Genomic DNA, 72,089 nt, shown 5'->3' on the forward strand with positions numbered 1-72,089 from the left:
ATGCTCTAATACCACTCTGTAACAACCTCCGGGGTAAATGTGCATATAAAACAACATAAATACAATAAACATATCAACCATCGAAATCCATATATACATCAGTACATTTGCACATGAAAATCAAGGGAATGATTTTTTTTCATTAATAAATGCAATGAACCAACCGGAGATGGGACTACCACGTTCCACCCGACCATAGATTGGCTGAGCCAAGTCTCTCTTCAGCCAATCACCCCCGTGCCATATTCTAAGCATGAATGTGGGATCTCATAGAACACATCAATCAAAACTCATCTAGGGCTTCCAGAGGCCACCCACCTCAACCCATCAAACAATGATTCCACCTCATGGTCGGACATCACCAAAAACCATCATCAGATTGGTCTCCATCCAAGCCTTCCAGGGCTTCCAGAGTGTTTTTCCAACCAAGGCTTCCAGAACTAGTAACTCAACCCACAACTTATACAAGGCTTCCAGAGCGTTTGTCCAACCAAGGCTTCCAGGACTAGTAACTCAACCCACCAAGGGCTTCCAGAGCATTTGTCCAACCAGGGCTTCCAGGACTAGTAACTCAACCCAAGCTATTACAGGGCTTCTAGAGCGTTTGTTCAACCAGGGCTTCCAGGACTAGTAACTCAATCCAAGCTATGGAAAAATGAGAACTAACCAAAAACAAAGCAATTAAAGTAAACCCACAATCACCATGACTATCCAGGAAATGGCAAGGCTAGGCAATCCACTGCCAATCCAGGCAATCCTCCATGCGAATGATAGATCACAACCAAGAAACCACATGCATGTGCCATGCATGCCAAAACTAATGAATAAATCATACATGCAACTCGATACCTGCAAGAAAATTTGATGTAGTTGTTGATGTCGATTCCCTCTTGTGCTTTCTTGCTCTTCCTTTGCCTTCTTGCTCCAAGAATCCAAGTATGCCACACCCTCCAAGAGTGTTCCAAGAAAACTTTAAGTCTCCAAGAGTATGAGAGAAAGAGAGAGAATAATGTGAGAGCTCCAAAGCTAAACTGACCAAGTCTTGCCCACTGATCCTCATAAGCCTTTTTATTAATGAGACCTCTATTTTCTTCATTTTCCATTATTTTCCTTCAATTTCCTCCTCACATGCATAATGTGACCTTTCACCTTCCTTTTCTCCTAATTTCCATTATTTTTCATAAATAAATGTGCCAAAATACCTTTTTGCCTCTTTAATGCCTTATCCATTGCCTTTGCCAATTTCCTTAGCCATAAACAACCAAAGGAACACCCACTAGGATGTCCTTCCCACCATTCAACTTGGAATACGTGTCCCGTCATCCATGGTATTTATATATTTTTACATGGAATTTTCACTAGGGCCGTTATAGATTAATTGAAGAATATTGATGTTCTCTTTCACCAAATTAGTTTCACTCATGTCTATAGGGAGCTAAATCCTAGTGTAGATACTCTCTCAAAATATGTTGTTCTTTTGGCTAAAAATCATAAGGCTTTAGAAGAATTATTATTATTATTATTTTTTATATGGAGAATTACTTTTCAAAAGACAATGTAACTTTGTAGATATGTAATGTTTCTTTATCCTATGTGTTAGGACTATTGTGTAAATGCTATGTAGATGGTCCATTTGTTTTTTGAGTAAGTATGGGGTTGTGTAGACCATATTTTGGCCTCTTTAGACTATGAGCTTGCAAACTTTTAGGTATGTTTGGATGCTAGAATGAATAAGCCTTAAGATGTTTCTTGATGTAAGCATAAAAAGCGCTTGTTATACCTCCCATTTCATTTAAATAAAAAGTGTTCTCTCTCTCTCTCTCTCTCTCTCTCTCTCTCATTATGACGAAAAAAATTAGAGCTATTTTTTTTGTAATCTAATATTTCGTTAATCCAAGTAAATTATAACAATTTCACATCCTTGCCTACCATTGGCTTTCCACATGGGAAATGAGACCACTAGTAAAATAACAGGGTAGCAACCCAAAAATATACATGGAAATTATACCAATGTGCCAAAAACTTAGAGAGTTTAGAGAGGTCCTTGAAGCACCATGAGATGTGCATATAAATAATTAAAAGTGCCTATGAATAATACTATACAAACCAAGATACCACAACCTAGTAGAACTACCTAACCAAAGAAACATCAAAACAAAATTCATTAGAAAACTAAGTAGAAGTGGAGATGTCCACGTCAATTAGGTTGGTGTGTGCCTAACTACAACCACTTGGACATGGAGCGAGAGCTAATTGGCCTTCAATATATTTGAGATGATCCCCTATGTCTTTTTGGTGAGGCGCCGCCTTGTCCAACATCAACATAATATCCTCTTTAGCTTCATTCTTTTCATTAATAACCCTTCCAAGCAACATTTTCATCCTCAAGTAGATGTCAATAGTCAGCAAGTATTGGTTTTGTCTGCCTCAGGTGTGCCTTAAGTGAGGCACCTACTTAGTAATATCCATTAACATCTTTGAATCAAAAGGGTAGTTGCATGCAACTGCCACATATGGTTCAAACTCACAAAGCTCTTCCTGGACCACTGTAGGGACTTACTTATGAAATATGTGAGTGTAAGCCTAAACCTTAGATCTAGCTGAAGAACCTCCCATCCCTCCACCACTACCATTACCTCGTCTGCATTGTGCTCTTTGTCAAACCATATTTTTAGACTCAGGTGATTGGACCAACCTTTTGTTTGAGTGATATGTTATGAGCCTATGAACATAAGAAGAATAAGGGCTTGAATAACTCATCCTGTCTTGCAATGAAGGTGGAAAGGCAAACAAGGCTCACACATAAACAACCAATGTGGAAGGAGCCAACATAAAAATAACAACGACTGGTAAAAAAGCAACCGAGACCACATCACAAAAGACCATAAATATCAAATCCCTTTTGAGGTTGAGGACAATGAATGTCCCAACCCAAACCAACATTAAGAATGCTTGAAAATACACTGTAGCCATTCCCCTTTTACCTTCCCATTGTGTGAACTGCAAAATTTCATTACGGTCTAGTCTCATACCTTGTTCTTTCCATCTGAAAACATAACCACCAAGCCTTGACCACATTGCCAATTTAATGTGTAGTGTGCAACACATCACCCTTGTTGATTGTGTGAGGTGACATTTGCCTCATTTTATCCCCCCTCATTTCGTCCCACCTCACTTGATCTAAAGAATAAAGTATAAATCTTATTATATATAATCCATAAATCCAAATTTTAAATCATTATTTCTTGTATAATAATTACCCTAACTTTGAAATATGCTCATATGTTACAATGAGTCACTCTTAAGATATTTTTTTTTGATACAAATACAACAAATACTTATTATACTTTTGATTTCATTGATATGTATGTATTTTTATTTTAAAATAAATAAATAAATTTTATTATTATTATTATTATTATTTAGATCTATTACATAAATGTAATGATTGCCAATACATTTATTTGATAGATTCTAAAGATATATATATAAATAATTCTATTAAAAAAACTTCTATTTAAATAAATAAAAATTTTATTATATATAATTCATATATCCAATTTTAAATTATTATTTTCCTGTAAAAACTTTCAAATATTACAGTGAATCCATCCTAAACTGTTTCTTGATGTAAACCCAAAAATTATCTATTATACCTTTCCATTTCATAGATATATATAGAGAATAAATATATATTCATATAGATAATAATTCATCTATCCAAATGTTAAATCATTATTTTATTTATAATAATTTATCTCATCAATCAACTTCAAAATTAATATGCTAACTTTACACTTACGCTTATTAAATTTATTATATTTAATTTATCATAAACTTGGTCCAAAATAACCCTTAAACATATTTAAATTCCTTAAATTTCCCTCTCCTGACCACTCATAATGTTCTAGCATCACCGACACAAGACACCCAAGGCCAAGCTATGTGACCTCCCAGGTAAACTCTGACAAAAGAAAGGCGTAGAATGTTAGATGCCAGCCTTGCTTGCAGGAGAAATTGGAAAAGTATTTTTGGTGTTTTCATTGGTTGAAACACTTTGCCCTAACTTAATAAATTTCTTTTCGCACAATTCACGTTTAAATGTTATGCAAAAACGGTGAGAGGGCCCACAATTATTGTGAATAGGCTATATCTTTTCTCTTGTTATGGAAATGTAGAAAATTTAAATATATTTTATATATTGTCAAAGTAGATACGTAATGTTAAGGTGAACTTGAGACATACGTAATGTGTTAGTGATATAACTGGGGATTTATAATTTCCCCCTTTCACTTATAATATGCACTTGTTGAAAAAACCAGCGATACTATGAGGTGTGTGGGTTTTTATATGTATATATTTTGTAATTATTATTTAAAATTTAATATATTATTTAATTGTATAATTTGTTATTGAAATTGAAATTTATAATTGTGGAATTTATTTTTATCGAGGTTAAATTTTATTTTGATTTTTCAAAATATTTGTGGAGGAGTTATGAAGAATGTATTATATGTATTGATTAATTGAATGAGTCTTTTTAAAATAATGTAAAATTAATCAAATTTTATGGTAATTAATTTTATAGTTTCTCAATCTGATGGGTTGTTATGATGGGCATTAAATGATTTTATAGATTTGATGCATTTTCTTATCGCCTCCTCTGTGCATGCCATCACTTCATGGCGAATTTATGAGACCTCTCCTCTTAACGAAGGTGGTAAAGGTCCCTTGGCACAATTCTTGTCTATGTGTAAATTTGGTTCACTACAATATGCTCTTTATCTTTGGCACTAGCTCGAGCTTTGGTTTATCCTTCATCGCCTCCTCTTCTTGCTTCCCTTGCCCATCATGCACTTGGATTCATGTCTGGTTGCTTAGGTGGCTTTCCTTCCATCTACATCGTTGGCTTTCCCCCCTCCCTTGGTGGATTTTTCCAATGGCGAAGGCTTGGCCCCAAGCTTGCCAGTGGTGAAGCTTTCCTAGCAAGTTATCATGGCCTCTCTCTTTCATAGTTGTCTCATGCAACTTCCCTCCCATCTATGTCCTAGTCTTTGTGATGTCTTGTTGCCTTTGGTAATCATGGCTCGTCAACGAGCTCATTGTTGGTTTGGAAGTGGTGGTCGTGGCACTTTAGGGGGTTTTGGAGCATGATTGCGAGTCAAATCTTCAGCCCACAGCTTCCATACTCATATGCCTTTAGACATTCAAGAGGAAATCCATCTCATGGAAGAGGAAATTCATCATGAACAACTTGTCACTTTGGATTCAAAAGTCATGGTTGGTATAGCTTATTGAGTTTCGAATACATACAACTCTCGGGGCCACCAAAATCACTATATGCATATAATTGATTTGCATTGGTATGTTAAGTTGCTATTGAGGATGATTATGGTTGATAGGAGACAACCTAGGTCAATCTAATGCACAAACTTGGATGGACTCAAAGATATTATGCTAGATGTGGAAGGAGGCTTGCCAAGCTTGAGATGGGATAGTCGCCTAACTCCCCAATTCCATTGCCATGCAAGGTTGAGGAACAACCCATCAACCTCGATACTTCACTATTCTCCTGATGCTCAGGTTCCCTATATTTTATCGTTTCATTTCATGGTCTTCCTACTTGCCCATCTGGGTTGTTCATATGTTCTTAGAGTTTTTGCATAGTTATTTTTCTTGTTTCCTTAGACTGTGCAATCCCCAAAGGTTGCCCATTTTGGTTCTTGTTGTTGGTTTCCCCCATGGTGGGGCAACACTATCTTTTGGAGTTCTCAAGCTTTGGACAATCAATTGCAACTAATTTTGTTAGTTATTAACTCTATATTTTATTGTCCAGGTTTATGACTTTTACCTCTTTCCCATTAAGGAGCTCAAGATATTTGCATGAATATTTCAAATGGTATATATGTTGACAAAATCGATAATGGAAGTCATTTATATATTTAGTTAATAAATAAATAATTTATTATTGTTTTATTTATATATTTATTTGGTTATCTCACACCTAATATAACTAAAATTTATATAGATTTATATATATTTATTAAATTTGGATTTATTTATTAGTATATTATAATTTATCATTGATATATTTAGATATTTATTTATTTATTTCTTACCTAATATAACTAAATTTGACCTTGCTCCTTAAGTCAACCTTTGGCCAGGTAACCGTTGGGGTCTCTGCTCTAGCTATTGAAACAGGCGAAGCTGGATCTGTTCTTCAACTTGTCCTGACGATGAACCACACTGGTTGGTTCGAAACGCGTCGACAAAAGATTGATTATGTGATTTTGCCGAAGATTTTCTAAACAATGTTATGGATCACAGAAGTCTAAACTCCTTAATGGAAGTCATGTAAGCATAATAAAACCTTAGGATCATTTGTGATTACCACATTATCTCACGATATGAACATGTGCCCTACACTTAGTTCACACTTAATACGTATTCTAGAGGAAGTGTTTGATGAGTCTCTTAACTTGAATAGTGTAAATTTTAAGAAATAAACCAAAATGATTCTTGACCTCTAGCATAATGGTGTTGTTCCCCATGTAGATGGGGAGATTTCATAGTTGCACCCAAACTAGGTATGGGTAGAGACATGTTCACTTAGTTGAATTCCAAGAACCATTATTTTTGGAAAAGACTAACATTGCTCGACAATTGTAATTTTATTTCCATGATTAGTTTTTGTTCTTTGGCACTCTTAAAAACCTCAAGAGCAATAATTCCCCTTCAACAATTTGCACACACAACATTAAGTTATTCTAAAAGAGCCATATAAGTTGGCCATAGTTCATTAAATATATGTATTATAACATTTAATTATATAGAGCTAGATTATCATGGTGATCTTTGACTAGTTCATTAATTTTGGTTACATAAATAGATACATTTTACATCTCATTGTAAGGTAGACCACCATGAGTGAGTGAGTGTAATGATCATGTTATACTTGCTTATAACATATGATAATATAGATCATTCTTAATCCTAGATCTATCAAGAATTGAGAGAGATAAATCTCTCGAGGTGCATAAATTTAAGCAAAGGTCCGTGATTCCTTACAATGCTTAATACATATAAAATTAAGATGGAGCTATGTTCATGCTATTTTTCTAATTTTTGAAATTGATATGATATTTTATACAAAATTGTTAATCAATCCACAAAATGTTTATTTAAGTGATATTGATATTGTATTGTTTGATTGTGTCATATATAGTTTCAATAATATAATTAATTTTTCTTCAATATTATATGGGCTAACTTAAATGATGACTAAGACAACAAAGCTCGAAACCATTACAAAAAATACTCATTATGAAACCAATATTTCTCCTAATCACCTAAACTAAACCCAATTAATACATCTCTTTTTTACTTACTATAAAACCCCTTTTTTTTATATATAAAATATATTAGATTAATAATTTGAACCCATTAATAAAATATACGCAAACAAATTTGAATTTATTTTAATTTTAAATGTCAAATCTTTAAAAATACACTTGTATTAAAAAAAAAACAATTATCCCCTCATAATGATCAAAATATTTATAAATTTAAAATTAAAACAAATGTCAAAATAGGAGTGTGAAAATTCGAATTAAAATAAATGTCAAAACATGAGAGTGAAAATTCGTGAAGTTTATTCCAGAGGGATCTATATTAAACTATATTTAAGACACCCAATCGAAGTTAGATTCTCTACTATTCAAAGACTCTGTGTGACAATCTTTTGAGATAATTTCCAAAATTTCACGGTCTCAAACCAACAAAAAGGGATCCACTTACCAGAAATATATATATGCTTGGATGACAATTGTGGTAGAATCTAAGGAAGGGTTGGCAAGCGGGTGCACGAAGTTAGGAAGGTGTATGCATACGGCCACTTTGAATTAAGTTTATTACCTATCCGTTGGAGGGCAGGTCGATCCGGCTCCTCTGCAGCCTATATATATACAAATATATTTTCTTCCTCTTTTCAATCCCTTTCATTTCAACTTGTCTGTGCAGCCTTGCAGGAGCTCCTCTCTCAATTGGGCGGATGCGATCCCGGGACCTGTCGATTCGCTGGTGGGTAATCGATCTCAGGACCCTTTTAGAAGAGATTTTCGTTCTTATTATGCAGTGGTTCAATGCTTTAATTGGTCAGAGTGTCGTTAATTTATTCATATTTGGATATTTATTTTGTTCGGAGGGAAGGATCTGTGTGGTGGTTTTGAGGCTTTCAAACATTTTGGATATTGATTCTGATTAAATTCTGGAAACTTTATTAGCTATTGTTCGGTCCTTGGTTCTGTTTTGGTTCTGGTTTTAGGTTCTTTTCAAAAATTAGATTTGTTAATTGCCAATTTTTATCTCCCATATTTGGCTTCAAATGTCTACTACATTCGATCATTTATATTACTTGCGTTAGTTGTGAGATATTTATTTTTCCACGAATATTTACAGTCGATCTTTCAGATCCCTGTTCGGAAATCTACGCCCACTGAATCTGTTTTAGGTCAATTAAATGATTTAAATGAAATCCGAACTGATGAATCTATTGGGTTGAAGAAGGAAATGAATTTATAACGATTCAATAAAAACTGGCCATATTTTGCAGGCGAGAGAATATTATAATCTGTAATTTCTTTTGTCCGGTGAACCCTTTTTGATAGGACATAGAACTCATTGAGAATATGACCTTCACAATCCAATGGCCTCTGGCTACAATGCCACGACTGAGGGATATCTGTTCTATCAAATTCACCCAGTACATAGCCCTGGCCTTACTGGCAAAGATTGCATTAGCACAGGGGCCACCATTAGCAGCATCTTTCCACTAGCATGGAACCAGTGTTTGGCACATCAACGCGACTTCACACCTCGGAAAGATTAAGTCAACCACATTATCACAGGGGCTATGGCTGCCTGGTGTTGAAACTCGGTCATCGTCATGGAAAGCACCGCCAAGTTTCAACTAGAGCTCAACCCAATGGACCTTTCAGTATAATTTGGTGGACTTAAACCTCACCATAGTAAAATAATAGAAAACTGCCTGAAACTGAAGAAAAATGAATTCAGATTGCTTTGCAAAAATTGGAAAGAAACATTTTAACTAAGTGGTTTTTGGAACAATTTATTCGGTGTGAGATAGAGTATATGAATGAAGGAATACTTGACCAAGGACTATTATTTTGATTAAAAATTTAAATGAAATAGATAATCAATGCCAGATGTTTAACAACACAGGATCATTTTATGCAGAGCCTGTATCTACAAGTAATTTATATTAGGAAGTTATTGGAATTGGTTAAATAAAAATTTAAAGTAGGACCCTGTAAAAATTTCGGTAGATCCTCAGGTTTGCAAGAAAAGGGAATTACTGCACAGATTCTAGTTAATTTTAGTCTGACAACGGAATTACTTGATCATTATTTGATCATCTACCTAACTTTTCCTCGAATTAAATAAATTGGAAAATACAATGTTGGCCTTGTCTTTACTGACCTGTGTCTTGGAACGGCCATTTAACCATTATATTGTACAAGCTTCTCTAGCATCATAGCTGCACAGGTTTTATAGGCATGCTATACTTTTCTTTGGGAAAGGAAGTGACAAAATGTTGACTCAAGATACTTGTACAATAGAAGGATAATATTTTTCAGTAGCAAGGTACTGCCAATATGTTTTTGACGTTTGTAAATTTGGTCTTAATTGTTTATCTTGACTCTTATTCATCCATCAGTGGTAGGCTAGGGTCTAGGCCCCTCTGAGATTGTACGAACTAGGGTTAGGAAATCTTTGTCCATATGCTGTGGTGGGCTAGTTGAGAGGCTATGTTCATGCTCACAATGTTCTCAAACCAATTTGTTGACTTCGTGCTGAGGTTTGCTCATTGAAGAACTTGTAGAGGTAGTGCAATAAGAGGCATGGGCATGAGTAGGCTTTGGGTCTGAAGTCACATGAGTTATAATGCAAAGGGCTCCATCCCAATGGTCTAGAAGTCATTATAGATGCTTTATCTGCTTTGCGGGATTGCACCTCAGTCTTCAAGGACAAACTGGCACAAATTAGACTACCACCATACCAAGAGAAGATTGATGTGACAAAAAAGTTGTTGTTTAACTATTTAAATATTCTTTGTGCATTTTCTGTCAGAGGTAGTGCAATAAGAGGCATGGGCATGAGTAGGCTTTGGGTCTGAAGTCACACGAGTTATAATGCAAAGGGCTCCATCCCAATGGTCTAGAAGTCATTATAGATGCTTTATCTGCTTTGCGGGATTGCACCTCAGTCTTCAAGGACAAACTGGCACAAATTAGACTACCACCATACCAAGAGAAGATTGATGTGACAAAAAAGTTGTTGTTTAACTATTTAAATATTCTTTGTGCATTTTCTGTCAGAAATGACTTTTGGATGCCTGTTAGATGGACAGGTTCTTTATGTTCATTACTCTTTTCATTGTAACACCTTTGTTTGTGTAACCATTATAATGCTTTTTTATGATTTTTAGATCAAAACTCACACTTGTAGATGTTTTTTCAGTGTTTCCCTTGAATTATTTTGTTATTTTATCATGTTATAACTCGCCTTTCCTTTTTTCAATGGGGAATATTTAGTTTAAAACTTGAAATTTGTAATCAGTAGAAATTTAATACAATTAAGTATAATTAGGGTAGGGTCCTCTATTTTTTGTGCCCCATTGTACCCCAAATTTTTAGGGGCGTCACCGCATGTATTTGGTATGTGTCCTAATATACCCATGCTACCATGAACTAAATAGGAAAAAAGAGAGGAACAAGCCACTAGGCATACTTAAGTACTAAATAGCATGTGTTTCATCTTTTGCTTCCATGTGTTGTAACTATTCTTTAGAGGCATATTTGTGCATACGACCTTCAATATCACTATCTGGTTCCATTGTCTCGCTAAAGATGCCCAATGGCACCCCAACTATTCCAATTTGCTCCTATCAACCCAATCTATTTGTGAGGTCTCCTTTAGGGCATCTCGTCTAGTCATTGACATGTTTTGAATATTAAGATTTTTTCCAATTTCCTAAGATATAAGGATTTGTGAATTTAAAATAGTCTCCATGTTATTTTAGAGGAAGTTTGTTTGTCCTAATAGAATGGATGAAGCTAATAGTGTACTAGACCCTCTTAGCTATAGAGTAACTGCCAATTTGAGATAGTAGACAAACAAACTCATGTATCCTTCACTGCTCAATTGGGTAAGTTGATTCTTTCTTGTACTGAATGTTTCATATTAGCTTCTTGATTTTGCAAATGAAAGATATTGCTACCAAATCATCCTTGCATGTCAATTGTGAGCATTTTGTCTATAATCATTTTGGACCCCTACTTCACCTTTTGATCAACGATGAGAAGCACTATCACAATGCTTTTAATATACCACTAATGATTAAACGTATCAAAGGCACTATGCAGTGAGTTCATATTGTCCTACCTATATTGCATGATGAGTTGAATTTGCTATGTGTAGAACTCTAGTTTAGGGTTCCTCTCATGAATGGTAGTTGTAACTTGGCCCACCATCAATTTGATTCTCTACTTATGTTGTCTCCTCAAAGATGTTTGACAATTTTTCTCTTGCCACAATAAACTTCTAGTTTCTTTTCTTGTGATCTATGAAGAAGAGGAGCAGGAGTAGCTGGAATTGTTCACAGAACACAACTAGCAACTACATGCCCCCCATGTAATGTTGGCTGTTGTAAAGATAAATACATCTCTTGCATTGTGAAACCTTCTAGTGGATGGGGTGGTATGTTTGCTCCATGAACGTGATCACCATCATGTCACCCAATGGCTCAACTTCCAATCATTATAAAACTATGGCTTCATCCTACAAATTAGCCTCCTTTGGTTGGTTGGCCCAAGTCACATATGTTTTATCATTCTACACTGCATCATGATAATGGGGCAGCAACTTCAACATGTAGTGCACATAAACCAAGCTTTCTACTTGGTCTACATTCAAGTTGTTTCTCTTCATGTTATGGATGAAGCTATAGGTGTGCTCCAATACCTCTTTGTAGAAGTGTTAACAACCTGTGAAAGCACCCTCACCATCAATTTATGCAGGTGTGTGGTGGAGGAGCCATACACGTTCCACCATCCACTAGGATTCAACCTATCTTGATCTTTAATTGCATGCAAGTTAAGAAAGACTCCATATTCATTGATGTACTTGCTTAATTGGCTTTGTACTTGAGCACACTCGTCTTCATTAAGACCAACTTGTTCCCATGTTTCCAAAATTTTTTGGGGGTCACATTTCCAGTCTGTTTTTACTTTTTTCAAAAACACGTACTTGTTTCCTTGTATCATGCAACTTAGGGACTAGTGCTTTTTAGTTGTAGCCAATATGAGATACTAGACAAATGAGCTAATGAAGCTTTAGGGCTTCATGCTCTTGCGTTCTCCACCACTCAATTGTGTAAGTTGTTTTGTTTTGTGTCAAATGTTTCATAGGGGCTAGTTAATTTTGTAGATGAAAGAAACTAGTATTGAACCATCATGCACACATCAAGTATGAACATCTTGACAATAGTCACTTTGAACCCCTGCTTCACCTCTTGATTACCAATACATTCCATACATTAGACATAAGATAAAAAATTCAACAATAACAAGGTATAGTTACAAGAGGAATGCATGTATAATCCAATATTGATCCAAGATAATTTCTCCTAAGAGGGCTGAATTAGTCACAAGTGATGATAAATAGAATGCATGATCTTCTCCTCTATTTATATGAGAAGGATGACATCTAATTAGACTAATAAGCCCCTAAAAACATGTTTGATGACAACATATGCTTGGTTTGCAAGCCAACCCATTCGATTTAGTCATAATTACTCAAATAAGCCCACACCTGGAGTTGTTAGCCTTCTAGGGCTAATGTCATGCATGAAATAACATCCAAATGGCATGTCCAAGTGCTATAAGGTGTCCAATGTGATGTAGAAGCATGTCCTTGCCCATATTATGCATTTTGATATTCTTTCTTTTGATTTTGCTTTTCTTGTGGCCATGATATGCTCTTTTTGTTTCTTTTAGATGCTTCAACCTCCTAGGGCAAGGTTTCCGAGCCCTACCCAGATATGTGGACATATGGGTGCCAAATCCCAAGGAACCAATGGTCAGTTGAACTTGAAGAATGGATGTGAGATAAAGGCTTGTAATGTATGATGGAAAGTGTTAAGTATGACATAGGGATAGATGGAACCGCACTATCTTAATCAGGGCTTCCCAAATAGTTACCCTCCTATACCCATTGGGCCATTAGGGGAGGTCCCACTAGACTAGGATTGAAAATTAACCCCCCACTTAGGTGAGAGAACAAGATCATGGTCAAAACCCCTCCTAACAAATACCCAAAAACAAACAAGCATAAGCACTTGATTGAAAAATGATTAAAATACCTTTTGAGAGGACGCTGGATGGGTGAGAAACATATGGCTGATGCAAGTGGTGGAGATACATGATATATCATCAACTAGTGGTGTCTGTTAGGGGCTATTGGCTATGTGGCTGACTAGATGGCTATCAAGAATAGGAGAAAAGTTTTCTCCTATAGGGTTACCCATTTTGGGGTGGGTAACATAGATGAAGAGCTCAACAACCTCAAAATAAAATAATACTAAACCTCTAACCAACTATCCTCAAAATAGTAATTCCTCTAAGTAACTAGAGAGGATGAGGTAAAAAAATAATAAAATATAGTGTACTGGAGGCTACATGTACAACAAGATAAGATAAACACCTCAATCAAGTGGGTACCCTCAAAATAGCAAATGGATGAGGTCAAATCGTAACAAATTTCCTTCTAGGGAAGGTTGACCCAATCGTCACACAACTAACTCTCCTTAAAATAGTAAAAGATCACCTCATACATGTGTATATGGTCCAAGAAAGAAGTGTGTCCCCACAAAATGCTCCAACAAGATGCAATAAACTCATAACAACCCACACATGTGAAGCAATATGAGCTCAAAAGAGGTGCGCCCCAAAAAAATCTCTAGAAACCACCTCACATGTGTGAATGGGGCTAGGAAGAAGGGCTCTCTCCCAGAAATGTTCAAACCAGTTGTAACCACCTCAATTACCTTATACATGTGCTAATAAATGAGAATGTTTTCCCAAGAATATGTTGTAACAACCCAAACCACCTCACACATGTGAGGGAATATGTGTTAGGAAAGTGGGAATTTCATCATAAATGTCTCACTAAGCCACAATAACCATCGCATGTGAGGGTATGCTAGATAGAAGGCACACCATCGAAATGATCCACTTTCTCCATGAGTGATGACAAATGGACAAATAGGTGACACATGTGTTAGTAGTGTTGGCATTGATGGCACATGGTTTGAATGCCTCCATTGTGATGAAAAGAACAATGAAGTTTAATTTGTTTGGAAACTATGACCTCAAGGATGTTGCTATACATTGCAAGTTCCAGAGGGTTATTTGGAGGTAATGAACTGACAAGTAGTCAAATTATATTCTGCTTGTGTAAAGGTTCCAAAATCGGAATTTGAAGTAGCACAATGTGGAACTCTTTCAACTGGTGAGGGACTGCCTGCTCCTAAGAGTTGCAGGTGAACTACAAGCACCTCAGGAAGAATGTAGAAGAGTATATCCAACAACAACATTCAAGTATTCAGCACCAGAGGAGGTGATGACTTTTCCAGCAACTTGTGGAGCATGTGCAGTAAGATGTGAAACTCAGATGTATGCCACAAACATTCCATACTTCAAGGAAGTGATCATTATGGCTTAAACCTGTGATCTCTGTGGATTTTGCAACTTTGAGCTTAAGCCAGGTGGTAGTATTCCTGAGAAGTGACCTTAGTTGGGATGTCTTAAGTGACATTGCAATTGTTATTGTATCAGAGTTGGATTTGGAGCTTACACCTGGTACTCTTGGTGGTCTTGTTACAACAGTTAAGGGGCTTATGGTTGGAATTACTGAGTCTGAAGCGATTGCATGGATTTAGTATTGGTGATAGTGCAGATGAATGGAAACAAAGCAAGGGGCAAGATTTTGATTCTCAGTTGAGGTACTTTGGACACTAATTCTAGATGATGCCCTTGCAAATTCATTTATTGCCCCAACAACTAAGACTGTTGAAGATGATACACAATTAAGGTTTGAAGAGTATGAAAGATCATGGGAGCAGAATGAGGAGCTTGGGCTGAATGACATGGACACATCTTCAACAGATGTTGCATATACTTTGAGCTTAAGCAAATTCATTTATTGCTCCAACAACTAAGACTATTGAAGATGATACACAATTGAAGTTTGAAGAGTATGAAAGATCATGGGAGCATGGAAACATCTTCAACAAATGTTGCATATACTTGAGCTAGTGGTATGTCGTAGGTAACTGGATCAAAATTCAAAGAGAAACTCTTGGTGGCAAAAATTTTCAGATGTAAGTTATTGCAGATGCTTTAATTGTAATCAAATTTCAATGTTTTAAACTTGTGTGCAACAGGGAAGAAACACTTCACATTCATTGTTTACCTTTAAATGTTTTTAACTTAGTAGAATTTGAATTTGACCATACAACAAAGTATAGCGAGCAAGGTCAGATCATTAGAAATAGAGCAAGATTGGAATGCAAAGGCTATGCATAGGCATGATGATGTGTACATCATCTAGAAGCAAGGCACCATCATGAGGAAAGCCAACATGTGCAAATGATGATGTGGAACTCGTGTCATGATATTTAGTACAATGTTGCAATTTTCAATTTGAGTGCACATCCTAGATAGAAGGTGCACCCCACCAAAATGCTCCACTTTCTCCATGAACAATGACAAATGGACAAATAAGTGACAAGTGCACTCCATGATAAGTCTCCATGATCTAGAAGCAAGGCAATGTCTTGAAGAAGGTCAACACATCTGCAAATGATGATGTGGAACTTGTGTCATGATATCTAGTGCAATGTTGCAACTTCCAATGTAGGTACACATCCTAATTTGAATACATGGTTCGCAAGGTATTGTCATGGATCAAAGACAAAAAAATGGATATCGATGCAAGTACACAAATCTCAAGGCAAATACATGGTTCCCACTGCAAGGTGCCCACCTATAGTGAGAGTTAGGCCTCAATATACATGCTATTAAGTAGTGCACATCAGAGTGACTTCCTATAACTAAAACATAATGTTACTTAGTTTTTATGATGTGCCTAAGTTTTACCATGGTGGGGACAACCTTAACCTCTATTACATGTGACAACTCCTAAGACCAAAAGGTATATGATGTCAAGGGAGGGGAATTTTTTGAATTGTCTACCACAGCCACACATAGGTGTTTAAAGATGTTCATCCATGAGTGCCTTTAAAGATGAGGAAGTGCTTAGCATTGTTTCTTGAATCTTGGCATTTTTTCTTACTACCCCTTTGCTTCCCTTTTTCTTTCTTTTTTTCTTTTATTTTTATTTGGTCCCTTTTCTTTAGATATGCATTGTGCATGGGACTAGAGGCATTGGTCTCATTGTGAGGTGGCATGGCTCAAGCTTTATTATTTATCTTTTTTCATTTTAGCTACTTTATGCCGAGCTCATAGCTTTTAGATGAGGTTTTCCTCACGAGACTAATAATGATACACCTTCATCATATGACATATGATAAATCAATCATGAGTGGGAATATGATAAATGTTTATGGATGTTAATGAGAGGATGAAGAAGTGTATATGTCTCTAGTAGTACAACTTGACTCAAGAGATGATGACACTTATGTAAAGGAAAATTATGCCCCCCATGGTACCAGAGGCAAAAAATAAAAAACTTGAGCGTTGTGATGTGTTATTAAATTACACCTAAGATTAACCACAAGCACAAATATATAAGAAACAGTAACACTAAATACAAGCAAGAACCAAAACACCAAGAAGCCATAGTATATAACTGAAGCAAACAACTAAAACCGAGGGGCGCTATCATCATGTATATCAGTTGCATGTGCAATACCTCTAGTGACAAGCAAGTCTGTTGGGCAAATCCATTGTGTGAAATGGAATAATCATGTAGTAGAAGTCTGGAAGGATGTCATCAATGTGTGCTGTGAATGACAAGCAAGAGTGCTCACATCAAATGTGAACTGTAACGTCGTGCTATTGAAAGAGTGGTGCTGGTACTAGTTGCCCATATGCGATCACAATCTCCTAATGCCATATGAGCTAAGTGCAACCTAAATGTTCTAGCTTTTGTCGAGTTAATTTTGTCAATACAACAATTACCTTTTTGGAAATGTACAAAACATGTTGCTTGATACCACTGTAACTAAATAATATCATCATCCCCACTGTTTTTTTTGGTTTGTTTTGGGTTTTTTTCATGTATTGAAGGATGGCTTTTTGTGGGTTGTATGGGCCTTCAACAAATTTTGAAAACAGTTTGTAAAAGCATTGGTTTTCCCACTCCACTTCTATCTACACTTCCAATCTTCAGTGGTTAAGCAGAAAAGTTGTTATCCTCTGCAACTAGGTTCAAATCTCACTTGTGACATGTTTGCTCCTTGTGGGTTGTAGGTCACATGTTCAAAATTGGTTGAGACCCTTAGGGATTAGTTTGACTTTTGAGAGGCCATTGTTTGTGGAATTCACATGAAAGACCTTCCAACTTTGGAGACCTTCCATCTGCCATGCCTGGTTAACTTTGAGCAACTCATCTAATACTAGAGGCTATTGAAGGAGGCTTTGCTTAAATTGAGAGGTTCAAGGGTGTAATTTGCCTCAGAGAGTCCTTTTCTCCTAATAAGATGAGAATCCTTCAATATTGGTCTTGGAAAAAATTCCTTACTTGGTCTTCATCTTATGTTAACTCTCCTTGCTGTTTTGAGCAATACAATAGCTCTGAAGTGCGTTTATTTTCAAGTATTGAAATTAAAGATACATCCTTTAATTTAGACATAAGAAAATTGAAATTGAGGTTTCAAAACTGTAAAAACCGTAACAAGCTTGGCACAACTTTTGATGGCAATGCCATTGGAATTCTATTATACCTGAGATGAGAACTGTTCAACATTTTTCTCTATTTGGTTTGAGGTGTAATCTGATTTCTGAACAGAGTATGAGAAATAAAACAAATCCAAAGGGCATTTTATGTATATAGTTCTTAAAGTGCATATGTGATATTTATTATTGCTTGCTGGTATTGATTTCTTTGTTTAGAGGTTATTTTCTTTAATGAAGTAGTTCTTTTTCCTTTCAACTTCAAATTTTACGTATCACTTGTTAGGTTTCAGGGTTTAGTTGTAATCTATACGCATCATTTTCAGGTTTGAATGTCGGAACAACAATTACAGGATATAATTATTATGGTATATTTCTTATGGTATATAACTCTGGAAAGCCCGTCTAGTCTATTTGTAGGATTAACATGGTTTTATGTTGCCTAGCCCTTCTTTCATGGGTGCTATTTATGTCTCAAAATGTCTTTATAGTATTAATATTTTCGTTTGGCCAATTCTGGTATGCAAATTTTGTGCATTGTGCTGATTCATTACATCGCAAATAAAATGTTTTGACAACTATTTTGTTGCAATGAAAATCCAAAACAGAACGGAGTTGGACATTTCTAAGTATCAAAGCTTACAACTAAAGATATCCCTGCTCATATTGCATCTCAAAGTTTGTTTGTATTCAATTGAAGCTACAATGGGAGACATTCATGATGACAGAGATTGTGCCACACTACCGGAGAATACCGTCTGCTCACTGAAAGAGCCATTTAATTCCACTGAAATGTGTAAAGAAAGCCTTTTATGCAAGTCTGATAGTTATTCAAGAGAGACCTGCGAATTAGAACCAACAGGTGTTTCTGCTGGGAAGTGCACATCTATGTCTACAGGGCAATTGGGAGAAAGCTCTTTGGCTGCTGGGCAATCGGGGGAGGAAAGCTCCTTAGCTTCAGGAAAGTTGAAAGAAAGCTCCTCAGGTGGTTTGACAAAGTCTTCACGGAAGGGTTGTCAAAAGCCAACTATTGCAAGTGTTTACAGACAAGATGTAATCCAACATGCTTCAGAAGAGGGTGTGTTTGGATTGGTAACTAAAGTTGCAGGTGATTCAGATTCTGATAGTGATAATGAAGATCAGGATGATGCTGAATCTCTTTCCGGGGATCATGCACGAGTAGTTTGGTCAAACCTTTCAGAGACAAATGAAAAAATTGAAGATCTTGTGGTAGTTGACAGGAGCTTCTTGCATGGTGACATTGTTGCAGCTGTTTCAGATCCGAAAGGGCAGATAGGCACAGTAGTTAATGTTGAAATTTTGGTAGATCTGAAGTCAGCTACCGAAGAAATTAAACAAAATGTCTCCAGCAGGAAACTAAGACCGATAAGGGCCTTTGCAGAGGGTGATTACGTGCTTCATGGACCTTGGCTGGGTAGAGTGGTTGAGGTTGTGGATAATGTGACGGTTTTGTTTGATGATGGTTCAAAGTGTAAAATAATGAGGGCTGATCCAGAACGCCTCATGCCTGTTTCCAGGAGCCTTTTGGGAGATACAGATTATGATTACTATCCAGGTCAGCGTGTACGAGGTAGTTCTTCAGTGGTTTTCAAGAATGCTAGATGGTTGCGAGGTACATGGAAGGCGAGTCGCATGGAAGGCACAATAAGTAATGTGGAGGTGGGATCAGTATATGTTTACTGGATCGTTGCAGCAAATCCTGGCCCTAATTCGAAGTCAACAACCATCCCTGCAGATATGCAGGATCCTAAAGAGTTGAGGCTCTTGTCTTGTTTTTCATATGCAAATTGGCAACTAGGTGATTGGTGTCTCCTTCCCACATCTGAAAGGAGAATATTAGGCATAACTGCCACTGCCAAGCAAGATACGGCACCAGATAGAAACACAGAAACACTTGTAGGGAATCACACTTTGCCTGCTTCAGATTCTGGTGTCCCTACAATTTCGGAATCAGTTGGGAATGACACTGTATCCAATTTGGATTCTTGTATTCCTTCTTGTTCAGGCTCAAAATCTTCGATGCCTGACAACTGGGTTTTACACCGCAAGAAATATCGTAAACGCAGAGTCAGGCGAGATAAGAAAGTTCACAAAAAAGAAGACATTCTTGAACGGGCACTTGTCGTTGTGAACACTAAGACTAAGGTTGATATACTCTGGCAAGATGGCACAACATCCTTTGGAATAGATTCCAAGGTTTTGTTTCATGTGGATAATCTTGGTGAGCATGATTTCTGGCCTGAACAATATGTGCTGGAGAAGGGCTCAGAGGAGGATGTAGAAGATCTGGAATCAAAGCGTGTAGCAGTTGTGAAAAGTGTCAATTCAAAAGAGCGCACAGCTGTAGTGAGGTGGCTGAAACCTATGTTGCAGCCGGAAAACCCTAGAGAATTTGACAAAGAAGAAGTGGTAAGTGTCTATGAGCTAATTGAGCACCCAGATTACAATTATTGTATTGGGGACATTGTTATTCGACTGCCCTCTGTTGCAGAGCTACCAGAAGTGTCTGGTGTTGTTGAATCATCAGTTGATGATAAGGTGTGTCAAGACATCTCACCACTTGAGAATTGTATGAAAACAGAAAATGATTCAAACATTGAGAAAGATTGTGAAATGGAGCCAAAACCTGAGTATTGTATTAGAACAGAACTATCTTCAGAACAGAGATCTTTGAGAAAAAGACAAAAAGCTAAGGCTGGTCTGGCCTTTGAGGATCAGTCTGGTGATGATAAAGAAATTGAACTGAAGCCAAAATATGTAAATGACACCAAAAGTACAGAGCAAATTTTCCAGCAAGGGTCCTCAAGAAGGTGTAAGGCTAAAGTAGGTATGAATACCGAAGAATCAGATTTGTCCTCGATTGGGAATATTATAGGTCTCAAAGACGGGGATATTGAAGTGATGTGGGCAGATGGAATGATTTCAAAAGTAAGTGCTCTCTTGTTTTTGCTTGGATCTATTCTTTGTTACATTGATGTTGACTCTTTTGTGATTGGCTTCATTAACAATGCAGTATTTAAGTAAATTTTGGTACTGGTTTCCTTCATTTGAGTTTTCTAGTGGCTTAGGTGTTAAATTTGATATATTATTGTCTGTGACAGTAAGTTGTTCTATTTGAAATTCAGTTCTGACTACCCTTTTAAGCGTTTTAACTGTAGTCAAAGTTGCACAGGACATAAACATTTTCTCCTCGGGACAATTAAATAAGAAGTTAAGAAGGGTCCTACCTTTTTTATCAGTCCAGACTCCAACCATTTGACATTATAGTGCATCCAGTGTGTTCCCATGATGCCTTAAACTCCTCCAACCTAGTAGTGCAATTGGCCTTTTCATTTTGAAAAATAGGCCCTCTCAACTCATCATAGGAAGGGGCCTTGTACCCCGCAGCAACAATAGTAACATCATTGAACATGTGCTGGTAGACTGGATTGTTATTAGCAATGTTGAAAGGAATATCACTACATAAAAAACACCTACCCACCAGCTTGTCAACTTATTCCTTCTCTTTTATTTTAAACATTGACTTGATGGAAGGTTGTGTACCAAGTGTTTTTCTTGGAACAAAGAAAAATGAGGTCGATAAAGGGCTGACCATTGTGGAAGATGATGTTGAAGAACCATTGTCACTTCCTCCCCCCGGGTTCTTGTAACTCTTCCCCTTGTAACTTGACTTTTCACAGCTTGCTTGTTCCTTTTGGCTACATCCATATCTGCAAGAGCTTTGTTTGCAATACAGATGATTTTTAGGCTTGCTTCTATATTTCTATTTTATGTCGTGAAATTTGTGCAAGGTGGTAACCAGGGGACTTCCTTGTCAATTTTTGATCACATAACTTACAAAACAAAATTTTAAAATTTTGACCTCGTAAATTGCAATTCAAATTTTGCCTATTGAATTCCCCCTTGGGGTCACCATATTCCCACATAGCATCCAAATGTCTTGGCATTTTAGTCTTCAATGTAAATTATTAAAGTTAGGGTAAAAAAATAGAAAAAAATTTAAAATCAACATTCTTAGAATCAAAATATGAAAAATTGCATTAAAAAATACAAATCTGAATGATACATAAATGGTAGATCTCCTAGAGATAAAATTGATAGGCATGCAAAACCTATCAAAAATTAAAAAAGGGAGGATATACCTGCAAATACACCATGGGATTCCCTCCCCACTTCACAATAAATTTATGATGGCAAACAAAACACGCGCTCTCCTTCAAAAGATGACAAAAAACTAATGGGTAAAGTAAACCTCATGAAAAATCTTTAAAAAACAAAAAAACAGTGGAAATTGATGTCCATACCTACAAATGTGTCCATAGTTGAGGGAAATCAATCTCCAATCCAAAAGAAACATGGTGACGGCAAAGGAAAATGTTGATCTCATCCTTGGCTCAAACAAAACCAGTCTCCTCCTTTGCTCTCCAAACCCTCCTCTTGTTTGCCTAATGAGCTGAAAAAACCTAAAAATTCACTTATGCACCTGTCCATGGACTTGGTAATATTTTCAATTGTCATGATATTTTTGTTTTTGAAAAAGCTCCACTATTTACTGTCGATGATAAAATTGTGACATCATGATATTATCGCAATGTTGGTAACATTTATTTTACTTTTAATTATTTAAGTCACTTATAATAAATCAGTTTTCCATAATAATACAAAATTGAATGATACATAAATGGTAGATCTCCTAGAGAGAATTGATAGGCATGCAAAACCTATCAAAAATTAAAAAAAGGGAAGTGGACATACCTGCAAATACACCATGGGATTCCCTACAAATGTGTCCACAGTTGAGGGAAATCAATCTCCACTCCAAAAGAAACATGGTGATGGCAAAGGAAAATGGTGATCTCATCCTTGGCTCAAACAAAACCAGTCTCCTCCTTTGCTCTCCAAACCCTTCTTTTGTTTGCCAAATGAGCTAAAAAAACCTAAAAAATCACTTATGCACATCTGTCCATGGACTTGGTAATATTTTCAATTGTCATGATATTGTCATGATATTTTTGTTTTGAAAAAGCTCCACTATTTACTGTCGATGATATTGTTTTTCCCAAAAAATTGTGACATCATGATATTATCGCAATGTTGGTAACATTTATTTTACTTTTAATTGTTTAAGTCACTTATAATAAATCAGTTTTCCATAGGGATGCGCCTCCTGGGGTGGAGAGTGTGGCAGTGGCCCTCATGTTTTTTCCCATGCTTCCCAGATGGGGGGACACCTAGGGGAATGTTTCGCAACATTCCCTTTTTGGGGAACATGGGGAAACACTAGGGATAAATGTTTCCCCAATGCGTGGGACATGTTTCCCGAAGGGGGACTTATGGGTGCACCCTTGCCCCTTCCCCCACAAAAAAAGAAAAAGAAAATTTGTGCTTCTAGGTGTTCCCCAAAAGGATTGTTTTTGGGCGTCGTCCTTGAAAAGGGGTGCTTTTGGGTATTACCCCCAAGTAAAAGGGTGCATCTGGGCATTACCCCCAAATTTTTGCCAATAAAGGCTTTGAAATGAAAGATAAAAATAAAAAAAAACACTTTCATTTCACTTTTATTTACCTTTTATTTTCTCTCTCTTTGATGCTTATTGTCCATTGTCAATTTTCAGTTTTAACTTTTGAGTCTTGATTCCAGATACCTGACATCAGATTGAGTCTTTGACTCGACACTTTTTACTAATTTTGAGTTGGAGTTAGACTTCAGTATCAACTATTTTTCTTGGTGCTAATAAGATCCTAGAATGATGAATTTAAATCAATATATCAATATTTTACTGTTTCTATTTAATTTATTTTTTATGAATCAGTGTATATCATTACTGAATCTTAATTTGAATAATGTTTATATCATTTACAAATTTGAATTTAGTACTAATTTATTATTAAGCAAAACTTGTCCAGATAGATCACATCAGTTTTTGTATCAATGCGTGTCAAACCCATACTGAGGTTCATCATCGGGAAAAGAATGGAAAGTGAGATCAACAGACCATATGTTTATAGTAGAGATGCAATGGTAAATTCAAACGACTATGAAATTAAATAATAATAAAATAAATTGGAACATTATATAATATATTAAAATAAATAATAAAATTAAAAGAAAAAGTTTCCATTATTATTAATATATCTAAATCAAATAAATTAGTTATAAACAACCTCAAAAATACAGTGATTAATTGGCTTTTTTATCATTATTATTTTTTTTTCTTGCAGAAAAAACCCATAATTTTCATTAATAGAAATATAAATTACACTTTGTAAATACACGTGTGTATGCATTATGCGTCACAAAAAAGACAACTTTTCAAGAGATCAGAAATATGATTATATGTGGTAGGAAAATGGCAAAAAACATATAATATGCCAAAAAGAACACAAATAAATAGAAAAATTCTATTTATGGATGGACATATTGAGGGTTGATGTTCTACATTTGGAGCCATAGTTGGCGAGGAGGCAAATCCAACTTGAACCACATCCCCCCTCCATTTTATCTTCAGTTTGTGTTGGTTGAGTCTTTATTTTCCTCCTCGTCGTCTTCCGAAAGTGGAGGATCACTAAACTGCCGTCCTTTTGGCCTGTTTGGCTGCTTCTTTTTCCTTTTTGGGATCTTCTTTGCCATAGGACATGTGTTTTGTAGATGACACACGACATCTGAAGGCCATGTTTTCATAATCTAAAGTTTGTGTCCAGTGAAAATTCTTGTGCTTCATAGTGATGTGATCTGGTAGTGCCTTGCTAAGATCTATCTCCACACAAATCCTAGCAAAAGTGAAAATTCCTTTTTCTGTTCTTCCCATGTCCATTTTTTTAATTTGCCCAATTTATTCCCAATGTCTTCAAGGACTTAATGGTGCCAGAAAGGTAGGGGAAGATTTGGGAGTCTAACACAAACTGACATAGTAGTAAGCTAGTAACCACCATGGATGCAGCATCAAACCTTGGAAACCACATAGCAATTGATAGTCCAACTCTCCCCCGGAGCCAAGGCCCTTCATTTTGTGTATCGATTTGTACTACGAGCATGGTAAATATCACAATTAGGTGTCCATAAAGAAAACATCCACTGATGTAGTGCTTCAGGTTTTGGCCAGAAGCCATTAAATCTGCAAATGATGGCTTTTGATTCCAGTGTTGTCAATAAAAAGGATACCTAAGGGATATTGACCTCCATAGATGGGGCTTGTTCCATTTGGTCCATAATGGATGGGCCTGGAATGTTCTGATTTGGATCTGTAGTGTTCAAAGACTTCCCCGGTGCTGCTTCCTTGGAAGTGTCTGATTTAACTGATCTTTAACTTAAATCTATTCTAAACTATATATAACAATATGACCATTATACTAATATTACTATGCATATTTTTCATGTAACTAAAGGTAATCTATGCATGCATTTTCTTTGTGCTGTTTTCTGTTATGTGCAATTTTCTAGCCATCACTGTTTCCTATTCACTGTTCTTCATTTTAATGCTTGTTTGTACGGTATAGGTTGGACCACAAACGATTTTTGTAGTTGGCAGGGAGGATGATATGGAATCAACTCAAAGTAGTTTTCATGATGGTGATGAGGATGGTGATGATGCTGCAAGTTGGGAAACTGTTGATGATAATACAAGAGATGCATTTGAGGCTGATAAGGAGGTAATATGATTTATTTTGATCAGATTGATCGACTTTTTAGGTAGTTTGTTTAAATATATTTTCTAGTGACATGTCTATAATGAACAGCTGGAACAGGTTGTAGAAGATATTCCAAACCCAATTACTACTGATGGAAATAACGATATGGGCACTATAACATCAGATGAAAACTTGAACGATAGTAGCAATGGTGGCATGTCAATACCTCGAGCAGCATTTGGATTTGTTGCTAGGCTTGCCACTGGTCTTCTTGGATTTCGAGGTTCCAAGAGCTCATCAAATACCATGGATGCAAATTCTCAGGAGCAGACTACTCTGCAGAATGGACTTGAAAAGAACTCTGACGAGATGGAGATGAGCAATGTTGAATGTGAACAACTTATAAGAGATTCCAAGAGTCATCAATTGGAACATATTGAAGATGGTTTGACTACTATGCCTATAGCATCAGAGGTGACAGATTCTAAAATCAGGGTAGAATGTAGTGGCCACATAAATGAGGAAGATGTGCAAAGTTTCCAAAACAGAGTGCAAGTTTCCACAGGAGAGTATTCAACAGGCAGTATGCCTACCCATATGAAGCTCAATTCAGATCAAATGCATAGCTTGTCTTTTTCTGGCAAAGATGACCAGTTCAAACACTTTGACAGTGTGAAGGGCCCTCTGGACCATAACTTTTTGAATGAAACAACCCAGGTATTTTCAGAGTATGCAAGATTGTCGCACATTTTCAGTGTAGTACGTTTATGTCTTGTATTGTTCTGCTTGATATTAAGAATCAAGATGATGTTGCCTTTTTACTGTAACAATGTTAAATATTTCAATATCTTCTAAGCAGAGTTCTAATGATAGAAAGTGGTCAAAGAAAGTTCAGCAAGAGTGGAGTATCCTTGAAAAAAATTTACCTGGTAAGCATTTAATTTTTTTGCTTTCTCTCTTATTGGAATAAAAAATTTAACTGAATTATGCATACTAGCATGCCTTAAAAACCCTTATTGTGACTGGACAGACATGATTTATGTGCGAGTCTATGAGGATCGTATGGATTTGCTCAGGGCTGTGATTCTTGGAGCCAGTGGGTCTCCATATCAAGATGGCCTTTTCTTCTTTGATATTTATCTTCCACCTGATTACCCTCAGGCACCACCGGTAATAGTTTGTTACTTTGACTGAAAGTAGTTTTTCCTTAGATGTTTCAATAAAGTGATATTTTTGTCCATGTTCTGGCCAGTTTGGTCTTCAATGGATGATTTATTGAAGTATCATCCCTTTTTTGGAGAAATAATCTCACCCTCCCGCATTTAAGCATTTAGAGCGAGGAAGCTGGTATCTTGCCAGTTTCCCACCAATTCTCCCTCTTTCCCAGGTTCCTGGATGTAGCACGTTTCTAACTACTCACTGCTATAGTAGCTGGTAACACTGTAGGACTCAGTGGGAATGGATCCCATGACCTTCCCAGGCATAACGCCTTAGTGGAGAGGGTTGAACCTTGGAGCTAGTATCATCCTTTTTTTGTTTATTTCAAGATTGGTTTTAATGGTGACAAAACTTTGCAGGCAGTCTACTATCATTCTCACGGGCTTAAATTGAATCCCAATTTATATGAAACTGGAAAAGTCTGCTTGAGTCTTCTGAACACATGGACTGGCAGAGGAAATGAAATATGGGACCCCAAAATTTCAAGCATTCTACAGGTCCTCATTTCTCTTCAAGGTCTTGTACTAAATGCCAGACCATACTTCAATGAAGCAGGATATGATAAGCAAATTGGTACCGCTGAAGGAGAGAAGAATTCTGTTGCATACAATGAAAATTCTTTTCTACTTACCTGCAAGCTGATGTTATATCTTCTACATAGACCTCCACAGGTACTCCAGATTTTTCTACCGAGGAAGAATTCGTATCTTGGTTTAATTCATTGTAATTTTTGAGTAATTTCAATAAAGTCACTCATTTATTTTGTTGGATGCAGCATTTTGAAAGCTTCGTAAAAGACCACTTCCGAAGACGTAGTCAGTCCATTCTTGCCGCATGTGATGCATATATGAAGGGTGCTGAAGTTGGATCTCTCTCAGAAGTGTCACGGAATTCTGACTCAGTTTCAGAGAACAACAGTTCGGTTGGTTTCAGGCTGATGTTAGCAAAGGTTATGCCAAAGCTTCAAGCAGCATTTAATGAACTTAGTAGAGATGATCATCAAAATCTGGAGACAACACTCAAGGAAGTGGAAGATAGAGAACACACTGAAGCTTAGTTGGTTAAATCATACATGTAAATACACACGATAATTGGTCTTTCGGTCAGTCAATGCTGACGTGGATTGATTATGCAAATTTAACGAAATTCAAAATCTGAAGTTCTGTTACCTTATGTTCTTGATTTGTAAAGTTGTAAAATAATCACAATTGGCAAACAGGTCCATGTGTTGTGTGGCAAATATATGTCACACTTCATGCGCTTCTCGAATATCTCAGCTTTTGTACCAAGACTTTTCAATTGCTTGTTCTTATTGACTGGGAAGTATTTAGTTCCCCCACCACTTAGTGATTGAAGGGCGCATAGATTTTAAGCTTTTCAATCTTTTGATTGGTGGGTACTGAAGATTGAGATTGCTGACATTGCAAAATGGTATATATGATGTTTGACAATAATTTAGCAGTGAAACATTGTTTCAATAATTGAGTGAAATATATGAATGACGTTTTGCCAGTTTGGAATATTGTTTCTTTCATTTATAAATGATGTGAGTTGCAATCAAGATCCATGTATGATCTGAGTATAAATGTGAGTGAAAATATTGATCGCCACCACTAAAATTTCCTGCTGCAAATGAAATTATAGTCCATCAATCCCTATAATCGCAGCAACGGACAACAATATTTCTCCTCATACAATGCCTCTAATATATGGCTCACATCGTGGCAGCTGGCCTGCCCCCTCTATTGTTTATTTTGTCATGTAGGCATTGTTATGCCCGCACATCCAGGGGTAACTAAAGGAGACTTTCTCTCACGTACTACAATTCCAATTCTCTCATATACTACAATTCCAATTCCACAAATGAGATCCATGGTTCTCCACAAACAGTTTGCCAATGATGCTTCCCACAGTTTGTCTGGATCACTCACACAGTTTGTCTGGATCACTCACATCGATGATTACGGTGCTTGACATATATGAGTTGCATTATTTCCTTGCTTTACATTAAGTGTTAATGCCTTGTATGCTTGCCATGAAAGCGGCAATCATAATAATGGATTATGATGGTCTAAATTTGTGCCTTTTGCCTTGTTTTACCTTGATGCTTATCATTATCTTCTATCAAGTAGTATCACTCATGGGTTGAGTGATAGTACTTGGGTCTTTGAAAGTTGTAGTCTACTCATATCCCAATCCATACTTCTCATTTTTTTCTAATTTTCATTGTTCTATCTATGGTTGGTTCTAATATTCATGCTTCATAGTCCCATGAGAAGGACCTATAAGGTCAAGGTTGACACTGGTTTAAAAAAAAAGAGAAAATATGTAAAGGGCGAAATGCAAAACAAAAAAAGAGATATAAAGGAAAAGTCAAAATCTAAAAAAATGTCAAAGGAAAGAGAAAATATGTAAAGGGCGAAATGCAAAACAAAAAAGAGATATAAAGGAAAAGTCGAAATCTAAAGAAAATTGAGTAATGCCTCCACTATGAGGCCATTACCCAAGTTCTATGCAATGAAACACATACTTAAAAAGAACTAAGTGAAATTATCTCAAATCGAATGTGATGAAATGCATATAGTGAAATGATATACAAAAATAAATAAACAATGAAAATAGACAGATAAAGCAGTATTAAGAGAAAGTGTTGAAGGAAGCATAACTCAATGCTCAAGCACTGCTGTAACAAAGGTGTTCATGTGGATGAATATCTAAAAAAATTTCATTGAACTATGCAACACAACTCAAATTTATTACCCCAAATCACACTTATCACTATACATGCTCCTTGATGGGTTCCCTGGGAAGCACTCCTGCAACAAAGGTGTTCATGTGGATGACTATAAAAAAAATTCACTTAATTGTGCAATACAACTCAAAGTTATCACCCCAAGCCACACCTTCTATGACTATACATCCTCCTTGATGGGTTTTCGTGTGAATTACTCTTCTAGAGTGTTGACTTATGTAATAGGCGTGGATGATACCCCTACCATGCTTAAAGTTGACAAATTGTTTGAATTCTATGAGTTATTGTGAAGCTAGAAGATAATACTTAATGTGATCTACCTAATGACATTTACATTTGACATGGCTCACTTTTTATGTTGCATCGGACATGTGTACCCACCCTTAGATCGATGACTATAGTGGGTCACTTAAGCCTCAATATGGATGACACTTTACATGAATATGGCTTGGGTTGAGCCTTTGTCATTTGGAGGACATTGAGGAGACCATTTACATGTTTGATGGAGGTCATTCCACTTTTGGAGATTGTTGGGCTTCTTTTGATGACATTGCACCCTTGTGGAGATGTCCTAGCACCTTTTGGAGATGATGTTGCACTTATTGATGAAACGTTGCACCCTTTGGAGGAAACATTTCACTTTTGAGCCCATACACATGCCTTTTCACATCATTTGAGTGAATCATCCACTCTTGGGAGCCCACACATTGCACTAATGTGACTTTACTTCATGCATTTATGGAGGATGATTTAGCAATTGGGCATACTTTACTTCACTTTAGGAGCATCATTAGGGCTCTTTTGATCCATCCAGACTTGTATAATGGCTATTTTGTGTATTATGACCTTATCTCTAGGGCTTGTGAAAAAATAAAGGTGATTGCTAGGAAAATGTTATTATCATATTGAGGGTGCTAGATGTCTCATATAAATAAAATAACTTCTCAATTGGAATCATTGCTAAAACTTGTGGAGAGCAATTTCTGTCTACTTCTCCATTGTTGAATTGAGGCTTCTGTGATCCATATCGGTTTATGAGAGATTTTTCGGCATAAATCACAAGATTTATCATTTGTCGACGTGTTTCGAACCAGCCAATGTGGTTCATCGTCAGGACAAGTTGAAGAACCAGATCCAGCGTTGCATGTTAAATAGCATGAGCAGAGTCTCCAACGGCTAGCTACTCCATTCTTAATTATGGATGGATAATTAGAGGGACTTCTTGAGGATGATGTTTAGTGAATGCTTTTACAAATTTTATAAATGTTCTTGGCTAGGGTTTTGTGGATAAGATGATTTCTTGAGTAAGTGGTCTCGCTTATTCTTATTAGATGTTGTTTATGAATAATTGTAGTTGTAGTTGTATTTCTCTAGTGGCGATGGTGCATTCACTTTATATTTTTCTTGAACAAGTCTCTTCTTCAAAACTCTTGAAAGATTACTAGTGGAGTATCTTCCCTTGAACTATCTTCAAGCTTGTAAAGAATAAGGTGGATATGCTAGGGTTTTAATGGACAACCCTATCACCCTAGTTTTATTTATACTCTCTCAAGCAAATCCTCAGTTGGCCAAATATGCTAGGGTTTTAATGGACAACCCTATCACCCTAGTTTTATTTATACTCTCTCAAGCAAATCCTCAGTTGGCCAAATATGCCCTAAAAAAATATGCATTAGTCTTCTCCATTTTCTTAATCATAAATTCTAATTTTCATTTTTTTTTTTCAATTTTAGGGTAAATTTGGGATTTACACCAATTTAAATTAATTTTAAGCCATCATAAATCTTAGACATCTTAATTTTTTTGGTGTGTTTGACCTAAAAATCATATTATTGCATTAATGACCTTGTTAAAATCATATATAGTTTTAGTTGGTTGTTACCTTCATTTGAATTTTTAGATTTTATACCCTAGATTTATCCATTATTTGTCCTAATTTATATTTGCCTATAATCTATTTAAAGAGGCTAAAATTTTCTACTATTATAGGTTGTTTACTTATAATTTTTTAGTTTAATTTAATTTAATTTAATTTTTTTTATAGAAGCATTATAACAACCATTAGAAGTTTTCATATATGCATTATTTGGGGATAGTTCTACATTGGATAATAACTTGATACTCACCCTAGAGTAGCTTTACGACAAATAAATCATTCTAGAACTTACTTTGTGTAACCACCTAATCTATACTTTGCTTGCTAGTTATAATTGGCAATGAATTGCTAGTTATAATTTTCTTATGAGGCCTTCGATTTGACTGTTTTGTCTTAGAGACCCTAAATCCTACTAGGGAAGCCACCCTTATGTTGAACTTGCCCTTCACTAATATGATGGAAGTTGTTAGGTGATAGTGGTAACACTAAGAATATTCTTCTGGTCTTTGCACCTTATTAAGGCTTTGTGCTAAGGTGCAAGACTTTGTGATGATAAAGGGTCTTGTGAAATGCATTGGGCCAAATATAAAAATGACTTTTGAGACTATATATATATATATCTATTTCCTTATTGTGCTTTGCCTATATTTCAAATAACTATTGCTTCATGTTATAATGGTATATTGAATTACCCTTGGGGCATCACTAGATGCTTAAGAGTGGGAAATGACCCCCCCATCAAGGTTTAATTTCCTAAAGAGTGTGGTTTCGTCCTTTAAAAATACAAAGGTTACTGTGGCCATTAAGTTAGGTCCTTTTTTAACAGTGCAACATGCTATCACACCTCTTAATAGGTGTCATCGTGTGCCACACATATTTAAAGAAAACATATATAAGAGTTTCCAATGCTATTGAATTACTTATGCTAGAATGTTGTTGGATTGCTTAATTTGAGACCCCACCCTTGATTAGAGATGCCAAACGTCATATCAGAGAAGTACACAAACGAGGGGTTTTCTTTTCTTGTGTACAAAAAATTGTGAGAACTCATCTCTAATTGAGTATGTTACCTTGGAAATCTACCCCTAGAGAATGCAAATGAATTTACTAGATGAAAATTATGTAATGAGAACTTCCAACCTTCATATCAAACTCTCAAATATTTAGTTCTAGCTACTAGAATTTGGTTTTTGGGGTTTATTTTTCTTTTGAAAGAGTTTATGCATTCATAAAATAAAATAAAACATAGAAAATAAAACAAATTGTTTTCAAAATACGCATGAGGATATATTATGAACCAACATGATCGTAAAGAACAAAAACCATGTAAACTTAAATATTACAATTCATTTGAATAATATCATTCATTATAAATAACAAACACAAAAAGTCAATAAACATTATTTATTCATCTCATTCCACTTCAAAAGTAAATAATGAATAATTGCAATGGAAGTAATAAAAATAAAGATCCACCACAACAAACTCATTATTCATTTGCTAAAATTAAACCACCAAAGAAGAGCACTTGCAACTAATCTCCATTAAGTTCAATTCCAAAAATTTCCTTAGTGTTATTTGCTTGCTAATCTACAAATTTTGAATAAATAGGCTCATGTAACACCAAGTCTCTGAGCATCACTGCTTGAGTTTGTAACTATTTCTTGCAAATTATTTTATGAAAGTTATAGTGTCTAACTTAGGCTTAACATTTATCAATTTTAATTCACATTTTCTCCTTTTTAATTTAGCTAATATGTGGTAATTGTAAAAGTTCATTAGGAAAATTATAGTGTTTAACTTAGCATTTATCAATTATAATTCACATTTTCTCTCTTTTAATTTAACTAATGTGGTTACTTGAAAAATTTCATTATGTTTGGTAGCGCTACCATATTCTCATCGAGAGCGACTTCATCAAAAAACAATGCAACATCAATATGTGTCTTTTTGTCTTCAATTGCTAATTTGAATTCTTGTGAAATTCATTTATTGGGATGATATCATCCTTCTAGCTAAGACATGGCAGTAGTGATTGGCTCCCCTTTTGCAATAGATAATACATGCCCAATCTCACTACAAATATTTACAATTTGACCTCATGTAGATTGTGTTAGACTCCTCAAATTCGAAGTAAAAGCTCACTGATTTTTGACTCATTGAATGTTGCAATCCCTTGCGTGTGGATGTGACTTGTTCCTATTTGTTCATAATAAACACTTGAGGTTATAGGCATTCGACATTCCATATCTACCATTTCCCTCAGATCTTCAATAATTTTCCCTTCTTTCTCCAAAAGCACTCATGAGAACGTTGCAAGTCCACCATTGCTTTGCATCCATATTTTCCATAATGGAAACCTGTATGAATTTACTGCGTGACAATAAGGCTATGAAAGGGTTACAAGAACTCATCAATAGATGTGTTGAGACCACGCCAGGTGAACCGCACGTAGTCCGAAAGATTGGTAAGCATAAGACAAGGACGGGGCATGAAATGAGACTCATCGTGCATATCGGAGAATACGAAATGGATCAAGTCATTCTGGATTTGGGATCAGATGCGAATGTTATATGGAAAGAGACATGGGAGTGAATGGGGAGACTTGCGCTACAATGGTCTCTGATTCAACTGAGGATGGCGAATAAGCATAAAATCATACCCATGGGGAGGCTGCAGGGAGTGACCATGGATATTGAGGGAGCGAGCGCGCTAGAAGATTTTGAAGTAATAGAGATTGTTGATGACAACAATCCCTACCCTGTGCTCCTGGGAATTCACTGGGCCACTAATATGAATGGGGTAATCAATTTGAAGAACCAAAAGATGATCTTTGAGAAGAAGTCACTACGTGTCATAATACCCCTCGATCCTGCTAAGGGATCGTGCTATACAGAACCAGTCCGTGATTATGAGAGTGATGATGATCTGGACTGCATCTATAAGATAATAGTGTGATACCAAGGCTAGGTGAATCCCACCGTGGATGGACAAATTACATGGGAGTGCGAGAGTTTCGACACTTCAGATTCCTACGAAGAAATAGAACGCTGGCAGAATTGGTTACATGAAGTAACTACATTGAATTGCAACATGATGACCCGGTCGTTGCGTTGTGTGTCGTCAGAGGTAAGAAATCTGCCTACTTATGATCGAGTGAATGAGGTAGAAATCTTTTTGGATGCATTTGAAAGGGAGGTACTAGAAAAGCAATGCTTCCAGGCATTGGACTCGGCACTGCATGCTACACCTGCAAGATGGTGGGGTACGCACAAGGGAAGTTTCGATGATTGGCGTGAATGTAGGAGGATGATGCGAGCGCGATTTGGGAAGCCTAAGATGTGACTGACAGACAAGTACGATGGGTAAAAAGATCTGCGCCCGCATCTGGCTAAATGGACGCAATCCTATGGAGAAAAGCCACAACCTGAGTGGGTTCACATATTCTGTCATACCCTGGATGTTATCCCAATGAATTGGTATATAGAACTAGCATTTGCACCAGATGTTGCAAAGGAAACGCCGTAAGGCATAAAGTGTGCAAATCCATTATCCATGTAGTGTATGCATTATTCAACAAGGTGGATCTCTCTAAGTTTGTTGCAAACATTTATGTTGTTGCATTGCTAATTTATTTAGAATCTACTACTACCTCCTCTTCTTGGAATATTAAATTTCTTATCACAATCCCTCTAATTATTGGCATCACAATTTTTTCCACTTTAGTGGCTTTACCTTCAACCTAAAGAAACATGAATTTGAGTGACTCAATTAAAAAGCAATTGCTATATCTCTATATGAGCTCATTCCTTTTTGTTTATAAACCATATCAAATAAATTGTCTCTCTAGTCGATGCCAAATCCTGGGTCTTTAGAGGATTTCCCAAAATCTACAAACAGAACTGGTTTCTTCAATATTCTGCTTCCATCTTCGAGATGGTTCTTTATCCAACCTAACCGAACAGTTAATAAATAAGGGCAAACTACTCTTTGTATTCAGACTGATGCCCCTCCAAACGAACTTGCTTTGTGTACAGAGATATGCAGTGAATAATTAGGGATATGTTAATAAACCCCAATTTATTTCCCAAAGCAATAAGAAAACAAGGGCAAACTGACTTCAGAAATTCTTAATGCTACCATTCCATCTTCACTTAGATTGTGGTGGAAATAGGAAGCTTTCCCGAAGGATTACAAGAAGAAAATGAGACAGCATTAAGAAATTCAATTGAATTTGGAGGAGATGAATGTGGTGGCAAGGCAAATCTGTTAAATTTCAATGATCAAATATGTTGAATAAATCTGCCACCATTGGAAGAGGAACATTTAATCCCATGAAGCCACTGATGCGTTGGGCTGAAGGTCCCTCACCAATTTGAAGAATATATGGCTCTCTAATGATATTGCTCAAAGGAAACCAAGAAAACAATGTTCTGACACCACAAGGCGTTTATTATTAGCTCCATATTTGCTAAAATTTGCATTTTCTGTCTTACAAACGTTCTGAAGCTAAGTTGTCTTCTGGCATAGATGCAGACGAACAATTTGCAAATGATGAGAATTAGGGATTTAAAAATATAGATTTGCATGCATGCTAGTTCCTAAAGAATATCCCAATAACTCTAGCACATATAAAGAGCAAATTCTTTGTAGGAAAAGAAAAGGCAAATCTGTTAAACTTAAATGATCAAATATGTTGCATAAATCTGCCACCAATGACGTTGAAACAGTACATTTATATTAGTCTCACGAAGAAGCATGAACCTGCCAAGTTCCAACACTAAAATATTTTTTAAAACATATATATGGAAATGTGTTCATCTCTTTATTGGATGCGTTGTGCATTTGATATTCATAAGTTCTTTTCCTGGGCGCACTTATGGCACACACTTGTGTTTGATTCTTGGTGACATGCTTGGTTTTTTCAACACATGGATATTTGCTTGTTGGCACTCTCAGTCTGCTGCTGAGATTTGAAAAGTGGGATGACAAAAACCAAAAGTGGAATTGCATGGGGGTGGTTCCCTGGTGGTGAGCTTCACCAATTCACAATCTACTCCTAGTTGACTTGAAACCCAAATAAACCATACTCCAAATTGACTTGAACAAAATTTCATATTTCTGGCACATTTGTGATCCTCTTAGGTTAACCATTTTCTTGGCTATTTTTGATCATAGTTTTTATTTGTGTCTCTTCCAGTTTTCTCGCGAAAAATTGCACAAACCACTACCATTTAATGGCCCCTCAAACAGCAGATTCAATGAACCTTTTACCAAGCGAAATCCTACCAATTTCCACGGCTAATTTGTGCTAAAATTTACTGTGTTTTGGTTGCTGCTTCCCCAGGGAAATCGTGCCTCTGTCAACGACATTTCGTGGCCCTTAAATACAGCGATTTGATGGGTGCCTTGCCAACTAAAAATGTGCTCCCTTTTGTTGCGACTTGGTTGGTAAATTCTCAGCAAAATCATGGATCTAATCCTAGTGACTTCATCCTCTTTTTATACTGCATTTTGGTCACCTAAACACCCAGCAAAAATGAACCTCTTGGCTCTGTCAACCGTGTCTGCAATTGTAAATCTCTAACATTATCTTTCTGACTTTGCATATTACATTTTTTTCAACCTTCACTAATTTCATCTTACTGGACCCTGGTTGTCCACACATCTGTCTTTGCTCACAACTTAGCCATATTTTCATTATTGGTTTGATCAAATATCACTGGTGATATGTTTCTCCCACTGTCATTATTCATTGTAAGGAAATTTTTTGCATCTGCATTCAAATATTTGAAGGCAATGTCCTACTTTATTGTAAAATCCATTGACATAAAAGAGACACTTGCAGTCACTATAGGAAAAGCGTATCATCATTTGATATATTGATTGATCTAGATTCTATAAGAAGGAAGCTGGGTAGAATGTACCATATACGTGAGCTCCAGCTTGAATTTCAGAACCCCAATATCTCAATACAGCATTAACATATATACAATTACTAAGGTTTGTGGATCTGCAAATCTCTTGATCCTTTCTATAACTTGTTGTCAAGCTTCTCAAAATTAAGCAAATTGAGACAAACAAATAACAAATGTGTCATCCTTTAATCCTTGCAATGTAACTAAGATGGCAGTCGGAATCATGATTGGCCTCTGGAAAATGCCCTTTCAACCAGTGAATTCAATACCAAAACTAAGGATTGTAAGAAGATCCATCCTTGAGTTCTCTCCACTGGTGAATGACTAATTAATTAAAGTATAGAATATCTACTTCTATTTGGCAATAAAACATATTCCTAGGAGATCTTTGATATGACCAATGAGGAAGTTTAATCTAGTTTCCATTGACAATATCACAATCATAAAACGAAGTGCAAAGAGAATATTGCTTGCCCATCCATTCACTGTTCAATCTCATTTCTATGAACATATATGCCTCACATTCATTACAGAACCCTCGCATTGTTATGACTACAATTCAATGACTTTTGTTGGTGCAATTAAAAACATTGTGTGATAGATGCAACAAAAGGTGATAATGCCCATCATAGTACTAACATTAAGGTATGCCATTGATAATCGTTGAGTAATACAACCCTATAATATCTTGAATACAGCTCGACTATGATGCAAAGAATATAGTGAAAAAATCTTTGGGCCATATACCAATTGTTATGAGAATAAGAACAGCCAATAAAGCTGGTGGATTTCTGGAAAAGCTCAAAATTTTCAACTGTATTATTTTTCCAAGAAAATGTTACGACATCCCTAATCCAATAAATCATTCATGGGAGTTTAAACACCCTAAGTAGCTAGAAGCTTCCATCTTTGACCTGCTTCTCCAATCCATGAATGCCTTGATAAGCATTTCTTCTAGGGCTTCATCTTCCTCAACTTCTTTGGGGAAACTCTATGTTCCACTCCTTATTACTCACATATATTAAGTGGTCCTTTTAATAGTCCTTATGAATATTGTAATATTACTTAATACTTTCATAGTATAGATGTACAGTATGCCAATAATTTTTAACTTCTCTTCCCACATGCTCTGCTATATGCACTACCCCATCAAAACACTGCATCTTATTACAACTTTTAGGAAAAATAAGGAGATAAACAAACCTAATACCAAGTGGAAGCAGATCTCAATGCACATGCCCAACTACAATTTAAATTGAAGAAACCAACAGCTAACACTTCACCGGAATTAGCTCAGTCATCAACCTGCAAAGGCCAATTTTCATCACTCTTTTGCTGCTACACTGGAGAGAAAGAACAAGTGTAAATATTTGTTTTCAAAATTTGGCTGAGGACACCTGGAGGAAAACCTTCACTGATGGCTGAATCGTAATCTATTTGTGCTTTTCAGATAGTGTTCTCTCTTCTGTCAAAAGGCCATTTTGTTTTACTTGTTGGACTGTCTCAGAAACCCTTGTAGAATTTTAATTTCATTCATTTGAGAAATGATTCAAAATTACATTCTGCATATACAAACCCCGTGTGTATTCATTTGAGTAAAAAAAGACTGCTGTTTGAGTTCATAAAAGGATCTCTTTTGATTGGAGTATCCAACCATTTACAAGAAACTTGAAAACAAAAAACATAAGTACTGTTAATTACATACGAGGTGAGGTGAGGTGAGTAAGCTGCTTCACCCAGCAAGAAAATTACTTTCTGTATGGCTGATAAGAGAAAAAAAAACAGAAAGAGAACAATGATATGAAAATTGTGGGAATTTATGCTCTTGCTACCCCAAAAGGAATGTCCCTGTAAGGCCTGTGAAAGAATTCATAGGCCTGTCCATTATTTTGCTCCATTATACCCACAGTCCTTGGTCCATATCAAGGCCCTCTTTTGGGAGGCGATCCGCTGCCCTGTTCCTTTACCTGTAAATACGACAACATGTAAAAGAAATAAAAGAGTCAATGAGACGCATGGTTTCCTCTAGAATAGGCATGAATAATATGTTCCTGCATACTTGTGTTTTGTTGAGACAATTGATTGTGAACATAGAGTCCCTGAAAACATGAATCTGAGTGCATCCCTTTTCAAGAGTGAAAAGCATCAAGTTTTTGCAGGACAGAAGCTCTTCCTGATTGTTGGTCCCTTGGCCAAAGCCCATTTTAACTTGAAAATCGTGAGCATCAGAAAGAAAGAGGATGGAACCTCCTCCACTCTGCTGTCCATCTTTCAAGAGCATCTTGAAATTTAATAATCAATTTTTTGCAACTTGATAGGGCATAACTTTTTGTCAGTAGTTGCAATTTGTATTCCTCCAAATGCTTCTATACAAATGTAAGTTTGATCTAGGAGCAACCATATTAAGGTATTATATCAATCAACTAAGGAAGTTAGCAGCTCACAGAGGCGGGGGGGAATCTGTTTTATCAATCAAACTTGGCCAAGGATCATCTTGCAATGCGGTCAAGGTTGTTTGTTGTATTGCTTAGATGGTGCTATGCAACTTGGCTTTTAGTTTTACTTATATCTCCCAGTTTTGCATTATGAGGTTGTTAGTTTCCATTGCCTTTTCCATCCCATCCCTTTTGTTTAATATTTTGGTTTCACGTTTTTGTCCTTTCATGAAAAGCCTTTGTTTTTCTCAATGTAAATACTAAATAGATGCAATGTGTGTTAAATGCCTAGGATGTTGGTAGCCCAATCTTGCTAAATGGATGTTGTGAAAAACTCTAATATACATAAGCAAAATTATACCATGGATTTGTGTTGATTTATATGTGCAGTGGCAATGTCTATCCGCTTGTGATTGCTGCACATCCATCAGAACCTAATCAGTTTGCCATTGGGTTGACTGGCCGTTGTCTCAACACCAGCTTGTAGAAGTTCTTCCATGTTCACATTGTCAACATTGTTATGCCATCCATGTTTGAATAAAAAATCACCTGATTCAGATGTAATTGTTAATTATGATTTAGTTGTAACTTGTTTCTTAATACTAGATGCCTAGCTTGAAACTTAACAGATGCTTTGGTGAACATAATGCTCACTGCTTTCTCGAACTTGGGCGAAATCCAACACATCATCATATTCAAAGATTGGGCTAATTCTAGAGAGAGCACAGAGTCATCTACAAAGTGGATTTTAAAACATCTTGTAGGCACCTGATAATGATCATTCCTTCGATTTGCACTTGACTCTAGCTAACCTAGAGCATTAGCTGCAATGAAATGTTTTATTGGACAAAGAAAACCCTTTCTGATGAACCATTGCAGAATAACTTGATTGGTTAGCTTCTCAACGTTGTACCTCATTGCTTTTTTGACCTTAGGATACCAATCCATGTCATCATATCTGAAGTAATATACCATTTTAATCTGTGTATGACTTTATCAAAATCAATCTGGAGGAGTAGATCTTCTTGATGAATTTCTCCAACCCACTAGATAGTTTTCAAGCTTAATTTTTTTGTGGTTAATGCTTCTGCAGAGTCTTGTAAGCCACGTAAAGTAGAATGATTAGCCTGGGATCATTAATTGAGTTCCTGTTGGCCGAGTTGTGGTTTATATTGATGATGCCTGCATTAGTTTGTTCTGCAAGTGGTTCTAGATGAAGAGCTTCCAAGCACACATTTAAAAGGTTTCCCAATGGTGTCTCAGAAACCCTTATAGAATTTTACAGGGAGACCATCATTCCTTGGATGATGTGCACATTCCCAACACAAATTCCACTCAACACAGCCAATAGAACAGGGAAGTAAGTTACACATTTTCTAAGTAATTTTTCCTGCACTCCAATGGCTTGTGGCTACAACTCTCAACCTTACAAAAATATTGACTGCGACAGAAGAACTGAAAAATTGACTAAAGACCTCCATGCATACCAGGTATTGATGATATAGCCATGAATGAGTAGACACTAAATTGAGAGCTTCCATGAATGAGTAGACACTAAATTGAGAGCTTCTATAATTTGTCTCTTAATTTCTTGATTAGAAGAGGCATGGTTTTCTGTCAACCACTTGGCCATCTTTCATCCACTGTTCATAAATAATATAGTGTATATTACAGCCGATGTAATTGAACACCGAAAACCTAAAATACGATCACTGAGATTCAACTTCAAAAAGAAATTAATGACCGTCACCAACTTAGAGAAAACATTAGATAGGCAGAGAATTTAATAAATACAGAAATCCTATAGTCACTGCACGTTTTTCCAAATGAAATGTACAAAACACCCAGCTGGGGACTAATGCTATACTAACTACAAATTTTTTGAATAAAGGACAGGTGCTTGAGCCCTTCCAAATAGGATCTACTATGTTCTTGTAAGCTTCAAGCCATTTTGACTCCAGAATAAGTTATTCGTTCCATTTTTGCTCCGATTCATAAAAAATTACCCTACTCTCTATTGGAGAGACTTGTGCCAATTGAAACACATTCATCCTCACTGTTTGGGCACTGAAGATGAACAGTGCTGAAGTAATCCTGAATTACGAATGAAATACTACTGTTGGTTCCATATGGTCTTGGCAGTTTCCATTAAGATTTCTCTGTGAAGTTTTTTTAAAGCAATTTCTGTCTTGTTTTCCTATATGTACCATTTTATTTCCTAAAGGAATAGTGATGGTACTGTTTTTTCTTTTTGAAAAAAAAACAACAGATATACGAGGTTGTGGGCAGGTAGCATAAGAACTATTACAAAATACAAGGGAGCTTTCCCATCATCACCTCACGAATCAAGAAGAAGGTTGAGAACCCTCTAGAAGACCAAAGAGGTAAGTACAATTTCAGTCTAGCAGAAGAACCCATAACTCTTGGAAAGAATTCAGAATGGAACCAACCCAGGTTACAGCATCTCTTCCGTCTCTCAACTGATTGTCCTCTATCACACTAGCATATCTTGCAAAAAAACAATTACCTTTAAATAGTCTTTTTTATATTCCTTAGCCTCTGTTACCTTAGCATTTCTTGCAAAACAAACAATTATATTAAGTGGTCCTTTTAATAGTCCTTATGAATATTGTAATATTACTTAATACTTTCATAGTATAGATGTACAGTATGCCAATAATTTTTAACTTCTCTTCCCACATGCTCTGTTATATGCACTACTCCATCAAAACACTGCATCTTATTACAACTTTTAGGAAAAATAAGGAGATAAACAAGCCTAATACCAAGTGGAAGCAAATCTTAGCTCAGTCATCGCCCTGCAAAGGCCAATTTTCATCACTCTTTTGCTGCTACATTGGAGAGAAAGAACAAGTGTAAAAATTTGTTTTCAAAATTTGACTGAGGACAGCTGGAGGCAAACCTTCACTGATGGCTGAATCGTAATCTGTTTGTGCTTTTCAGATAGTGTTATCTCCTGTCAAAAGGCCATTTTGATTTACTTGTTGGACTGTCTCAGAAACCCTTGTAGAATTTTAATTTCATTCATTTGAGAAATTTAACTTTGTTTTACTTGTTGGACCAAGTGTAGTGCCTGGCATGGATCATGTGCTTTTGCTTCCACTTTATGTCTACAATATGAAGAGATTAGAAAAGGGCATTCGAGGAATTTTTTGCCTGCCATCAATGAGAGGAAAGAACCTCATCTTTAACACCTTCCCAGTTGATTGTATTCAAACCAGCTCCTAAAAGCCAACTAATAACAGGTGGGGAGTTATCAGCTATCCATAACCACAAATGGCTCCTTTCAAGGTGTGTTAGGAGAATATCAATGGAGCTGAAATCCAAAACACTAGCTGAAATAGTAGTAATTATATAAGCATACCTATTTTCTGGATCACAAAAGGTGATAATGCCCATCATAGTACTAACACTAAGGTATGCCATTGATAATCGTTGAGTAATACAACCCTATAATATCTTGAATACAACTCGACTATGATGCAAAGAATATAGTGAAAAAATCTTCCGGCCATATACCAATTGTTATGAGAATAAGAACAGCCAATAAAGCTGGTGGATTTCTGGAAAAGCTCAAAATTTTTGACTGTATTATTTTTCCAAGAAAATGTTACGACATCCCCAATCCAATAAATCATTCATGGGAGTTTAAACACCCTAAGTAGCTAGAAGCTTCCATCTTTGACAGGCTTCTCCAATCCATGAATGCCTTGATAAGCATTTCTTCTAGGGCTTCATCTTCCTCAACTTCTTTGGGGAAACTCTATGTTCCGCTCCTTATTACTCACATAATGAATATATGTTGCATCACCAATTCCCTACATCCAAAAGCTTCTTTCAATGGTGCATGCAGAATTGCTACCAAAGGACAGGTTAGATATGTGTTCAACAAAATAGCAACAAAGACTTCATTGGCATGTATGTAGAGGATCTTTAATACAGAATAATGTTGCTTTGGGATCGGGTTGGAGTTAATGGAGCCGCACCTTTGGGACATGTTAATCGGATTGAGTTTGGAGTTAATGGAACTGCATTCCTAGGGCATGTTGCTCTGGCATTAAGTTGGATTGGGCCTAGAGTTAATGGAATTGCACCTTGGGACATGTTGCTCTGTCGCAGGGGCATCAGGTCGGATAGGGGCCAGGACATGTTGCTCTATTGCAAGGGCATCAGGTTAGATTGGCGCTGGGATTTGCTCTGTTGTAGTGGCATCAGGTCAGATTGGGGTCGGAGTTGAGGAAACTGCACTGCTGGGACATGTCGCTCCAAGGACTCCTAAGTTGTTTCCTGCGCAATTGCTACTGCATGGAGTCTCTGATTGTAACGACTGTGACACAGGTGGCGGCCCAACAACCTATCCTGGATGCATTTGCAGAGGTAGATGTCTGACATTCTGCAATGGACGAGCCACTAATTGCATTGGTAAGGGGATGTTACTCCTTATGTTTCTAGGAAGGGTTGGGGATTTATTTCTCATGAACTCGCTGCTGGAATTTATTTCTCATGGCTCTCAGCGTATTTGCATTTCATTTCAGGATTGCCTGTGACGGCACAAGTCATAGCTAGTCATTCGAATTTAAAAGACATTGTATAGGAATTCGAATTTATAATTCAAGCTTCTCCTGAAGAAGTAAATGGTAAGTAAATACATGCAAACCAATCCGGTTAATAGAATCGAGCAGGGAATTTCAGCGATAATACCTGTTATGTAACCTATCAGTACAGAGCGCCCACCAGCACAAGCAAAACGTTAAGACCATGCCTGCAACATATTCAGATTTAAAGTTTGAATACTAACAGGGCACCCACCAGCGCAAGCAAAACCTTAAGAGCATGCCTGAAACATATTGGGATTTAAAGTTTATCCAGATAAACTAAAAGATCCATATCCAGTTTAATTTTCTTTCTAAAGTGATACCATCTCTCATAGAAATTGGCAGTAACATAGTTTTGCTTTGAGCAGACAAAAATTTGACAGTATCATAGTTCTTGGTTTGAGCGGACAAGAATGGATGGAGATTTACTTCCAGTCTTGCCTCGCTGAGTGGCCAAAGCCAAACAAACAGTCATTAGTCATTAAATTCCGATTACCTCACAAGCTTATGAAATGCTTTTCAAAATGAATAAGCAAGCAGATCATTTATTGACAAAACAGGAATAGCTCAATTCAGCCCTGAACTCCTCTTTGAGAACCCAGTATACATCCCTCTCCTCAACTCTAGGCTTCAGCATTGAGCATCCACAGCCACATTAGAGCCAGCAGGTCTGGCTACAGCCCAGGCTGTTGTTCCTTTGTTATTTCCATCCGCACTGATCTCAGAATTGCGTCCGCCATGATGAACACCACGAACCTGGACTGCTCAGCCAGAGCCGACTCGGCTTATACCCTCTGCAAACAGGATTGTATCTTTGCCAACTGCACACCTAGAAGTAGACAGCGACTACTCTCCCACGCCGCTGCATTTCCCACTCCCATGTTCCATCATCCGCGCTCGAACGCTGATCAAGTGAATATCGTGAACCGTTCCAACTACCTTCCATTGATCGAACGATTAACAATCATCTAATCGTCTAACACAACGGATCAACGGCTCAAAACATTACACGGTGGCATACAGGGAAGTTAATCCCAAAGGGAAACGCCTTACGGCGTAATGAATGGGTATATAGAAATAGAGCTCCGCCATGGGACAAGTGAATGGGATATCTTGTACGAAGGATTCATGATGACATTTACTTTTAAGGATGGGTTAGACGATATTGATGCAGCGCTACAAGAGGTAAAAGCAACCATCTTTAGGATACCACAGGATCCTTTAGACCTGACGCAGCCTGAATGGGCTACTAAGCTGAGTTGCGCACTGGAATGTTATAATGTAGCTGTTGAAGAGGAGGACAAGGATCCGTGGAATATTAACATTCCAGAAACAGAGGGCCACCATGAGGTTCAAGGACCGCAGATTGAGAACCCTAATATAACCGTGCTAGTGAGAACTAAACAGGTGAACATTGGTATGGAGGCAGAACCAAATTTGCAAAGATTAGAGACTATTGGGATGACGCAACGGTGGATAAGGTTGCTGAAGTACTCCGTAAGTATCAAGACTTATTCCCTACCAAGTTTATAGATTTGAAAGGAATAATCGGAGATCTAGGAGTGATAAAGATCACGTTAAAACCTAACGCGAAGCCAGTTAAGCATAGGCCTTACCGCCTAAATCCGAAATACAAGGAGAAGGTCTGCTTAGAGCTAGACAAAATGCTAGCAGCAGGCATCATTAAGCCTGTGGAAGAGTCCGATTGGGTAAGCCCAATGGTGGTGCAAGAGAAGAAGCAGAAGGATGATATAAGGATATGTATGGATCTTAGAAAGTTGAATGATGCTTGTGTGCATGATCCTTTCCCAACTCTGTTCACGGATGAAGTGTTGGGCAATGTAGGTGGCCAGGAAGCATACTCCTTCACTATGGGTTCTCTGGGTACTACCAAATCAAAATCGCATCGGAGGATAGAAGCAAGACAACCTTCGCAACTGAGTGGGGTTGCTTTAAATATACTGTAATGCCATTTGGATTGAAGAATGTGCCTGTTATCTTTTTGCGCATGGTTGTTGCGGCATTCAAGGAGTTTATTCATAAGTTCTTGGAGGTCCATTTTGATGGTTGGACTGTATTTGGGTTGGTTAAGCGCCATGTAGCAAGCTTGCGCTTAATGCTGGATACCTGTCGAAGATACCAAATCACGCTAAACCTCAAGAAGTGTCTGTTTTGCATTCCTTTTGGGAACCTATTAGGGCATGTGGTTTGCAGAGAAGGGTTGATTGTAGACCCCGTGAAGATTGCGATGATTATGAACTTGGAAGCGCCAAGGTGTGTGAAATAGTTGCGCGCTACTCTGGGGAATACTAGATATTACAGGAAGTTTATCAAAGGCTATGCTCAGATCACCACGTTGATGGAAAAATTATTGAAGAAGGATGTCTCGTTTTGATGGAACGATGTTTGCAAGAAAAGCTTGGATATATTGAAAGAAAATATGGTTATTGCGTCGATTCTAGTCTTCCCGAACTGGAAGAAAGAGTTTCATGTACATGTTGACATGTCATGTATAGCGCTGGGGGCAGTACTAACACAGGATGGCAGAGAAGGCTTGAACCACCCTATCGCGTTCACAAGCGCAGATTATCCAAAGCAGAGAAGAACTATTCCACCACTGAGGGCGACGGGCTAGCTATGGTGTATGTGCTCCAGAAGTATCGACACTACTTACTAGGAGGTCACTTTAAGATGTATACGAATCAATCCACGCTGAAGTACCTGGTCAATAAGCTTGTGTTGGGGGGGTGAATCTGCAGATGGCTCTTATTGTTCCAAGAGTATGATTTTGAAGTTGTTGTGAAGCCTGGATGATTGAACGCAGGACCTGATCACCTGTCGCGCATTGAGACAGGGGAGGAACCCACTAATTTGGAGGAAGGATTACTTGACGCACAACTCTTTACTGTGCATGTCGCGGATGGACATTTTGAGGATATAATACACTTTCTAACAACTGGAACTGCGCCAGAAGGATACTTTGTCCAGCAAAAGAAGGAATTAGTGGTGCGTACGACAGACTTCTCTGTCATTGCTGGGCATCTATACAAGATGGGGAATGATGAAATACTACGAAGGTATGTACCTGAGTTTGAACGAAGTAGCATCCTCATGGACGCTCATGGGGCGCCACAAGAGGACATTATGCAAGGAGAACAACCGCGTAGAAGATTCTATGCGTAGGGTTGTGGGGGCCAACCTTTCATCAGGATTCAAAAGCATATTGCAAGGCATGTGATGTATGTCAAAGAAAAGGCAGGCCATCGCGGAGGGATGAAATGCCTTTGAAACCACAAATTACATTGCAACCTTTCAAAAAGTGGGCAATAGATTTTGTAGGACCCATTCAGCCTCAAGGGAAGACAGGCATGAGGTACATTATCACTGCGATAGAGTATTTGATTCATTGGACAGAAGCGCAGCCGGTGAATGATTGAATGGGCGCGGCTACCGCGAAGTTTTTATTTGAGCATGTACTAGCACGATTTGGATGTCCAAGGATTTTTATGAGTGATTGAGGTACACACTTTCTGAACGAAATGATTAGCGCGCTGATAGAAGAATTTCAGGTGTATCACCAAAAGAGCACACCTTATCACCCACAGGCTAACGGGATAGTGGAGGCATTTCAAAACGTGCTTGAAAACACACTGACAAAGGTATGCAATGCTTAGCGAAGTAATCGGGACCTACGCATACATGCAGTGTTATGGGCTTATTGGTTGACATGCAAGAAGTTGACGGGACATGCACCCTTTAGGCTGGTATACAGGGCTGAAGTGATGATGCCTATGGAATACATTGTGCCTAGTCTGTGCGTAGTAGCGGTCACGGGTATGACAGATCACAGAGCCCTGGAAGAAAGGCCACGCAATTGGATGAGCCTGAAGAAGAGAGATTTTTGGTTGGATTTCACCAACAAGTCCAAAAGCAGCGTGAAAAAGTGTGGCATGACTGACATATTAAGTTGCGCATCTTTAAGATGAATGACTTGGTGTTGTTGTATGACAATAAGTTTGATAGATTTCCAGGGAAATTTAGAATGCATTGGCTGGGGCCCTATGTTATTAAGGAGATTATCGACGGCGGCGTGGTCCAGCTGGTTAAGTTGAATGGCAATCCCTTCCCAGGAAAGGTGAATGGTAGTCGATTGAAGCCATACACAGGTGGCCCGACCATCTGATTAGGAGACAAAAGCACAGTATTAATGCTCCAGGCAACTGAAAGGAGGCGCGAGACTATAAACTACATTGCCTGGATTGGGGAGCTACGTGATGTCAGGACTGCGCAAAGCAGCGAAGTGTCATAGGGTCTGCGACAGTGCAAAGACAGTTGCGCTAGCGCGTAGGTCCACCGGAAAGTGACCGTTAAAGTCACTATTCACGATTTGATGGTCGGTTTGAGGACAAATGGAGCGGGCGACAGGCATTTAAGTCAAACTTCATGGCTTAGATTCTTGAAAATCTACCACCAATCTAGCATTAATGGGCCGAATGTGGGGGAAACAGTCGGATTTGATTTCAAAAAGCCCTATAAATTACAAGTGGTTGTCCAGTGAAAAACACTTTCCATTTCAAAAATTCAATTGTTGCGTTATCATTTGTGTATGGACCTCTCAAATTTTGAGGCTTTGAGAGCAAGTTCAGTGTTTGAGAGATTGTTGAAGGAGATGCAGGAACTCTTGACCAAAATGACGTCGACACCCGAGGAAGCAGTGTAGGAAATTGCGGTAGTAGAATCCCCAGAGAGTGCCAGAGTAATAGTTGAAGTCCCTAAATCCCCCAACAACACCGAGACCTAAGAAGGATAAGAAAGCTATGATCCCGGTGCACGTCTCACCAAGAAACCCACAGAGGACCAAGCTCACCTTGCAGGAAAAGCGGAAGACTATTAATCTGGAGGTCGACGAGGAAGAATCTAAAGAAATCCTGGTGAATGAAGAGAACGTAGAAATGGAAGTTGAAACCCAGGGTGAGGACCCTATTACCAGGCTACTAGAATATGTTCCTCCACGCAAGGGTAAAGCCAAGGTGTCGAAGGACATAGATGAGAGCAATAACTCCCTGCAAACTCCATTGCTCCCGGATGACCTTGTTTTTTAGGGACCGAACTTAGGGCGGGTTCCTGTACTAAAATTCGAAGATTGGGACCTCGCAGATCACGAGAAATTCCCGCATTTAGTGACTGAGCAGCTAGTGCACCGACGGATGGACAGGACTACTGGAACAATTGAATTGGAGCCGTGGACCAGGCTCAAGGGTGTAGAGAAATTCAGGTTGATTAACCTTCTCTGGGTGTCGCATTACCACCGCGCCCCAGTGACCATCTTCGTCATCAAGAAGTTGCTCTGCTTGGTGCATGATGGGTGTTCGTGGCTGGAGGAGCCCATTCCCATCACAGACCACTTGATCCATCGGATTACATGGCTGCCTTACTCAGGGGAGGATCCAAGCAATATATCGAGGGAAAAGGTGGCAAGTTGGCCCTCACGGAAGTGATGAAGAAGAATTTCAAGTTGGAGAAGAAGAAGCGTGGATACGCCATCTCTAGCATTAACAACCCCAGAGTCAAAGTCGCAACACAAATTTTAACAAGGAAGGTGATGTGGAAGTGTCGCGTGGATGAGGTGCTCGCGCTTGTGATTGCACTGATGGCCCAATGCATTAAAGGAGTCCAATTCAACTGGGTGAATTATCTATGTGCCGAGTTCCTTGCAAACTGACACGAGGCATAGGAGCAGGGAAAGACGTTCCACTACACGTGGCTCTTACTCTCAATCGTACTAGTGGCATGGGAGCTGCCCGAAGATAGCCAATTCCCTTAGGTCACGCTAAACCTTCTAGAGGCAGCGAAGTACGCTTCGTTGTGGGCGACCAAGGACAGGCAGCGTATAAAAGAAAGCAAGATCTTTTAGATCTTGATGGAGATGAGTATATGGATGGGGATCAATCACAAACCATAGTTGTCGCCCACAGTATATGCCAGTTTGCAGAGCTTTGCAGAGCTCAAAGCGGATTTCCACCATGTCTTTATCAGGGCACAAAAGGACCCTTTGGAGACATGGCATAACTTACCATATCTAGCGACTGATGATGTTATTTTTGCAGTCCTTGAGTCTTGGCCACTGGAGTGGCACGCTCCAGCAAGCTCAGCAGTGGAATCGGACAAGTCTGCCGCGCAGCGTAAGAAGGAAGAAAAAAAGCTCCAAATGGCGTAGTTGGCTGAGAAGCATAGAAAGGAGGAAGCAGAGGCTAGGTCGCAGGCAACACATGACGCCGCAAAATTAGCGGAACAACAGAAAACAGGAGGAGAAAAACATGAAGGACAGAAGTCATCTTCGCACAGGACTGAGGTAGAAACAGAGATAAAACAAGGTGGTGCAGACCCATAGATGACATCCACCCAACTCAAGCGTCTGCAACCGCGAGAGTAGGCAGTGCCACAAAAGAAAACCAAGGCATCAAAGACATCCTTCAACCAAATCACCCTCACTAAGGGGGATTTGATTGATATCGGAGAAATGGTGAGGGATGTCACCGCGAAGGCCCTCCAACAATTCGAACAATAGCGGTTGGTATTGGGGGCTCCCCGGACAGAGCTGCAGGAGTTGCAAGTTCGCACTCCACAGGATGGCAGAGTGTCCACCAACCTCATGCTCAAAACTTCAACTACCAAGGAGATGTTGCGCACAAGGGTGACCAACACGATAGTGCTACCAGATGGGGCACTTGCTACAGAGAATGAGGTTGACATGCCCACGGTCAGCAGTCTGAAAGGGGTAGGATTGAATATAGTCATGCTCCCTCAAGAGACACTCTACCTTTACAGGATGGATCACCACGGAACTTCGGGCTTGGGAGAGTCGCACTCTATAGGTAATGAGTGAGCAGTGCATCAACATCAAGCACCCGGGCCTACAACACAATGAGGAAATGGAGCAAAATAAGCAAATAATGTAGGTAGTGGAGGAAGCCTGCCGAATGGTCCCCGAGTTGGACATTCAGGCAGAAGAACCAGTTGAGGCGCGCATCTGCAAGTTAGCCACAACGATGCGCGATGCTCGAGCAGAGATGGCCAAGGTTCAGCTGGAGTTGAACCTGCAGATTGCAGAATTGCAGTTGAGGGATCAGCCTTCAACTCCGCCGGAAGTCAGGGAACAACATACCACCATTGTTACAACAACAATAGCGGCAGCCGACACTGCAGTAGCAGACTACATGTAGCTTTTTGAACAGTCATTCGAGGTCCTAACCACCTTGCAGGAGGACCTGAATGTAGAGCACCTGGAGACAGAGGCGTGCGAGCTACACATAAAGTATGACGAGGTCAAAGGGACCGCGCAGACAGTTGCCCTTGCATAGAGGCTCGCATGGATACAGGAGGCAAAGGCTCTAAAGGAACAGATGGATGCCGCTCGGCACAAATAATTCGTCTTAATATCGCGCCTACAACCATGGATAGACGAGGCATATACGATCACAACCTCCATTGAAGGTAATCTTACACAATTGCAGGCAGCTCAGCAGAAGATTCAGGGCAACAGTTTAGCAGCAGTCATCGAACAGTGAGTGGAAGAAGTCCAGCAGGCAGCCGCTCAGTGTGATGCCAAAGTTGCGGTGATCCAAATGGAGCTGGGAGGTCTTCGTACTAAGATCTCCGCACTTGCAGAGTGACTTGAGGGCAAGTCACAATGATTGTGTTGGGGGCCTGTTGGGCGTAGGATCCCCCAAGGGCAGTTTTGGGGCTAAAAGCCCGTATTTTGGTCCAATTTTGTAATCCAAATGTAAAGACTTTGCAGTTTGTGGTTGCAGAGCACGTAGATGTTAAGGAGTCATAGGGTTGTCTGCCCTTATTTTGGAAATGTAATGTCAGTTAAAAGATCTACCCATGGTTTGCGGACCATGGGATTGTATAAACAAAGGTAAGATCTAAGTAGTTAGGAGCAATGAAAAAAGCATTGACATGTATGAGAGATAGCTCTAAAGTAGAAGTCTAAGTTTGGGTTGTAGCATATGTAAAGGCTCTATAGCTGAGTGTGCAGAGGCCTAGCCCGCAGCTGAGTGCGCGGACCCCTGTAGCTGAGTGCGCAGGGCAGGTTGAGTCTGTAATTGTCCAGAATTATCAATAAAGATAAGGATTCTATAATTTCTGCATCTTTATTTCATGTTTAGTCATCTGTTATATTGGGTATGAATTTCACTTATAATGTTTATATGATGCGCGAATGTATGTAAATGTGTTGGTTAAGAAAACGCAAGTAAGAACATTTGTTTACGAGAAACTAACTAAGATTGGTTAATAAGATAAGTAAGACACTTAGCCTAGTTCGGGAGATATCATAGTTCACTACCCTAGCAACGCGAAAGTATATCAACCCCAAGTTAGGGCTGCGCAGAAGCTGATTTTATCCTTTTGCGAAGGTACTGAAGGGTGGAACAGAGGGCTAAGCAACTTGTGTGCAGGAAGGTATAGCTGGGATAAACTAACATCACAACCATCTCAAGGGGGCAGAAATTTAATTCAAGCATCCCCCCATACTACTTCGAGTGAGACTTTAGTCCGCGTTCCATGGGCTAATGCCGAAAGGGCTAGTACTGTAGGGATATGTATCGCTAAATAACACTGAACCTGGGTCAAGCCCCCTGAAGCCAACAATATCACATTTCGCAAATCATTTAACGTTTGTCCTAAGGAATGTTCGAGTTTTTTGCAATTGCGAAATGCGATTGCGCAGTGAAAAGATGAGGTCATCGCAGCGGGAGACCTTTTCGCATATCGCAATTTCGTAAAGGATTTATAAAATAGTGATGTGAAAAAGCGCGATATGTGATTTGCGATGTTTCCTCCTTAGCTCATTTTGCAAAGTTTTGCTAAGTTTTTCTTTAGAGTTAGGCATTATTGTCCTAGGCTTAAAAATTTAAAAAGGGTCCACATTTATAACTCAAGTGCTAACTATTGATAGATAAAAATGGGGGGGTTGTTTCATAGTACAACAATTGGCGATTCACTTGGGAGAACCAGTTATTTCTGAGTAGTTTTCTGACATTTCTAAAAACTTTCAAAGTAATTGGAGTTATAAGAATAATGATTTTATGAGTTATAAGGTAAACAACATTTCTCTTGAACCACCATTACTTGCTCAGACCCATCTGCTTAATTACTTCACCCTTGTAATGATAGAAATATAAATGTTAGCATCAGCCAATAATAGGGTTTAAAATAATATAGTAGGTGCCTCCTGCAAATTAGTTTTCTTTTTTTTTTACTCATTTATCACATGTACAACCTCTGCTGCCAGCAGGCGTTCATAGCCTTGACAGGCTTACCTTTTAACCAACAATGATCCATTATCCCATCTGTATGAATTTTCAGATTTCAAAATGATATTTGTTTGAATTGAATATGTCTTGGACTTTGTCCCTTCTTTTTTACCTTTTGAGTGTAATCTTTTTCCTTAAAAGCCATTGTCTAGGTGTGGTAACCTACTAATGACAATGCCATTCACCGGTTGTAAATAAACTAAACAAGTTGGCTCTTGGTGAGACCCCTTGACTTTTGATCGTGAAGATCATTAGCTATTACCCTGTTTTGATATGCAGTATTGGTAATATCAGTTTTAATTACTTCCCTATGAACATGGTAAACAAGCTCGTAATGAGGCTCTTTATCTTTTAAGTTTTTTATATTTTAGAATTACACTCTGAAAAAGGAAAAGTTTAACAGACAGGGTTGGCCATTGGCCTTTTTAAGGGTCTTGGATGATAATAACAGAGTTTTTAAGATATTTATCTGCAATAAGTCCTTGCTAGTTTAAAGATTCTTTTCTTGACTGATAACAGAACCTTCATATCCTATAAAGATAAGAGTTTTTCGTAAAATAAATGTTTTTAAGCAAGATTAAGTTTTTCCAGAGAGATGAAGTTTATTTTAGCACTCGAATGTCCTAATTGTTCCTTTTAACTCCTATTTTCTTATAAAAGCGAAAAATCAGAAATGTTATCAAAGACTTATTTTGAAAATCCAGGAGTAAATACTAGTTAACTGTTATTTTCCTAAAAAACAATATATTACAAAACTAGAAGAGGTTATCTCCTAAGAAAATTACCTTTCAACACTTACCCATTAACAGGCAAAGAATCTTTCCTACCAGAAAAGTCCTGTAAAAGAAACGTTGGTTGTCCAAATTTTTCAATAATTTGAAAAGGGCCAAGCCATAGTCTCTGGAATTTGGTATGTATACCTTTTTCCTCATGTGCCTTGTCCCATTTCAGAACTAAGTCACCTACTTCAAAGGATTTTTTACTGGCAGAAGTTGTATCAAAAGAAGCTTTGACTAATTGTTGATGATGGAAGTGGGTTGCTTTAGCCTTTTCTCTTTCTTCTTCGAGTTTGAGAATTTGAAATTGTCTAGCCTAGAGAGAAGATGAAGGGCTTTCATTGATAAATTATACTAGGGAAAGAGATGGGATTACTACGTTTGTGGGAATAACAACTTATTTTCATAAACTAAAGCAAAAGGAGAAGAACCAATAGAGCCTTTATGAGTAATCATGTATGCCCATAGAGAAAATGTTAATGCTTTATGCCAATTTCGTTGATTTTGATCAATAGTTCTTTTGATAATTCTGATGAGGTTTTTCTTTGTTGATTCTGCTAATCCATTACCTTGAGGATAACAATTAGCTGAATATTTTAACTTGAAACCTTAGCTGAGGGTAAGTGAAACCAGGTAATTATGTACTGGTCAATGAAATCTGTGATCTTTTCCATATTAGTTATCTTTAATGGGAAAGCTTCTACCCACTTACTAATCAGTAGTTGTAAGGATGTACCTATGTTGATTGGAAGAGTTAGAAATAATCTCACCAATTATATCTAATCCCCATTGTTCGAATGGTTGTTGGATGTTAACTGGTTGTAAAGGGAATGCTGGCTTTCTTTCTCTTCCGGCTGTAGTTCGACAAGTTTTTCACTTCCTTGCATATTCATCTGCGTCTTTAAATATAATTGGTCAGTAATATCCTGCATGAAAGATTTTGTGAGCACTGGTATTTCCTCCAAAATGTCCTCCAGCTGGTCCATCATGTAATTCTTGTATGACCTTCTCAACTTCAGGTTTCTCTAAGCATCTTAGCAATACTGAATCATGATGCTTCCTAAACAATACGTCATTGACAAGCTCATACTGATTTGACTTTAATCTTAAAGCTTTCTTTGTTTTATAATTAAGGTGCATGGGAGCATATCAATTTTTAAGATAAAATTTCAAATCAGCTTACCTCTGATGTTTGCAATTCATTACCTTGATCTTCTCTTGATGGCACCTGCGAAGCTCCTGTTAACATCCTGCAAAAACCTTGGCCCCTGTAAATTTTAGCTGGCCGGATTTCTACATCATATTCTTAGAGTGCAGTTACCTAATTAGCTCTTTTCTCCCCTACTTCTCTTTGAATCAGTAGTTGTCTTACTGTAGGGTAGGGTACAACTATCTTTGTATGGGTTTTAAGAAGAAAAGGTCTAAAATGCTTCAGAGTTTTAAAGACCGCAAATGCTTTCTTTTCTACAGCTGAATAATTTAATTCGATGCCTTGTAAGTTAGAACTGAAATAGGAGATGGGTGCCTCGACATTTTCATCGTTTTTGCTGTGTCAAAACTGTAGCATACGAAGTATCAGATGAAAAAGTATATAATACAAAGGGTTTGAGATAGTCAGGAGTTGTTAATGAAGGGGCATTAATAATGGCTTTCTTTATCAACTCAAATGAATCTCTTTCATCCTTGTTCCATCTGAAAACTACATTTTTTCTTATCATCGCTTGAAGGGGTAAGACTATTTGTGAAAAATTTGGGATGAATCGTTTAACAAAATTTATTTGGCCTAGGAATGATTGCATGGTTTTCTTATTGTGTGGGAGGGGAATTTTTTCTATTTCTTGGACTCTATCAGGATCGATGTAAATTCCTTTCTTGGATACTATAAACCCAAGGAGTTTGCCTTCTGGTAAAGCAAAATAAGATTTCTTGGGGTTTAAGGAAATGCCATATTTCATGCATCTTTCAAAGATGTGCTTGAAGTCACTTAAATGATTGTTCCTATTCTTGGAATAGACTAGGATATCATCCAAGTAAACAACAACCAATTTATTAATTAGACCTCTGAAGGCAATGTCCATAGCACGTTGAAATGTGGCACCAACATTTATGAGTCCAAAAGGCATTTTTTGATAGGCATTTTTTGATAGGCATATGTTCCCCACTTCGTCCTGAACGTTGTCTTTAATATGTCATTTGGATGCAGAAGGATTTGATTATATCCGAAGAACCCATCTAGAAACGACATTAATTCGGAACCTACAACTGATTGCAGTACTTGTTCCATAGTAGGCAAAGGAAAATTATCCTTTTGGCAAGCTTTGTTTAGGTTTCTAAAATCGATGCAGATCCTAATATCACTGTTCTTTTTCCTCACAGGTACCATATTCGATACCCATTTAGAATGCCTAACAAGGAATATTATATTGGCCTTGAGAAGCTTGTTCAATTCTGATTTAATTTGACTTTCAAGGTTTAGGTGAATTTTTCGAAGCTTCTACAGAACTGGTTTTTCGTTTGAAGTAATGGGTATAGTATGTTGAATTATATAGGTATCATAGGTTTTGAGATTTGCATAATCCCAAGCGAAGACACCTTTATGTGTTTTCAATAACCTGATGAATGATACTTTTTCTTGAGATGTTAGGTCAAGACCTAGGTTGATATTTTGAGGTTTCTCATTTGATCCTAGGTTCACTACTTCAAATCTCAGAGTAGAACTTCGAGTTTTGGAGTTAGTAATTTTCTTGAATCTATCTTTCAAATCATAAAGATCTTCCATCTTAACCACACACTTAGGAATTGGGTTTAGATCAAGATTATTTTTTATTTCTATATCATGCCCATTCTCATCTAAGATCTGCTCTTCATATGATCCTTCTGATGTAAGGAAATTTACTATATCTGCATCATTATTGAACACTCTCCAATTTGTTATATTGTCGGGAATAGATGGCCTAAATATTGATTCTATTGGAAATCTGTCTGGACTAAAGTCTTCTTATGGTATAAGTCTAGATGCCACATTGCCAAGTAGGTCATCACTTGCATTCTGGAATCTAGGGATTCAAGAAATATTGAAAGCAGAAAAAAGAGAAGTCAATTTCTGAGTTAAAGATTGATAGTGTTTAAGATACCCAGAAACACAGTGAGTCGTATTTCTCACTTGTTTCACAATTATTTCAGTCACCATAGACTCGAAGGTATTCGACATTAAGACCGATGGATTTATACAGTCCTTGGATCAATGCTTCATATTTGGTGATATTATTTGGACATTCAAATTCAAGTCTGCATGCTAGCTTAATTTTCTCTCCTTGCGGATTGATCAAAATGCATCCTGCACCTGCACTGTCTTCTAATTTAGAACCATCAAAATAGAGAGTCCAGAACATAGAGTGATTATAAACTTTATCAACTAAATTTAAACACTTGGAAGCATCTATTTGTGAGAAATTTTCAATTTGAGAAACTACAGCATTATCTAAAAAGGGAGACTTTTGAGCATTAAAAGATCCTAAAGAGGACTCCGCTGAATAGTTTCCAATGATGTTATTAGTGAAGGCAACATGTTCATTGCTTCCCTCGAGGTCTGTCACTGTATACTTCATAATTTTTTCTCGGTCTACCCTGATTTGGTTTGGTTTACCATTGTGTGGCAACCACATGTGAGACCAGTCAGTTGCAAAATAACCGTGCAACTTTTCAGACCAATCCCTGCTGAGAATCAAACCATAAAATTGAGGGATATCATCCACTAATATATCAATTATTTGTGAAATTTTTGGATTAGACGAAAGCCTAATTGAAACCGATGTTATTTCTCCAAGGACCTCTACTTTTGTCCAGTCTAACTAAACTAAGTGTACTGCAAATTTTTGAGGTGTAATGTTCAATTTAGTACACACAGCGCTTGGCATTATGTTTGAGGAGGATCCTGAGTCAACAAGGTAGTTATGAAAATTCTTGTTGAAAAGTTCATAAGTAAGCAGAAAGGGAGGGACATGAGAAATAGATTGATCGGAATCAAAACTAGATCTGAAGAATCTACTTTATTTGAGGATGAAGGAGGTTTTCCCATATTGTAGGCGGCTTGAGTAACTACAGTAGATGGCAGGGGAGATACTGAAACTGCTTTCAATTCTCTTAACAGGATTTTCTGATGTTGTTTGAGTTTAGTGAGCTCATGCAACGTGATGTTAGCTCTGGTCTTTTTCATGTCTTCCACTATATTGTATTCGACCGTATCTAAGATTACCAATGTTTTTGAAGCATTCGGGGAGTGTGAAGGAATAAGATCGATTGGCTAGTTTTAGATTTATTAGTTATTGTTTTCTCTTTTGCAAGAGTAGTAGTTTTTGCTTCTAATTAGTGGTAGACATGTAAGGAGAATTTTTTCTTTTGGTAGTTACTGGCATTCCTTATGCCTCTTCTTCAGTTGGGAGAATAAAATCCCACATCCCATTTAGTTCAATTTTTTCTTATGTTTCATCTTCTTCATCGTTTGGTGAATCTTCTGCTGATTCTTGGTTAGATTCAGCATTTGAAATGGTGTTTGGAGGTTGTGATGTAGAAGAGGAGTTCTTTTTGAATGATCGGAAAGGTCTTTTAGGAGTAGAAGATTCTGCGACCTATTTTTTAATTTCTACCATTTCATTTGACATTGTTTTTAACACTTTCTGAAGGCCTTCCAGATCAAAAGGGTCCTTTGAAGTTTTATTTTTAGAGTCATCTTTAAATGTTACTTTCTTGGTCTTCCTCTCATCTGTTTGTGATATTTTTTCTAAAGCTAAGATTCTTCTTTCTACAGACAGGACTCCTTTCATGTTTTCTACAAGGGTAGCCTTATTGGCCCTATCTACAAAGATTGCAATATTAGAAGGAAGAGATGATATATACCATTCTATTTGTACATCTACAGCACGTTTAGAGGCAGTTGGGATTTTTTTAGCAATTTGTTAAATCTAGAGTTGAATCTTTGATCTTTTCATCTGTATTAGCTTTTAAATTAGAAAGATTGTTGATCAAGGATGCTACAGTTCTGTCATCACCAAATTTTGCTAGAAATACTTCTTGAAAAGTATCCCAGTCTCTAATTGAACCCCCTCGAAGGGAAAAATACCAAGATCCAGCAGATCCTTGGAAGGTATAAGGGAACAGTCTGATTACAACATCTTCATGTGCAACCCCATTGAGATTCATGGCTAACATAAAATTGTTTAGATTTTCTTCGGTCGAGAGATCATCATCAGGATAATACTTAGGCAGCCATTTTTCTAGGTTTGCTGGGAGCACATTTGGATTTGCAACTAATACAGCACCAGTGTTTGTCCAAGGTTGAGCAGGTTGATTGGACATAACTTGAGTTGAGGACTGAGAAAATGGGAAGTTCGGTCCAGAAGTAGGTATATATGGCGAAGAGCTTACTACTGGGTTAGTACTGATAATTGTAGTACTAACAGGGGAAGTGGATATTTGAGAAGAAGTGGATTGAGTATAATTGGATGAAGAAATAGATAGGTGGAAAGGTCAAGTGATCTTGCTAGTATCTGATTTGGATATTGATGAAGTGAATTTCCTATGCCGTGGAGGGATAGGGAACTCAAAAGGGGTGACCCCAAGTTTCTCACTTTGCAGTCTAGTGAATACACCAGTTTTTTGTAATAAGGAGGTAACACTTTCTTCAGATAATTCAGGTTTCTCTAGCTTCTCAGCAGAAATGGATATTTTTTCCAGTTTCTGTGTTAAAGAATGAAATTCGAGAGATTCTAGAATATAATCTGGAGATGGTGGTTTGCTTACTACTTTAGGAGACGAGGTAGATGTTTCTACAACTTCAGATTCTTGGTCAAGAGATTCTGAATGAGATCTAGAAGGTATAAAAGTGGTGGAGGGGTTTTGAATCTTGTGAATGCTTTCCAAATGATATTTAGGTTTATATGCCATTCACAGCTGCAGGCCCTCCTTCTAGCACCAAAATGTTGCGGCTTCAGAATTCCGCTGCCAAAACATGGGGATAACCACCCGGTTAGGACCTTAAGACAACTCCTTTTCCATTTAAAGTGGTGGCTCTGACTAGGGATAATGGGACCAGTTTCCCAATGTGGGTTTTAGGATGAGAGTGGGTGGTTCATGAGTGTTTTTACAATAGAATAATGATAATCTAAGTGAATTATTCTATGATGCAATTTCTCTAACTTAACTTATTCTAATATAAACCCGGGTGTTCTTGCATGGTATGCGATCTACAAAGGTATCCCTTTAACATGTGATAATAAAGATTGAACATAATTAAATGGAGATGATAACGTAAAAGATAATTCCTTTGACTAAATAGTTAGCCAAAGGAATTTATAAAATATATCGCATGTCTAATGAGTTATATATGAAAATCAAAACCTCAGTTATGGCATTAATACAAAAGAGCAATTAATGCTTCACAGAAACAATAAATCTCACATATAATTCATGAAAAGAAAGTTTGCCACTAATTAAATGTAAACAGAATTATGCATACACGATAATAGTACTAGATGTATGAAGTCTTGCTCATTTGGCAAATGACATAGACCAAATTCTTCCTTCAAATCAAATTGTCTCCCAAGAATACAGAAGTGAATCAACAAAGGAAAGTAGTCTGATATCTAAAAGAAAAGATCATGTTCCATCATTTAACCAAAGCATTCACAAACTTACAATAGTGCATTCTTTATGAATGTTTTTGAGAAAATTTTGGACCCTTCTCTAAATGCATGAGAAGGGTATAAATATTATTCTAGCTAAGTGTGCAAAAATAGATTATAAAAAATTTGAGAAGGTTTCAAACAACCTTCCTCCTACATAGTTAACTAACTCCAAAAATAAACAGAGATCAACTAAACAGAACTAAGAGGATGGTTTGTTGTCTTCCAGCTTGAATTTTAGGAGGTGGCTCGAAATGAGATTTGAGTTGTCATGTAAAGATTACATCAGCAAGAGGTGGAAGCACCCTTTGAGTCGCATGGAGGGAACAGTTGAGGGTCATGATCTGGCTATGTGGCTTGACCAGATACTACCAATACGACTCCCAATCGGTCGTAGTCATTTTCGTAATTGCATCTCTCTGTTTCCTCGCTTTTTATTGCCAGTCTTTACTCAGGGCAGTTAAGTCAGACATCTTTTTCGAATTACCCTCTTTCATGAGATTGGTAGTGAACAGAGTATGATTTACTACCTTAATGATGTTCTTTGATACTCCAGCTGCCTTCGTAATTCCCAGCTCAACCTGTTTTATCTTGGCATCCCAATCAGTAAAGAGGATGTCTTTGTGAGTTTCCTCAATCTTGGGTAGATTAGCCTTCTTTCCTTCTTCTGATTCCTACCATTCAGTGAAATCAGAGATTTTGGTGTTTAAATCATTAAACTCTGTTCTCTGGTCAATGGCTCTTTCTGTGAGTTGGTCGCTGGTAATTAGGTAGGGAGTGATGTGTGACAGCTTCTGGCATAAATACTCTTGCTGCTTGACTAGAAGATAATTTAGTTCTAGGGCCTCTTTGATGAATTCCTCAGCAGTAAGAACATCCTTGTACCTGACCAAGGATTACTATAATTCTTGGAGCTACACGTTTTTGGCCGATAAGTCGGCTTCATGGCTTATTTTCAAGACTTCCATGTCCTGATGCATGTTAGGTTCCTATAATACTAGGGATCATAATTTTGAATTGACTATGTTAAGTCTTGTAATGTTATACATACCTTTGCTTTTCTGCAAATGTTTTCCCATATTAAAAAATGTAAAAAGGGTATGTCCTAAAAAAATATTCAAAGGACAAAAAGAAACAAAGATCAAAAAAGAATATTAAATATGAACCCCACCAAAAAGAGATAAAAATAGATCATGAAAGTGTGCACATTCAATGACACTCTTCTTAGTTTACTTTTTGCAAATAAGATTGTGTGCAGCTTGTCAAAATGCCACAATCCATGATGATCAAACAATTTAATCTTGATTCATTCATGATTTAAATTTCATGTTGATAGATAGAGAAATAAAGATCTAGCCAAACTGTTTAATCTTGGTAGATCAGTAGTTAGGTAGAGAATAATAAGGAGCTCATCAGTTTAATCTGAGCCCTTGGAAGTTATAAGGTTAGAATTAGATAGTTTTCTTATCAAAAGAAAAAGGAATAAAGGGTCAGCAAGCTCAAATGCACCCAATAAATGAAGAGAAAATGCTAGGATAAATAAAGGGTAGGTAGAAGATGTTTTGGAATGCACAAGGTTGCTAGCTCAAATGCACCTTCATCATGCTTAAATCTTATGTTTCATGTGCAGGAGGAACTATCAAAGGAAAGAGGACATTCACAAAAATTGTGTATTACTTTGGGTATTTACCCTAAAAGGTTCTATATGATTTTAGGCCTAAATACTACAGCTCATTCACTAATTTCCCCTCATTTCACTCAACCCCTTGCATGTCTAAAATTCCCTCCATTACCCCTTCATTACTTCTCATTCACTAACTTTCCCTTCATTATGACCCTTCCCTTTCATTTCCCTTGTAAAAATACCCTTTCCCCTCATTTTAACCCTTTTTCCCTTTGATTTCACACTTTTCCCTAGACATTACCCTTTAGAAATCATTTTCCCCTTATTAATTTCCCTTTTTCCCTTAAAAACCCCTTATCCTAAGTTATTTCCTAACCTATAGTCCTGCTTTATGTATATTACCCCCCCACTTTATAATTCCCGACCCTCACTAAACCTTTGAAATATATTTAAAACCACCACATTATTTATCCTCGGGCCCCGCCAACCACACCCCAACTCAGCCCTTGCAACTTCGCTTCACGATAACCCTCCAATCTCCCATCTCCAGATCCGATGGCCCATATCCATATCACGCGCTCCCATCGTTCGGACGTTAAAATCCCAAAAGCACACGAGATTCGTGTAGGTTTTAACCCTGTATAGAAATTACCTGCATACGAATTCTAAAACACAGAAAATAAACAATGCGAGAGAATAACACATATACACAGAGATTTTCCCCTGGATCCCAAAACTGGGACTACTAGATTGATTTTTCATTTATGTTCCTTTCAATGTTACACCACATATTTATACATGTTGAAGCATCTAATACCATGGACCGAAAACCATCGCGTCCAAAACCATGGACTAAAAACCATCGCGTCCAAAACCATGTGCGAAAACCATAGGTAGGTCTGCCCAACCTAATATAGAGTCCAAAAAAAAATTCCCTGGGGCGTTGCCCCGAACCCCATAGAGGGGGGCTACCCGAACCCCATAGAGGGGGGCTACCCGCCCCCCTCAAACCCCCTATGACCCCCCCATTGTGCAATCGGCGCAACGAAGGGGGGGCTTCGCCCCCCCTCTAACTCCCCGATTAACTACATGGAAAGAATATAACACAACCCAACAATTCGTGGTTTTACCCGAGTGCCCTTTTGCTACATGGAAACCCCACGTCATATCGTGTGCTCTCAAAAAATACCACCCTCCACTCAAAAGAGGTGCAATATTCCACAAAACCACCTCTCGTTCCATGGCAGCCCCCTCATAAGACCGACCTCCAACTGTCTCTTCCTGCCCTAAAGCCTCCTCCGACTGCTTCACTGTGTATCCCCGGAAGCCCTATCATCCATTGTTGTGCGGTAAACCATCTAACCGCACTTACACAATGTGAAAATCACAGAGTTTTTACAATATGAAATTCTGCCATTCCCTTACCTCTGTTTAAAATGAATAAATGAAAAGACTTTTCCAAACAGAATTGAGCCATCCACAGTCTGGACTCCACCCACAAACATCTCAGTTTAATAAAGCCATTGATTTCCTTTCCCGCAGACCTATGCTTTATTAATGATTGTTTTATTTTGCAGGTGATTAGCAGAACGTGAACTTGGACAAACAGTTTTGATACTAGTTCCAAAACCTGTTTACTCCGAGATTCCCAAGGAAATGTATTCAAAGGCTTTATTCAGAAGGAAAAGACAATTATCACAAGGCAAGGTGAAATCAATTTACAGGCATGGTGAAATCAATTTACAGGTGTAAAAACATGTTGCAGGTAAAAGTAAATAAGTAAAGTAAGAATACTCTTCCAACCATACAAATCAACACATGGTCCAGGTATTCTACAAGGGTAAAAGGAATTTACATACAGATAAATTTACATACAGATAAAATTAATTTACAGAGGAAGGACTAATAGGAACAAAACTACACATGGTTTTGTGAATTCATGGAAAGAGAAAACAAAACCACGGATTGGAAACAACACATGGTTTTGTAAAAATTTAATTATAAATTTCATTTAAAATATTTGGAAATATTATTCAAATATATATATTATTATATATTTTCCAAAATATTTTGTGACACTAATGGATGATAAAATAGTAGAGCAGTCACAAGATTAGCCATTAGTGAGGGAAGTCTCAGATTATCAAGTCAGAGGATCGGCAAGCAGTTGATTGAATTACTAAAAAAAAGAAAGATACATCTACATCTGCTAGTTCATCTACTAGAATAGCCACAAATTTGGGTCCACATCCTACCTGCTCCCACTTCCACGACTACAACATTTGCACAGCACATTCCACTAGAACTATTAATCTGCAGCAGTTATAGATTTTTAGTTCATCTATAGTCTAAAAATGTCCTGTCTGTTAGAGAACATTTATTGTAAACAGTTTGTAAATTTTGTATAAATACTTTTGCTTTTGAAGTATTAAAGGGTGGATTGCTATACATTTGTAAAGTTATTTTGATCATAAACCTGAGGGTTATTGTACCAATTTTCAAGTCAGCGGACTGGAGCAAGTAATAAAGAGATTGCATTACAAGATTCATGTGTAGAGTTATTACAATGAAGTATTTTCTTTGTGAATTTGTTATTCTCTTATGTTTTTCACAATCTTAAATGTTATCTAAAGTTGAATGAATTAACTGGAAGTCTATCTCAGAATTTGTTTAAGTACACTCTGTTTTCCACAGTTAATCATTTACATGTTTTCTTCTGATATCCAAATCTGAGAATCATTAATTTCTCTCCCATCCCAGTTGACCTCTTTCATTTTCTTCATAATCCGGCCTAAAGAACCCTTAATTTCTCCTTGGATCCGATTGAAAACCACATCACCATCTAGCCTTCAGATCTAAAGTAACTCTGCTATATTACCCTATAGACACTATTTTTAGAACTTGATCCCATCCTATTTGTCTAACATTTGACCTCACAGCCCAATGGTAAAAGACACCCCTCTTTCATCTAAGTAAGTGATCCCAACACCAAATCTAAATCAAATCCCAAGCACAATCATAACTAGCCTAAAATCAAATAACTAAACAAAGTTAAATAAAAAAAGAGAGCCCTCTCTGAGATTAGGAAGGCTAGATCCTAATCTCCAAAGTTGGTTTGTGGTTACCTCTAATAATTTCTTTCCCAAACACTCAAGAGAAATATTGGAGTGATAACACTGTAATTGTGCGAGTTGCTCGGCTGCCTGCTTGTTTGCACTTGCTTTTTTCTGTCTCTAGCTCTTGTTCGAGATGCACAAGCATTTCCTCCCTTTCCTTTAGCAAAGTAGACACCTCATTAGCCTTATCCATAGTGGCCGACACGTATGGTCCTGCAAATTGTGATAGCCTAGTCAAGTTCTCAGCTGCATTAAAAGAAATGTCCTTCCAAACAATGTCCATTGGCTCATTTCCAGGTGAGAATTCGAGTGCATCTACCCTTCTACTTTTCCTTTGCCTTAGGACTACAGCCTTGTGGAGAGGGCTATAATCAAGTGAAGGTATCTCCGTCACTTCCAGAACAATTTCTAATGTGGGAAGAGCAGGGATGATTTCAGCATGTTGAGATGTTGTTACTTCTTGATCCATAGGTGTAAATTGTTTGCCGATAGATTTGGGCTCTGTGTCTTGATGAATTTTCATAGGAGTCTTGAATTCCTCTGTTTCTTGAGTATTTGGAGCTTTGGGGGTGTCTTGCAATTTCTAATTGAATTGATACCATTCCTGCTCCAAACTAGTGCCTTGGGCTTCTGAACTTGTCTCTGTGGTCGGAGTGTCCATTACCTTCTTTTCAGCTGGCTTTTTGCTGGACTCAGTCGTATTGTCTGCATCCTGGACTTTCCTTGTGTCTGTTGTATTCTTAGTGTTTACCTGAGAGTCCTTTTGAGAGCTAGGGGTTGCGCTATCGACATTGTTACTTGGGGTAGGCTTATCCTCAGGCTTTAATAGATGCATTGCAATGACCCGAAGCCTCTCATTCCTGAATTCTTGAAATCTTTGAAAATCTCCGGGTTTTGGGTTAGCCTTTGCCCATTCCAGTATTTGCTCGAAAGAAACAGTTGACTGCAGCAAATCCTTGAAGTAATTATCTCCATGATTATATGCCTTGAGCTTTAGTCCTGTAGTGACACTGTATGCCACTTTGTTTGGATCGAATTGCCTTGTATGCAATGTATGAAGCCTGAGGGTTTCCATTTGTGTTGATTCCTTAGTAGCATAAACCAAATTAGCTAAAGTAAAAGAGCCGCATTTGATAGAGAAAGTAGGCCATAATGACTTCTTGCCATCTTTGAGAACTTTAGTGAGGCCCTTTCCCACAGTCTCATAGGCAATCTCCCTTGCTAATAGCTTATCAGAGACATATAAGGAAAGGATGTGTGGATCAACAGTGCTACCAAAAACCCTAATGTAAGTGAACCATTCCTCAATGAAATACTTGCCTACAGCAAGCAGGTCTGTTGCAGTTTCTTGGGAAAACCTAAGGGCTTTCTTATTGAAAATCATTTGGTGTAGGGGCAACATGATAGAATGAAATATCATGTAGAAGTGAGGTATGTACTATGATTCCCATATTTGTTTATGACTGAGATGGATTGGGTAAGGATCTTGTATGATCCATTTCCAACATATGGTTAGAGATGTCGTGAAAAAACAAATAGCATCCATAATATAAGCACGGAAATAGAAGGGAGGGAGGTTATCTGAAGAGGAGGCTTTCTTTTGTCGATATTCAGTAATGGAGGTGGCTAAGTTATCAAATAGGATAGAAGGCCAATTCATGATATAGGAATTAACACAAGCATCGATCAAGGGAATCCATTCTATTGAAAACTTAGTGTTATTTGGCAGTCCATACAGTCTACATAACATCTCTGTTGCATAATTGTAGGGATTTTCCAAAGAGGCTATTGCATACATACCCAATTGGTCATACTTGAATTTCTTGTCTAACATTCTCCAAGTCTGAATTAACTTGAAGGGGTCTGGGTTATTCTTTGCAAAGTTAGCCACAAATCTGTTGTCGTAGATTTCCTGCGGGTTAGGTATGTGATACATAGCCTTCAAGTTTTCTGCCCTGAACGATCCTATGAGCTCCATCCTTGAATTTTTGAACTGCCTATCTTCAATGATAAGGTTTTTGACCACCCATCTAATCATGTCTGTATAGGGAAGGATTTTGGCTCTTGCTCCTATCTTATGAAGGAAAGAACAGGCTGCATTGAGGTGGTTTTGTCGACCCAGTTGTTGCTCTCGTAATAGTAATTTTAGGATGCTCGTCCTCCAGTCTGTTGTAAATTACTTCCCAAGCTGTTGCGCCTCCAGCTACATCACAGACTGTATCAGCGAAGATAGGAGCCATATACGTATCCTCTGTCTCAACAATGGTCTTCTTAGTTTGCTTCTGCATCACCTTTCTTAAGGGCATGTCTTTTGTTGCTTGCCTGAAACAGACAAGAAACATTAGCGCAGACGATAAGAAGTAATTAAGACTGAGATCCTCTGTGAAATGACTTTGAATCGTCAGAAAAGTTTTTATGAGATACTCGATTATAACTACCCATAACCTGAACAATGATTATCCTCCCTCAGGCCGCTAAACATTTAATAACCTGTCAACTTCCTTTGTTCTTAATATTTAAAACACAATTATTCTGCACGCTATACCTCCTTAATCACACATCATGGTGTTTAAAGGTGTATGTGTAATGCTTATTAGATATCGGGTGAAATGCGATTGTGAAATTCGCAATATCACATTTCGCAAATCGTTTAACATTTGTCCTAAGGTATGTTCGAGTTTTTTGCGAATTGTGAAATGCAATTGTGCAGTGAAAAGATGAGGTTATCGTAACGGGAGACCTTTTCACATATCGCAATTTCGTAAAGGATTTATAAAATAGTTATGTGAAAAAGTGCGATATGCAATTTGCAATGTTTCCTCCTTAGGTCATTTTGCAAGGTTTTGCTAAGTTTTTCTTTAGAGTTAGGCATTATTGTCCTAGGCTTAAAAAATTAAAAAGGGTCCCCATTTATAACTCAAGTGTTAACTATTGTTAGATAAAAAAGGGGGGTTGTTTTGTAGTACAACAATTGGCTATTCACTTGGGAGAACTAGTTATATTTGAGTAGTTTTCTAAGTTTTCTAAAAACTTTCCAAGTAATTGGAGTTATAAGAATAATGATTTCATGAGTTATAAGGTAAGCAACATTTCTCTTGAACCACCATTACTTGCTCAGGCCCATCTGCTTAATTACTTCACCCTTGTAATGATAGACATATAAATGTTAGCATCAGTCAATAATAGGGTTTAAAATAATATAGTAGGTGCCTCCTGCAGATTAGTTTTTTGTTTTTTATTCATTTATCACAGGTAGAGCATCTGTTTCCAGCAGGCGTTCATAACCTTAACAGGATTACCTTTTAACCAACAATGATCCATTATCCCATCTGTATGAATTTTCAGATTTCAAAATGATATTCGTTTGAATTGAATCTGTCTTGGACTTTGTCCCTTCTTTTTTACCTTTTGAGTGTAATCTTTTTCCTTAAAAGCCATTGTCTAGGTGTGGTAAGCTACTAATGACAATGTCATTCACCGGTTGTAAATAAACTAAACAAGCTGGCTCTTGGTGAGACCCCTTGTCTTCTGATCAAGAAGATCATTAGCTATTACCCTGTTTTGATATGCAGTATTGGTAATATCAGTTTTAATTACTTCCCTATGAATATGATAAACAAGCTCATAATGAGACTCTTTGTCTTTTAAGTTTTTTATATTTTAGAATTACACTCTGAAAAAGGAAAATCTTAACAGATGGGGTGGGCCATTGGGTTTTTCAAGGGTCTTGGGTGATAATGATAGAGTTTTTAAGATACTGATCTGCAGGAAGTCCTTGCTAGGTTAAAGATTCTTTTCTTGACTAATAACAAAACCTTCACATCCTATAAAGATAAGGGTTTTTCGTAAAATAAATGTTTTTAAGCAAGATCAAGTTTTTCTAGAGGGATTAAGTTTATTTTAGCACTCGAATGTCCTAATTTTTCCTTTTAACTCCTATTTTCTTATAGAAGCGAAAAATCAGAAATGTTATCAAAGACTTATTTTGAAAAGCCAGGAGTAAATACTAGTTAACTGTTATTTTCCTAGAAAGCAATATATTACAAAACTGGAAGGGGTTATCTCCTAAGAAAAGTACCTTTTCAACATTCGCCCATTAACAGGGAAAGAATCTTTCCTACTAGACAAGTCTTGTAAAAGAAACGTTGATTGTCCAATTTTTTCAATAATTTGAAAAGGACCAAGTCATAGTCTTTGGAATTTGGAATGTCTAACTTTTTCCTCATGTTCCTTGTCCCATTTCAGAACTAAGTCACCTACTTCAAAGGATTTTTTACTCGCGGAAGTTGTATCAAAAGAAGCTTTGACTAATTGTTGATGATGGAAATGGGTTGCTTTAGCCTTTTCTCTTTCTTCTTCGAGTTTGAGAATTTGAAATTGTCTAGCCTAGAGAGAAGATGAAGGGCTTTCATTGATAAATTGTACTAGGGAAAGAGATTGGATTACTACGTTTTTGGGAAGAACAACTTCTTTTCCATAAACTAAAGCAAAAGGAGAAGAACCAATAGAGGCTTTCTGAGTAATCTTGTCTACCCATAGAGCAAATGTTAATGCTTTATGCCAATTCCGATGATTTTGATCAATAGTTCTTTTGATAATTATGTTGAGAACAATGTAAACTTTGAAACGGGAACTGATACTGTTACCCGTTTCGTAGAGATAGCAAAAAATGACCCGATTTTCAAAAGTGGTGATGCAGAATACACATGTTTTTTTTAGAACATGGTTTTTGGAACTTTAATTTTTTTCATGTGCATTAAGTTTTAGAATGGTAGTGATTTTCATACTGATTTTAAAAAGTGAGTATTCTGCATCACACCCTTTTTTTAAAAGACCTATTTTTTGACTTTAAATTTTCTAGTGTGTGAAATGTAAATAATTATTTCGTAACCCTTTTTTTAAAAGACCTATTTTTTAACTTTAAATTTTCTAATGTATGAAATGCAAATAATTATTTCGTAAATTTAATAATTTTGGAAGTGATCTTCTTCTTCATATTTTCTAGTTTTTATTTTTTTTATTTTTATTTTTGTAGTAGGGCTTTTATTGATTTGCATATTTAAAGAAGAAGGTCGATATTTTACATTTTCGATATTCTACATATTTATACATCATTAATTAAATTTTCATTTCATATGAAATAATTGTCTCTAAAAAACAAATATAAAAATATATATAAAAAACAAACAAAAACAAAAAATAAAAAATGTTAAAAAAAATTTATATCATAAACCATAAAAGAATTTGGAAAAAAAAAAACAATTATAATATATATATATATATAATTAAGTAAGTAAATATTGAGAAATAAAAAAAAAATATATATATATATATATATATATTAACAAAAACTAGGAAAAAAAAATAGAAACAAACTAGTTTAAAGAAAAAAAAAAAATAGAAAAATAACGAAAAAAATTAAAAAACTAGTGAAAAAAATAGAAAAATAAATAAAAAATCTCACAAACCATAAAGAATTTGGAAAAAAGAAACAAAATTAAAATACATATATATATATATATATATATATATATATAAGTAGAAATAGAGAAATTAAAAAAAAAAAAAAACATTAGAAAAAAACTAGGAAAAAAATAAAAACAAACTAGTTTTAAAAAAAAAAAAATAGAAAATTAATCAAAAAATAAAAAAAAACTAGTAAAATTAATATTAAAAAAACAAAAATACAATTATCTTTTATTAAATATACCTATTTTATTTAAAACTAAATAAATAATTTATTTTTTTTAAACAATCTTGTCTTTTATTAAAAAAAAAAATTAAACAATTTTTATTATTATTATTTTTTAATTTAAAAATTCAAATTATTAAAACTACATTTTATATTTTCAAAAAAAATAAAAAAAATTAAACCTATATTTTATGTTAAAAAAAAAAAAAAAAAAAAAAAAATTTACATTTTTTTTAAACCATCTTTTTTTAATTAAAAAAAAATTATAATGTTTTTTAAACAATATGTTATTTATGTCAAAATATAAATCATAAAAAAAAAAAAAAAAAAAAAAATTAACCAATTTTAATTTTTTAATTTAAAATTTAAAAAATTAATAATTTTTTTTTTAAATTAATATATTAAAAAATTAATTATAAT

The 72,089-nt window shown here is 37.1% G+C and overlaps 1 protein-coding gene and 1 pseudogene across 2 annotated transcripts; both read left to right on the plus strand.

The window, feature by feature from the left end:
* Nucleotides 1-7,798: 7,798 nt before the first annotated feature.
* LOC149161769 (putative ubiquitin-conjugating enzyme E2 23) lies at nucleotides 7,799-28,135 on the plus strand. 2 transcript variants are annotated; one of them, XM_089437034.1, is made up of 8 exons: nucleotides 7,799-8,082; nucleotides 18,608-20,948; nucleotides 25,515-25,667; nucleotides 25,764-26,363; nucleotides 26,506-26,575; nucleotides 26,677-26,816; nucleotides 27,224-27,535; nucleotides 27,640-28,135. In XM_089437034.1, exons 2-8 carry the CDS (start codon nucleotides 18,705-18,707, stop codon nucleotides 27,919-27,921), a joined length of 3,801 nt encoding a protein of 1,266 aa, XP_089293160.1. In that variant the 5' UTR covers nucleotides 7,799-8,082; nucleotides 18,608-18,704; the 3' UTR covers nucleotides 27,922-28,135. The 2 variants fall into 2 exon arrangements, with proteins under 2 accessions (XP_089293160.1, XP_089293159.1); XM_089437033.1 differs by having other exon boundaries at nucleotides 7,803-8,082; nucleotides 25,755-26,363.
* LOC149161770 (uncharacterized) lies at nucleotides 14,447-15,301 on the plus strand (annotated as a pseudogene).
* Nucleotides 28,136-72,089: the final 43,954 nt, after the last annotated feature.

This window comes from Pinus tabuliformis, chromosome 5_2 (assembly GCF_031772625.1).
Source record: "Pinus tabuliformis cultivar Carrire ecotype Pingquan chromosome 5_2, CPIR1, whole genome shotgun sequence".
Classification (NCBI taxonomy): domain Eukaryota; kingdom Viridiplantae; phylum Streptophyta; class Pinopsida; order Pinales; family Pinaceae; genus Pinus; species Pinus tabuliformis.

What these genes read in the sequence shown, in the direction of transcription:
- LOC149161769 (XM_089437033.1), top strand. Translation starts at nt 18,705, where the DNA reads ATGGGAGACATTCATGATGACAGAGATTGTGCCACACTACCGGAGAAT. An exon ending in CCTTGAAAAAAATTTACCTG is followed by an intron (nt 26,576 to 26,676) that starts GTAAGCATTTAA and finishes GTGACTGGACAG; the next exon opens with ACATGATTTATGTGCGAGTC. An exon ending in ATTACCCTCAGGCACCACCG is followed by an intron (nt 26,817 to 27,223) that starts GTAATAGTTTGT and finishes AAAACTTTGCAG; the next exon opens with GCAGTCTACTATCATTCTCA.